This window comes from Hemicordylus capensis, chromosome 1, assembly GCF_027244095.1.
Source record: "Hemicordylus capensis ecotype Gifberg chromosome 1, rHemCap1.1.pri, whole genome shotgun sequence".
Classification (NCBI taxonomy): Eukaryota; Metazoa; Chordata; class Lepidosauria; order Squamata; family Cordylidae; genus Hemicordylus; species Hemicordylus capensis.
In genome coordinates this window covers 432,438,350-432,510,003 of record NC_069657.1, presented here as the reverse complement: position 1 = coordinate 432,510,003, position 71,654 = coordinate 432,438,350, and the positions used below count along the sequence as shown (strand labels likewise).

Sequence of the window (71,654 nt, the reverse complement as noted above, 5' to 3'; positions counted from 1 at the left end):
GGCATCATCTCATACTGCGCAGGAGATGGTAATGGTCAACCCCTCATGTATTCTACCAAAGAAAACCACATGGCTCTGGGATCGCCAGGAGTCGACACCGACTCGACGGCACACTTTCCTTAATTTTGGAATACCTTGAAACAGAGAAGCAAATTTTTAGTTATTTAGTCTATTATTATAACTGACAACCTGCTTCCATTTAATGGTACTCCAAAATTAGGCCCTGGTTATTTTTTTTAATTTGTTATTGTATTGGGTAACCTCCACACAAATAATAAACATCACAACAGGAATGAAGCGTTTGTTGCTACTGCAGAAGAGGTGCCCCTTCCTCCCACTGCGGTTCTGCTTCTCTTTAGTCTCCTTGTTGAAGTCGTAGCACTGCTGGCTTTGTTTCGACCCTTTTCTTTGAGGGGAACTAAAGTAAAAGGGAACTAGTCAGACACGCGGTCTCTTCTCCCTTCAGACTTGCCAACTAATCTAGTTTACAAGCCAAGAAGATGACGCTTTCCGCCTTCCAGCCTCCCAAAGTTCTCCAAGAAGGCCACAAGGCGAACAGAGGCCAACCCGGGGAGGCAACACCGCGCCCACGGCGGGCTTTTTCTTTTCTTTTCAAGGCGGGAAGGAATCCGGCAGCGCGCCCGCGCGCGCAGCCGTCGCCCTCTCCGCTCCCGACGTGCCCTGATCGGCAGCCAGGCTGCCCAATGGGCGCCCTCCCCTTAACCTCCGTCCTAGCGGCGCGGCCCAATGGCTGAGGGAGAAAGCCTTAGACCTGTGGGGTGACGGCAGCGGGGCGGAAGACGGTGCGCAACCAAACGCTGCCTCTCGGTCGCGCGGTGGCCCGGGAGGCGCCCGAGAGAGGTGGTGGCGTGGTCGTCGTCGTGCATTTTTCGCCCGCCTGCCTTTCCCCTCCTCCTCCTCCCTCTTCCTTCCTCCTCCCTCGGCGCTTTGTGAGCGACGCCGGCCGCCGCCATTTTGTGAGCGTGTCCGCCCACCCCACCCCCCTTCTCCTCCCGTTCCCCGCGCGCGCCATTTCTCTTTCTCTTTTTTCTTTGTGGCGAACCAGGCAGCGAGCGGGCGCCATGTTTGTAAGGAAGACATAACCAGGGCCAGCAGCTCCGCTCGGGCCAACAGCCTCCCCGCCACCCGCCCCCGTTGTGCGACTCCCGCCCCCTCCTCCTCGTGGTGCGTGTGTGTTGGATGTTGTGACCCCCCCGGCCGGGACTCCCCACCCCCACCCCATCCCCCGCTCTCCTCGGGAAGCCGCCTCCCGCCTCCCACCAGGCTTGTGGCGAGGCGCAGGGCAGCCCCTCCTGGCCTAGAGCGACCGTTAAAAGTGTCCCTCTCTGGCTGGCCTCACTCAGTCGAACCGTGAGTGGAACCTGCGTCCGCCGCTTCCCCGAGGGGGCCCTGCTGCGCTGCCGTCCCCTTCCCTGCCCTCCTTGAGGAGACGCGGCGCTAGTGCCGTCGTTGCGGGCTCTGTGTGTGTGTGTGTGTTGTGTGTAGTGTATGGTGTGTGTGTGCGCGCCTCCTCCCTCCCTCCCTCCTTCCTCCTCCTCTCCCAACGCCCCACCACGGGCAGCGGCAGCGAGCAGTGTCCTGCCTTCCTCCTCCTCCCCGCACACACAGCCAGAGCCAGCACAATGGCCTTTGAAAGCCTGTTCTCCAAGCCCCCAAACCCAGTTCTTGACCAAAACATGCCCGACTCTGACAGGCAACATGCAGGGGACGAAAGGTCGAGTAACCTTCTTCTCTCTCTCTCTCTCTCTTTCTTTCTCTCCGCTTCTCAATGGTGATAATTAACGGTGATAATAACTAAGAATGACGATATAATGTGAGATGATGATGCTGGTGCTAGTAATGATGTCTTAAATGTGCCTAGATGGGTTTAAAAAGGAAAAAAAAGGAAAGGTAAATGTCTGTAGCATTGTATTGGGGGAGAAGTCACCTTCAGCCTGCGGGGTGTGGGGGGAGGCGATTTTAATCTATATACAAAGATGGTGGTGGGGGGTGATTTTTTTCACAGTGCATTTTGCATGCATTTTTAAAAAACACATTTCATTCCCTTCTTTAAAAAAGGAAATCCATCCTTTCATAAAATGCACTTTCCATCGGGTGTCACCGTTGTTCTCCCCCCCCTTTCAAATCAGAGTATATTTTTCCTCTATATACATGGAGTGACATGTAAAAAAAAAAATTACACCTTACACATTTAACGTGATTTTTGTGTGTGCAGGTGAAGTTCTGTCTGATGGCATCTTTGCCAGTTTTCAGTCCCCTTGAGCCAATAAACCAGAGGCATTTTTCTGGTTTGAGTTCCTGTGCCTTCCTCTCTTTTCTGCAGATTCTCGTTCTCATGTAGATCTAGCTTTTCTCACCTGTTTAAAAAAGAAAGAAAAAAACCCTGAGAATTATTTATCTGATATTCGATAACATGTATGCACATCTTATTCTTTAGGTCAAGGGTTCCCATAATAGTCAAATACTGTCAATAGTTCATGTATGCCTCCACAACCAATTACAACACTATTTGTCAATGTGGTACAAAACATTACATAGCCCCTAATTCATACAACAGCTCTGTAGGGTATACTCTGTTTCCCGCTTTTGCAAGGGAAGATTACTGAGACATATAAACATTGAAATGACTTGCACAGAGCTACAGTGAATCAGGCCTGGGCCTTGAAACTCAGTGCTACATATTAGCAAACCTTCAGCAAAATAACTTATAAAGTAGGTTAAAATGTAAATGAAACAGTTTGTACTAAAAATGGATACTGCCTGGTGCTGTATTGTTACTTTTAACATAATTGGTCATGAATATATCCTGAGTAGTTCAGTAAATACTGTTGTGGAAGGCAGCTTGAACACAACTGAATTAAAGATCTGGAAATCTTTATAACAGTTTGAGTTCTTAGGTATGTTGCTCTCTTGAAGTGGAAATGATGGGGGAGAATCTAAGATTCCGAAATAGCTCATTAATGAGCTAATTTCCTTGCTAGCTTATCAAATCTCTGAATGTTTCCTTATACTGGCCTGTTTTCAATTCCAGGATGTCCCAGTAATAAACACTTTTGTAGGTAGATAACTTTAAAATTGAATTGTCCAAATTAATAGGAAGTCCAACTGCCCATTCTCCTGTCTCCTTTCAGTGGGCAGAACTATCTCCATAGCAGGTGGGAGAGGTGTTATTTTTTACCATTCCACAGTGATACCACATTTGCTGAAAAATCCCCTATCCCAGAGTTTGTAAGCAAGTGGCTCCATCTTTGAATTGGCATGTTCTTCAGAATGCCATTTGGATAACTACTAAAATTAATTTCATAATTATGTGCTTAAATATTATGTAAATGAAAGTTGTGGTGTTGCATAACATGAAATTCAGTAATCAGTATTTTTAATATTAAAATAAAATATTTTTAAACAAGTCAGTATTTTTATTTAAGTTTCCCAACTCAGATGTGTATACTTTTAAATTGCATAATTAGTTTTCAAAAAACACATGTATCTTAGTGTAAAATATCTGAAGTATGTTTCAGTACAGTATTGCAAATTCCAAATAGTTCCATTCTAACAGGTGCCCATTTAGAAGGATTGAGCCATGAAATCCTTAAATAATTGTAATTATTTTAATTGTAAACCACCTAGAGATGCAAGTTTTGGGTGTATAGAAATATTTATTTATTTATTCATTTATTTATTTATTTATTTATTTATTTAATTCGTTTTCTATACTGCCCTTCCACGAGTGGCTCAGGGCAATTTCATATTATAAATAAATAAATAAATAAATAAATTTACTCCAAAGAAGTCTTATTGAAGTTTGAGTATTGCAGCCTTAGAATTTACTAGGATAAATAATGTGTAAGGCTACATAGTAACAGTTGGTACCTCTGAACTACTCATACATCAGTGTTGCTAAACTTGATGCTGTAGGTCAACGTTAGAACTCTTATGTATTCCTGTGGAAGTACATAACCAATTAAAAAACAGTCATTCTTCGCTAGCTGTAGTTTTACTAACCATGGTTTTGCGTATCCGCGAACAGGAAATTTTATCCCGTCTCGCCAACCATGACCCGAGTATCTACAGTGGGCAAGGATTTTTAGTGATTTGGGGTTTTTAAAAAGCAATTTTGTGGGGTTCAGAGGTTTAATCTGCTCATTCCTCTTGCTGATCCTTGCCCACTCCTTGTGATTTAAAATGCCTTTGAGTGATGGGTTTTTGTTTTTGTTTTTATCTCCAGAATTTCAATCTGCTCATTCTTCTGGGTGACTCTTGACGATATTAAGGGATTTGGGGGAATTCTTGCTGATTAAAAAAAGATTCCTTTATTTTTTGGTCTTTTTCATGATCTTGGTTCCCCCTAACCCCGTTTCCCATTCGTTTCAATAGCTCGCCAACCATGGCAGAACGGAACCCTCAAGGTTGGCGAGGGATGACCACACACACATCACCATTGTACTGGTGGTCAGAAGCCGGTTTCAGAGTAGATGAGAGCCATTCTATTTCTCTTTATAAAATCTTTATTTATAAACACTGGTCACATCACATTATGAAAATTAGAAGTTTTTCAGAAGAAAATAATTTGTCCATAACACTTTTTTATAGGATTGATCAAAAGATGGCAACAAAGTGTGCACAGAAAAACTTGTCACATTTTTGCTCTAAGTAAGATACTTTCCTTGCAACAATATATACAATTTTCCCCTTTTGTAAGTAAATGCTTATCCTTTCTGTGGCAAACTAATACTGAATATGAAATTATTCATAGATTTGTAGTGTTGTGTTAAATTAGTGGGTAGGAAAGTAAACTCTTGCATCTACATTTTTTAAGATAATGGTGATTTAAATAGTAAACAGAAGATTAACATTTTATTAATGATTATTATTAAAAGGAGCAAGTAAAGACATGTTTATAACCTATAACCTATCTTCAAAATGTGAGTCCTCATCCTCAAAGTACGAAGCTAAGGCTTAGTGTTACAGGAGGAACAGAATCTATACAAATTCTTTAAAGAATCTACAAATACAGATTCCTTAACGATATGCATTTTACAGAAAATATACTTTGTAACTTAAATATATAGGATTTTTCCAATACTGAGATGACAGTGTTACAGTACCAACATTAACCAACTGCATTCCTGAGGTTAGTCTTCTGACAAATATTTGGCTATTCAGTTACAGGTATATTTATAGAAACTAGCATGTATTGGAAGCTGCCCCACAAGTCATCTAGTATAATCCTCTGCCTTGAGGCTGAATTAATATAGATTAAGTATCCCTTGTAGTCTTACCAGAAATCCTCTGAACAAGGAGATTTCATATGTTCTTTAGGCAGTTTTTCCCATGGCTGAACTAAATCACCTAACTGCTTTCCTAGCCATTTATCCCCAGTTTTATGCTTGTGGATTTAGTTATCCGTGTGTATGTATAATGCTTTACTTTTATCCTTGTTGAATTTTGTTATATCACCTGAGCTCTTCAGTTTATCAAGTTCCTTTTGACAGTTTCTGCAGTTCCTTCCAGTGATGTTTGATAAAAAGTGAATGGGGTAGGGGAACTTCAGTACAGAATTGACATGCATAATTAAACAGTTTCTCATCTGTGTGATCAGCACTGTAGCCAGTAGGAGCAATGCAAGATGCTCAGGGTCAACAAGATATATTGTGATTCTTATCTGGAGCATTGTGGTCTCATGGTGTGTCTGTTCATTCATTCAATTTCAATACCTGCGTTCCTAAAGTGGCTTGGAACAGTTTACATTAAACCACCTATAGCCGTCTTGCTGAAGCTAAGCAGGTCAAAGCTTGGGTGACCACCTGGACCTCATGTATGCCACCTTGAGTTCCATTATGGATGTAATATATGAATATGGGGAGTTTTGCTACAGACTAGGCTTGCCAATTCTGAATCATAGCCCTGATGCACCCCAAACAGCAGATGAGATGGTAAACCTCTTTCAAATCATTTCCAAGTGCAAGTAGGGGATTGCATGATTAAATGCTTCCACATATCACTTTAGAAGAAGGCTAGAGTTCTTCTCTCTGACACTTCATTTACAAAATGTTGTGATCTTCATGTATGTTCAGCTGTGCCAGACTGCTGTCTGAAGTGGTATAGTTCAGAAAGAGGTTTGCCAACTTATCTGCTGCTTGGATAAAGTAGGCCTAAGTTGTTCATTGATTTATTGAGAATTCGAATATCTTGACCCCAACCAGCACTCCAAACAAAGGGTGTCCTTTGTGCCCCATTATGGTCTTTAAAATCCCTACTGCCCTGTTCAGTACACACAAGGGTATAGGTAGGTGTGTTATTTGGAGGCTTCACAGACCCTGAGCTACACAGTTTGCCAGTGCTATAAAATCTTTCTATCAGTTGTTGCCATTTTTGCCCTGAGGTATATTCTAAACCAGGTTTAAATTCTATAGTTGCTTTCTTGAGAAACAACCATCATCCCTAAAGGCAGTATTCTATTGTTAACTTCAGTAGTATAGTAAAATCAGTCTTGCTTTTGTTTCATTAGGCTTTCACAAATAAACTTAGAATAGGCCATTTAATTTAAGCAGTTTATAGAAGTTCCAAATCATTATTATTATTATTATTAATTCGATTTCTATACCGCCCTTCCAAAAATGGCTCAGGGCAGTTTACACAGAGAAATAATAAATAAATAAGATGGCTCCCTGTCACCAAAGGGCTCACATTCTAAAAACAAAAAACAAGATAGACACCAGCAACAGTCACTGGAAGTACTGTGCTGGGAGTGGATAGGGCCAGGTACTCTCCCCCTGCTAAATAAAGAGAATCACCACGGTAAAAGGTGCCTCTTTGCCCAGTTAGCAGGGGCAAATGTATGTGTTCATGTGATTCTCAGATATGTGGTTCTGTGAGCAAGTCATCACAGAGCTGAAAACATCACCCTTTCTTTACTGTTAATATTTTTTAGTTTTTAGTGTGAAGTGATACAATAAAAGTAATTAACTAAATTAAACAAAAAATATTGTCAGATTAAAAACCACAATCATTATTAGTTTCAATTTAAAACTGGAAATTATAAAAAGCTAAAGAACCTACCAGACATTAAAAAAAAAAAGAAGCATTAAAAAGCCTCCTTTAAAAGGTGCATTTTAAGATGTTTTTTAAAAACACGGAGGGAGGGAGCATGGCGAAGCTCTTCAGGGAGGGCAAGGTTCTTATGAGACTCTTTCCTTTTAAAATGATATCCTGTAGCACTTATAAAGCATCAGTTTAACCTGTATGCCGTTAAGGTGTACGACTTCTTAGAAAATGTACATTTTCACTAGCAAATTAAACAATTGCTTTCTTATATGATAGCATGATTTATATTTTTCCTATTGCAAATTATTGTGTATACAGTACTCTGCTTTGAAGTTGTGGTATTTCATTGTGTCTGATAGCTGGTAACCAGGGAGGGTCTTCTCAGTTGTGCCCTACTTTTAGAATGCCTTCTCCAGACAAGTGAAGGAGGTACCTGCACTAGCACTTATTTGGGCACGAAGTCAAAACTACTTATTCACTGGGACTTCTACCTATTAATTCATTATCTCCTGTCTGTCTTAGTTTTGGTTTTCTTATTACTTGTAACAACTTTCTAGTTTTGGTTGTTTTATTGGTTTTAGCTGCTTCCTCTTTCCTATTCTTCATTGCTTATGTTATTAATAGTTAAGGGTTATTTTGGTATGTGTTTTATAGATTTTATTGTTCTGACTGTAAAGTCAAAAATTGACACCTAATTATTAAATAATTATTAAAACTATAATATTTTTGGCTGAGGGATAAAAGCATGAAACAACATTGTACCATTACAGAGTCAACTATAGAAAAGCATTGTATTTTGTAAATTTTCCAAACTTACATTCAGTCTAAACTGTATCTTTCTGAAACAGAGAGGATGGTGAACTCGAAGATGGTGAAATAGATGATGCTGGATTTGAAGAAGATAAGGAAGAACAGGATGCAAAAGTTGAAGATAAACAGAAAAATGAAAAAGCCCATAGAAAATCCCGAAAGAAGCGTAAAAAAGAAAAAGAGAAGAAAAAATCAAAAAGGAGAAGACGAGATAAACACAAGGTTAGAATTGTTAGTCATAGTTCCAGTGCAACCTATACATCAATTATATTATTTCCCCCTCCCTTAAGGAAACATACAGCAATGCTGATCGTGCTTAAACAGAATAACGAGGCTCAGGAATATTATTACCAGTCGTGCCAGTATAGTTAAGATGAGTTGCTTCAACTTTCTATCATTATAGTGGAGTGTAACAGAGCGGAAAGTTCATTAAATACACAGATATGCATACACTACATAGTGGCAAGAACGAAGACAATGTAAATACATATAAATCCCAGCATATTGTAGGAAGCAGAGTCCAACCTGGTTTGCATTTGTGAGCACTGTAAGATATTCCCCTTAGGGGATGGGTCCGCTCTGGGAAAAGTGCCTGCATGCTTGCATGCAAAAGGTTCCAAGTTCCCTTCCTGGCATCTCCAAGAAGGCTGAGAGAGACTCCTGCCTGTAACCTTGGAGAAGCTGCTGCCAGTCTGTGTCGATAATACTGAGCTAGATGCACCAATGGTCTGACGAAGAAGGCAGCTTCCTATGTTCCTATCATTTTATTGGTCATAAAATTGAAGCCGCCTGTCAAATCTGTCTGACTGTTCGTAGACATCTGTTAGGTGACAAAAGACACTGCCCTTCCAAGTCTGATGCATATCTGATGTAAAATGGCTGAGATTCAACAAAAATTAAAATGGACCTTTAAACTCGTTTGCTATGCTTTTTGCCGTCAGACGACACATACAGGTAGACCTCTATATTAATGGAACTGTGAATACTAAGTCTGTGGGATCATGGGGGATAGGTTCCTAGAGGCTCAAAAACCTTGTGAAAAAGGGCGTGCTCCATGGGCCTCCAGCAGTGCTCCGCAGAAATCCAAATTCTTCCTTTTTTCACAGGAAAAAAACACATTTATTTAAACTAAATGAGCCACAGCATAGCTCTCTTTGACAAAATGGCAGCCAGAAAGGACCTCCGAGGTCATTTTCGGCGACCAGTCCACCCATCCCCAACCTGTGGATATATGCATTTAACACCACCACCACCCCAGTGTATGTCGAGGTTGGGTGTTAGTTCCCTGTACACAAAATTGCAGATCCCCGTATCCGTGGGTAATGAGGTTTGCCTGTATTATACTTTTTAAAATGTCCTTTTAAGTGGTATTGTCATTTTTAAAATTCAGATACATACTGAAGTGTAAACCTGGGGGGTGGGGGTGGACAGCCCAATATTTCCTGAGTTATTAGCCTCTGAAGTCCACATAATAGGGTAAAATCAACTAGGAGTGTTAATCGTGGATTTTGCCCTTCAAGGGTTCTGCAGCCAGAATTGGGAGGGGCAAGTCCTGGAGAGTGACTTCCTGGTTCTGAACGTAGCTGTTCAATAAGGAGGCTCTAGGAGCATTCTGGCACTTTTGTACTTAAACAGACATTCCTTTCTTCCTCCTTTTCCTTGATGGGTTTTTCTTTTCTCCCTCCACTGAGGTGGCAGTGAGGTAGCAAGGGGCTTTGCAAAGGCACACAAAGTGGAGTAAGGTGGCAAATGCACTTATGAGGCAACATGAGGTAGTGTGGTGGTAGTGGGGGCCTCATGAGGGCACACAAGGCAGTTGCAGACCGCCCCCCCCCCCAATCTGCATTGATACCTGGTTTTTCTCCAAGCCCAGTTCAGAGTATTGGTTATTACTTTTAATACCCTGTGCCCATACCAATTCGGGCATCTTAAAAACTACTTGTTTTTAACTGCTCTGTATGATTGTGTTTTCCTGGTCACATCTTTGAGGGAGGGAGGCCTTGTTCTGCATCCCAGCACCATTTTTGGTTAGACTAGTGGATTTGTAGATGCCTGCCTGCCTGTCTGTAGATATCAGGGAATGAACTTGGAGCTTCTTGCATACAAATCATGCATTCTACCTTTGACCTAGAGTCACTCCTCTAAGTAACATATGAAGTTGCCTTCTACTGAGTCAGATCATTGGTCCATCTGGCTCAGTATTGGCTACATGGATTGACAGCAGCTATCCAGGGTTTCAGGCAGAAGTTTTTGCCAGTTTTACATGGAGATGCCAGGAATTTAATTTGGGACTTCTGCATGCAAAGCATGTGCTAATAAAAATAACTATCTTTGGCCATGTTTGCAAAAGTGTATCACTAAACTGAAGTAACTCATTTTAAACTATTTATGACCTGACTTCTGTTGTGCACTATTCACACTAAGAAAAGAGTTTGAAATGAGGAAGAAACAGGAGTACAGCCTCCTTTATGAAGAGTACTAATTTTATTTTCATCCGTTACAGTAAATGTTTGAAGTTTAGGGCCTGCTTTTCTCCTTCCTATGTAGCCTTTGTCAGATGTAGCAGCAGAGGCAAGGAGTATTCTTCTTCAGTACCTATACATGACCACTGAATGTTAACTCTTCTGGAGCATATGGTACCCACAGACTACAAAACTGGTCAAGAGAATGAGTCCACTGGGTTATCACTTTCTCCTTCCTGAAGGATTGTTGGCCCCATATGTGGGGAGAAAGGTGTAATGATAATGCATTGCAACATCTTGGGGGACACTAGGACTATATGCAGTACAGCAGAGTACAACCTGCTATAATTATTACTGGCAATAAGTGATACTCATGATTATTTGAATTGTACATCCCTAGTATAAGACCTACTTTCCTTCCAACCCCATGCCCAAATTGTTTTTTGTTTTTCAGCATAATTCCCCTTCTAGTGATGACAGTTCTGACTATAGCCTTGATTCTGATGTTGAACGTACAGAAAGATCCCATAAGAAAGGAGCTGGTTTCTACAGAGATTATGAGTCTTCATTTCTTCAGGTATAGCATTCAGAATGGGCTTCTTACTTCTGTTTTTCAGTTTTTAAATACATTCATATTCTCACCTCAGACTACAGCATTCATTCTTTCTTAAAGGATGCATGTATTTGTCCTGGAATGATACAGGAATGATGACATTTCCTTTTTCAGCCAGTCATTTCATTTTTCATTTCCAGTCAGAATGAAGCAATTTTTATTCCTGCCATTTTCCAGCCCAGTATGAAAGTGTGCTATTCACTTCTCACTTTGCTGTAAAGGAAATGGGTGTCATCTTTGGCTGGATTTGTTGTTGTTCCTGCCATATTTGTTCACAATATGGAAAGTGCAGTGGAATGAGAAGCATATGCCGTCACCTTGATTGCTTTTAAGTTCTTCTTTCTTTACATGAATTCTTTTTACTGTGTATTGTCCCAGCATCTGAGAAGGATCTTTACAAGATGACTGAGAGATGACATCCCTTTCAGGAGAGTAATGTCATATTTCAGTTCAGTTCTACATATTATTATTTCTTGTTTACACAGTCAGACAGGTGTTATTGACTGGTTTGTTTTATCTAGACATCGAGTCCTTCCCAAGGACCTGGGATGGCTGAATTTTAATAATAATAATAATAATAATAAATAATTTGATTTCTATACTGCCCTTCCAAAAATGGCTCAGGGCGGTTTACACAGAGAAATAACAAACAAATAAGATGGCTCCCTGTCCGCTAAGGGCTCACATTCTAAAAAAAACCCCATAAGATAGACACCAGCAACAGTCACTGGAAGTACTGTGCTGGGGGTGGATAGGGCCAGTTACTCTCCCCCAGCTAAATAAAGAGAATCACCACCTAAAAAAGGTGCCTCTTTGCCCAGTCAGTTTGAGTTAAGTTAATATCATCATTGCATCTCTTTAATATCAATTAAAGGTGCCCTCAGAGTAAAGTCTGACTTTAGGTCACTTTTTATGAATAAGTGGGATAATCACATGAGGTTTGCATCCAGGTTCAAATAAAACTTCATAGAAAACTCCTGAAAGTGAACCCAGAGTATGAGGAGGCAAAATCTTCCAGACTTAATTTAGTTGAAAAACCTCTTCTAGCAGTGTGTTTCTAATCTTAATTTATTCACATCTCTGAAAGTCATCAGATTGGATATTCTACCTGTGGAAAAAGGGTGGAAATGGGCATAAGAATTGCTTCACTCTGACTGCCAGAGAATAGGATAGAGTCATTTGTATATGCCAGTATCTTCTTGCTACAGAAAATAGATAAAAAACATTTGATATGAATTTGGTAGTACTTGAGAGAAAATGCTAAATGTATCTGTTTATGTTTCGGCCTACTCTTTTTTTATATTTGTCCACAAGTGCCAAGGACAGCTGATATCTCAAAAATTCATTCTCTTGTGCCTTAGATACTTTGTAAACAATTGTAATAATAAAATTTGTATAATTTATGTTGCAAGATTTAGCTTTTCTTGAAACAGAACTTGGACAACCTTGGCAAAATCAGCCTTCTGATTTTGAATGTCTTTTATTTAGGCAGAGTATACTTAGTTTTGCACACTTTTCTTCATTGGTTTTTATGACATAAGTTCTAAAGCGTAAGAAAATGCTGTCCTTTAAAAGTTATCATCTTAATTATCTATCTCTGCTTTTTACTATTGAATTGCTCTCTCCAGCACAATAGCAACAAAATGATACAGCAAAAAAGTGATCAATAAAGTCATGTAACTTTGACTTCAAACTAAACTATTGCTAGACTGACTCATGTTAAAAGGATACCTGAACTACCGTGGGAGAGGGAGGGACTGTGCAGTATATGAGTTCTGATTCTCTTTTCATTCCACTTCATTATTTTGCTTATATAGCCTTGGCTTGGTGTAGAAACATCACCAAGTCTCAGCTAAAAGAGTTCCTTCCCCACCCCACCCCATTATTCTTACATGATTCACAGCCTACTTTGGTAAGGAAGAGCAACAGTGTGACTCATTTCAGCTTTCTACCCAGTTTACCTTGGAGTCTTTTGAGACCAATGTTTACTTTTCTCTCTCTGGAACAATGGAATGGGAAGACTTGGAATGACACATATTTTAGCTAGAATTAAGTGCAGCATCCAGAGCCAAATGAATTGTACAAGTGTCAATCCATTTCTGGATGCTCAAGCACAAGAGACGCCCTTCTGTTTTGTGCAATAAAACACCACAATTCAACGAATATTCCATTTTTGTTTTTTACATAGAATTGTTTACAATTAAGAGATTTGCATATGCATATTATTGAAACAGCAAAGGAGGAATCTAGTAATGGATAGAAAAATACATTAAATATGTTGCACAAAGTTTTCAATAGAAAAGCAATGGCAAACGACACACTATGTTAGGTAGGAAGGTCCTAGGTTCAGTCCTGACATTCTGGTTATTTTATCTCTTAAAAGATTTATATACTGCCCTTTTACCTATATAGGGTTAGGGGACTTAACAACAAAATAAGCATTGCAAAAACAATCAAATATAACCAGCATCAAATGAACTTACTAGTAGCAAGAGAGTTCAATGGCCAGAAAACAATGATGAACCCCCCTCCCCCACCACCCCGAACCACTATCCCAGACCATATGTTTGGTAAAAGTGGATTGTTTTGACAATCCTCTGGAAGGCCATGATGGAGAAAGCCAGGCAAGCTTCATGGGAACATCTTGGGTGTAATCACAGAGAAGGCTCTTTTTCTGAGTCCCTGCCAGTTTCACCTCTGCTGGTGGTGAAACCCAGAGCAGAGCCTTACTAGATTACCTCAGAGGGCAGGCAGTTTCATCTCTAGTTAGATAGTTTTTTAAGGTTCCCTGGATCTGAACCTTTTGAACATTTGAACCAGTTTAAGTTAAAATACCTTGGATAGCAGATCTTGGAAAGACTTCTATATGAGATCTTGGAAAACTGGTGCTAAAGTATGTCTTTTGTTTCAAATTGTCACTGTCTCTCTCATCCAGCATGGGCATATTTCAGGAAAATATGCCTCCTCACAGAAGACGCAGCATAATAAAAAATCAAAGAACAAGGACTATGAAAATTACAGTGATGATAATTTTGGCTACAATGAGGATGAAAAAGAGGATTTTGCTGACCAATTAAAACAATATAGACAAGCTAAAGAAGCTTCAAATGCTGATTTAGAAACTCCAGTTTCAAAAGAACCAGTGAAAAAACAAGGAATGAAAGGGATTCAGAAAGGTAAGACCTACGCTTTGGGCTAGCTTGATTTGATTTTGAAACTTACCTACATATAATGGCTCTGCAATCATGTGGCTGGCATTAACAGCGAAATAGTGCTCAAAATAAGCGGCTTTCCCATATGAGGGTCTGGAATGGAACATTTTGTATTAAATGCACGTTATGCTATTACTACCTGATCAAGAGTGACTGTAGTGGCAACCTGAAGGTCTATTCCACAATCTGCTCCTGAAATTTTTTCTCTTAATCAATCCCATTCTCCTTCAAAAGGACCCCCAATGTAGCATTCTCAGAAATGCTACCTGTTCCACGAGCAGGTTCAGCGAGACAGGTAGAGCTGAGGGATCTCAATGTGTGGATGAGACGTTGGTGTCAGAAGGAGAGGTTTAGATTTGTTAGGCACTGGGATACATTTTGGGGCAAGCAAAGCCTGTTTGCACTTGAACCAAGATGGAACCAGACTGCTGGCACTTAAAATAAAAAAAGATTGCAGAGCAGCTTTTAAAATTACGCCTGGGGAATAGCCAACAGGAGCTGGGCAGTATCGGGTTTGGGAAATGCCATCCCGTAAGGTGCGAGGGTGTAAAATATTCAGATAAAACAGAAAGGGACAGAGCAGAACCACATAAAGAGAGATAGAAGGCTGGGCTAGCTGGTCAAAGAGATCAAAGAGCCAAAAAAAAGATAGCATACACCAGGTAAGAGGAAGGGATAGAAACTAACAAACTAGAAAACCTAGGAGGACCAGAATCTTCCACAGAAACCCTGTGGGTGACAATACAAGGCCTGAAAGGAAATGTGCTGCTGGGGACATGCTATGGCCATCCGGATCAAAACGCTGACAGTGACTGGGAGTTGCAGGAGGAAATCAGGGAGGCGTTAAGGAGAGGCAGGGCTGTAATCATGGGTGACTTCAATTACCCACACATAGGCTGGGTAAAATCACAGTCAGGTAATGACAAAGAGGTCAAATTTCTAGATATGCTGAATTACAGTACCCTAGAACAGTTGGTCTTGGAACCAACCAGAGAGAAGGCGACCTTGGACTTAATCCTGAGTGACACCAAGGACTTGGTGCGTGATGTCACTGTCATCGACCCTTTAGGGAACAGTGACCATAGTGCAATCACATTCAGCATACATGCGGGGAGAGAATCACCAAGGAAGTCTAACACAGACACTTTGAATTTCAGAAGAGGAAACTTCTCCAAAATGAGGAGTATGGTGAAAAGAAAACTGAATGGGAAAATCAGGAGAGTCACTTCAGAATGTATGGAGTTTACTCAAAACCACAATACTAGAAGCCTAGTTAGAATGTATACCAAAAAGGAGAAAAGGTATCACTAAGTCCAGGAGGATACCAGCATGGCTAACAGATAAAGTCAAGGAAGCCATAAAAGGGAAGAAGACTTCCTTCTGAAATTGGAAGGCCTGCCCAAATGAAGAGAACAGAAAGGAACACAAACTCTGGCAAAAGAAATGCAAGGTGACAATAAGAGAGGCGAAAAGAGAGTTTGAGGAACATTTAGTTAAAAGCAGCAAGGAGAATAACAAAAACTTCTTTAAATATATCAGGAGCAGGAAACCTGCCAGGGAGGCGGTTGGACCATTAGACAGTGGGGGAGTGAAAGGGATTATTAAGGAGGATATGGAGGTTGCAGAGAAGCTTTCTTTGCATCTGTCTTCACGGCAGAAGATACTGAGCATATACCTGTTCCTGACCAGGCTTTTTGGGGAAGCTAAAGAACTGAGTCAGACAGAAGTGACAAGAGTTGATGATCTAAACTGTCTGGAAAAACTGAATACTAGCAAATCACCAGCGCAAGAGGCATCCACCCAAGAGTCCTTAAAGAACTCAAATGTTAAATTGCCAGCCTCCTTGCAAAAATATATCACCTATTCCTACAATCAGGCTCTGTACCAGAGGACTGGAAAATAGGCAATGTAACACCGATTTTCAAAAAGGGATCCAGGAACTTATAGGCCAGTTAGCTTAACGTCTGTTCCAGACAAATTGATGGAAAGCATTCTCAAAGATAAAAATGTAAAGCACATAGAAGAACAGGCCCTGCTGGGGGAGAACCAGCATAGCTTCTGCAAAGGTAAATCTTGCCTCATGAAACTTTTGGAGTTCTTTGAGAGTGTCATCAAGTGTGTGTATAAAGGTGATCCAGTTGACATAGTATACCTGAACTTCCAAAGGTACACTTCTGGTCACCACATCTAAAGAAGGACATTTTAGAACTGGAAAAGTTGCAGAAGAGGGTAACCAAGGTGATCAGAGGCCTAGAGCACCTTCCTCCTCCTCCTCCTCCTCCTCCTCCTCCTTCTTATTATTATCTCTTGTTTACACAGTCAGACAGGTGTTATTGACTGGTTTGTTTTATCCAGACATCGAGTCCTTCCCAAGGACCTGGGATGGCTGAATTTTATTATCAGTTGTTATAGATATTGTCGCAGAATATAGGCTTTTCCCAGTAAAGCTGCTTTTTGTAATTGACTGATGGTGATTTCTGTGGCCCCTATGGTGATGGCTCTTCAAGGCTCTTGAAGAGCCATGGCTCTTCAAGGTCTTTTGGAACTGCACCCAGGGCGCCAATGACCACTGGGATTATTTTGGTCTTTTTCTGCCACAGCCTTTCAATTTCAATTTGTAGATCTTTGTATTTGGTGATTTTTTCTATTTCTTTTTCTTCTATTCTGCTATCCCCTGGTATTGCTATGTCGATTATTTTCACTTGTTTTTCTTTCTTCTTGACCACAGTGATATCTGGTGTATTGTGTGGCAGATGTTTGTCTGTTTGTAGTCAGAAGTCCCATAATATTTTTACATCTTATTTTCTTCAACTTTTTCAATGTTATGGTCCCACCAATTCTTGGCTACAGGTAGCTTGTATTTTTTGCAGATGTTCCAGTGTATCATCCCTGCTACCTTGTCATGCCTTTGTTTGTAGTCAGTCTGTGCGATCTTTTTACAACAGCTGATTAGGTGGTTATTATTATTATTATCTATTCGATTTCTATACCGCCCTTCCAAAAATGGCTCAGGGCTGTTTACATAGATAAATAAATAAATTATGAGGCAAGACTACAACATCTGGGGCTTTTTAGTTTAGAAAAAAGATGACTGTGCTGAGACATGATAGAAGTCTATAAAATCATGCATGGTGTGGAGAAAGTGGATAGAGAGAAATTTTTCTCCCTCTCACATAACACTAGAACCAGGGGTTATCCCATTAAATTGATTGCTAGGAAATTTAGGACCAACAAATGGAAGTACTTTTTCACACAATGCATCAACTTGTGGAATTCTCTGCCCCAAGATGTGATGTCAGCCAACAACCTGGATGGCTTTAAGAGGGGTTTGGATAACTTCATGGAGGAGAGGTCTATCAATGGCTACTAGTCAGAAGGCTATAGGCCTCAAAAAAAGAGCCACAAAATGGCTCTGCACTGCAAATTAGTGGCTGGAAATGAACCATGGATATGCAGTTTTTAACCCTTTTATTCACCGCATATAACCAAGGTCAGGTATAAATTTCCCATATGTGGAACTGCGGCTGTCGGGACTGCATCCGTGAGTAATGAGGTCTCATTTATCCTCTTGTATAGAGAGTGACTGGTTTGTCTTATGTAGATAGTAGAAGGACATCATTGCTAGGTGATAGCAACTATCACATTAGATGATGAGCAAGTGAACGAGCCGTTGATGGTATAACTGGCATGATTAGGTACTGTAATAATGTTGCAGTGGATATGGGGACAGAATTGGCATCTGGGAGACAGGCTGATAGAACATAATGCTAGAAAGCTGTGTAAATGGACATAGGTCTGGTCTACATATTCACGCTCTAATAGGGAACCATATTTTTTTCCTCAGTACAAGTGGACCTCATTATCCGCTGGGGTTCCATTCCTGCATAATATCATGGATAACAAGTCCTTGAGTCTATGGGAATGCAGGGTTAGGTTCCCAGGCTCAGAAAAAACTACCCCAAAACATTTTTTAAAAACACCAACAGGCCAAATAAAGTGCCCTACTGTGCTCCACAGGTCTCCTGGCATCCAACAGTGCCCCCTAAAATGCCCCAAATGGTCCCCCAAATTGTGGATTTTCCCCACAATTTTAATTTTTGATAAACAATTTGCAGTGTTATCTCAGATATGATCTCAGAAAAACATTGCAGTTCTTTCCTGGCTCATAGGAAGAGACACTTTATGTAGTCCATACATTACTCAGAAAAATAGAAGCGGTATTGATGTATTCTGTTTATCTTATTTATCTTCCTGTTCTCTTGCAGATGGTAATATTTATGCTCTAAACAATTCCCAATGTGTAATGTTCGGTTTTTTTAGGTGCACAGACAGGCAACAGTTATGGTATTGGCCGAGGGCGTGGCATTCCGAAGAAACTGAAGCGCAAAGACCGTGGAAGGGGAAGAGGGGCAAATAAAGGACCTGAGGAGGTAAAAGGAATGGAAGTAACTTATGTTACATTGAAGCACTGAATTTTTATTTAGATCATTATGGATGATGTATTCAGTGTGAAGACCTGATACCGCTCGATTTAGAATCTTGCAGTTACTTTGATTTTAAATGTAGACCTTCAATATGATTACTCTGCACTGTTGTTTGAGATTATAGCCTTAGGGTATGTCCATCACAAAATTAACTTTTGATGAGCCTAAGGCAGAGGGAGGGGCAGTACTGATTTTTCTAACTTGAAAAGTGAATAGGAAAAGATCAAGATCAGTAGATCTTGTACAATTAAAGTGATACAATAAATAACTAGTGAAATCAATGTGAAAGTGATTGTGGCAATACAGGAGCTACTGGACAGGTGGGTGAATTGGCACTCCTCTCCCCCACCAGCGCGTGCACACATACAAAAGGTAGCAAAATTCCTTACAGCCTCAGCTTGGAATGCAAACACAACCATTTTATTTGCTTCCTTGTAAGGAGCAGGAAACTCCAACACCAATATTTGCAACACTGGTGAATTTTTACCATAAGTAGAATATCAATGATATTCTATAGAATAATTGTTTGACCTTAAGCAGTTTAAGAAACTCACCTAATTGTTTGAATACTGTAATTGTTTTGATTTGCAGTGACACAAGGAAAAAAACAAGATGTTAAAACTGGATTTTTGGTTTTACAGGAAATGAAGCCAGTGAAAAAATGGCCAACTATGAGTCAGGCATTCATAAATCAGCATACTGTGGAACACAAAGGAAAACAAATTTGCAAATATTTCCTAGAGGCGCGATGTATTAAGGTGAATATATAATTATACTCTTTTGGTGGGGGTGGGGGTATGAATTTCATTCCAATTTGCTCAATAGTATGATGGCATTTATCAGACTGTGACAGGCTTTGTTTTTTTATATCTTTAGTATAAACATACTAAAGAACACTAGAGAAAAGTGCTACTTATTCCTCAGAATTTCAAAACTACTACATTAAAATGATAAATGGGCATGAAATGGGATAAATGAAATGGGCACGAAATTTCTAAACAATGACACTAACTTTTATATTTAATATTGAACATGTGCAATATATAAATAGAAGTGATTTTTTAATATTTTTAAAAAACCCTATTTATTCTATTCTATATTTGAATCTTTGTTCGCATAGTCTGGTATTTATATATACATTCTTGTATTACAAGATTGCCTTGTTGTGAAAATAGCAGCTTTAGCAATTCTGTCAATCAGTTATATGAAAAATAAAGGAACCAGCAATACATTTTGAACTACAGCAATCTGTTTTATGACAATGCAGATACAAGTGGCCCTCGTTATCTGCAGGGGTTGTGTTCCCACCAATTTCCATGTATAACGAAACTGCAGATAAAGAAACTTTAACCCTATGGGGATTGCGGGGGTTAGGTTCCTAAGCACTCTGAAGTTGTGCTGAAAATCACAAGAAAAAGCAGGGGGAGCAGAAAAAAGCAACAGTACCTTGGTCTCCAGCAATTCCTCCAAAACTTGCAAATCCTCCAATTTTTGTTCCTTTTGCAGAAAAGAGCCACAAAATGGCTCCCCACTACAAAATGGTGGCAGGGAATGATGCCAGAAGTCATTTCTAGCCTCTCAAGATAGGCAAAAATAACCCCATTTTCACCCCGCAATTAAATAAACTGGGTCCCTAGGACCTAACCACGGATTTACAGAATTGTGGGTAATAAAGGCCACCTGCATAACTTCATATGGCCACAATGGAACAGTCTGTCTTGCCCAGCAGCAGGCTCTCCTTTGCTGGAGGATTTCAAGCAGAGGCTGTACAGCTACCTGTCAAGATACTGAGCAGATTCCTGCACTGAGCAGGAGTTTGGACTTCTAAGGGCCCTTCCAGCTCTTTGACATTCTTTGTTATAGTTTTCTTATATGTACAGACTTCAGAGACAAAATCATTTATTCGTGGTGTTACTTGTTTATCTTATTTTTAGCCTGCTTTCCAAAGGGAAGAAGGCTTATGAGATTGTGTGTGTATATGTCTGTTCCTCTAATAACTTTTGCATTTACAGTCTGATACAAACCAAATTCACAACACATAGGAGGGAACCTAGGTAAGATTCAACATGTTAAAAGAAGCGTAAAGTAGGTTCTGTTAGTTCTGCTTAGAACTACTTGCTTTATCTGTGACTTGTAAAATAGATATGTAACTATATGTTAACATTTTCCGGTCTCACTGGTGAAAAAATAAATTGAAAAGCAAAATAAAATCTTTTGCTAACATTTATCATATCAGGTTGTCAGGTCAACTTGAAATAGAAAAATATTTTGCATTTGGAACTGATAACTTCTCTCTTTATATACACAGGGAGACCAATGTAAATTTGATCATGATGCAGAAATAGAGAAGAAAAAGGAAATCTGCAAATTTTACATACAGGGTTATTGTTCGAAAGGAGAGAACTGTATTTACATGCACAATATCCTTTGACAAAAACATTCTGATGTAATTAAATTTATTTAATATAAAGGATTAAACTTGTACTAGAATGTCAGTGTGTTTATAAAAAATAATAACTTTGTATCTAATCTAAAGTACTAAATGGCAGGTGGGTGGGTTATAGCTGTCAAAAGATCAAAGTGCTCTTGGTAATGTCTGCCTAAAATTTAAAGGAACACTGAGCATGATCTATGCGCTCACAGGAGGGGATCCTGTTAGCAAACCCACTGAACTTGACTGGTCCAGCTTCGACTGACAAGGGTCTCTTACAGACATCCTGAACATCTTCAGGGGTTCCTGAAGTCTCTCTGATCTTGTACCTATCAAAGATAGATCTTTCATTAGTATTGTTAAGAGTTCTTAATATTAGTTCACATGAATTTCCTTGCAAGTTCTATCATACAGGAGCAAAGTGCTACCATGGTGATAAGTGCAAGTTTTCTCATGACCCACTAACTAAAGAGACAAAAGAACTACTTGATAAGGTGAGTTGTTGTTGTTAATTCGATTTCTATACCGCTCTTCCAAAAATGGCTCAGGGCGGTTTACACAGAGAAATAATAAATAAATAAGATGGCTCCCTGTCCTCAAAGGGCTCACATTCTAAAAAGAAACACAAGATAGACACCGGCAACAGTCACTGGAGGTACTGTCCTGGGGGTGGATCGGGCCAGTTACTCTCCGCCTGCTAAATAAAGAGAATCACCACAGTAAAAGGTGCCCCTTTGCCCAGTTAGCAGGGGATAAATTATGTTCCATCTATCAATGGAGTATGGAGCCTTATACTCGGTGTTCTTTCTAAAGACTGCTTTTCAAAAATGGAGTCCATGGTAGCCCAGGTTAATTTGGATTTTCCAAGGTAACAGGCAAGTTCAAAACATGTATTATTTTGAAGATGTTATAACCCACCCTGAGCTTTCAGGATTGGATAGAGAGAATCCCAATAAGTACATGTGTGATGAGATACTTTAATGATTAAAATGCTACACAACAACTTATATTTGTGTGTGTGTGTATTAGGTATTGAATACTGAAGAGGAACAACAAAATGATGATGAGAAAGAAGTGGAAGAACTGAGGAAGCGTGGGATAGTGCCTCTTCCTAAGCCACCTCCAGGAGTTGGACTTTTGCCAACCCCACCAGAACCATTTTCATTTGCTGAGGAAGATGCTGAAAACTTTCAGGACCCCTCTGGAGAATTCAAGAAAATTCCATCTCTTTTTGAGATAGTGGTTAAACCTACTGTGGATTTAGCACACAAGATTGGAAAGACGTATGTATTAAAATTGTTAAAATTGCATGAGGTATTAATGAGGCAATAAAGGAATTCAGGAAATCAGTAGCATTAATGTAAGCTTAAAAGAAGTGTGTTCAGGAGTGCTCAACCACCTTGTGTTCTGTTGGTCCATCTGGGTGCTACTCTTACCTTCTGTCTCCGATTGCTGCTTCCTCCTCTTGTCTTTGGCCCATTAGCTCAACACCACATTTCCACAAGTGGGAAACTGTTGTTTAACACAATAAGAGGGAAGGGGGCACACACAACACCTAACCACAACAGTTTAACAGTGGTTCCTCTATGCATACCCAATAGCAGAGTGCTGTACTCACTGCACTTCGGCTTTCTTTGTTTTCTGGCCTCAGTGGGTATTGATTCTTTTTAAGGTTAGAAGAAAGAGTGAACTGCAAGCACAGTCTAAGAATTGCATTTTTTCCTCCCCTGGCCAGGAAACATAGCATAGTGGTGAACAGCTGCAGTTTGCCACATGTGGCTGCTCAGTTGGTGCTCAACCAATGCCAGTAGTAAACTGCAAGGCTGCATTATTTTTTTAGGAGAAACAGTGTTCAGAATGTACGTTAAAAATGCAGATAAGCCCTCATTTAGATAAGCCCTCATATAGTATGTCAACTGGACTGACACCTTTAGACACTGAAAATCTTATGTAATAATTGTTTTATCTGTTTAGATCTACAATTTGATGTGTATTTAAAATATGGTTGCATTTTGTTGAAATCTTTTTGAGTAAAACATATGTAAGCAGTTGACAATCCAAATCCAGTCTTTCTGCATATTTCAAAGGAATTTCTACTACATTGTTAGAGTTTACTATTGGAGTTTTTCCTAATATTTAAGCGATCATTACCTTTCTGCAGTTTCTACTGCTTACCTCTTGTTTAGTAAGGGAAAACAGTTGCTTTCCATCTTTTTATTGGGCTTTTGAATATTTGTAACTATAATAATACTCCTTCACGATGTAATCTAAAGGATCTAGAGCGAGATCTGTCGAGATCCATAAGTGTGGGTTCTGCGCCTGTGCCTCTTGTTGAGGTGTCCAAGCCCTGCCCCATGCCTACAGTGTGCTATTTAAAGGCAGGCTGGGTGCCATGTTCCTCAGTTCTTCTCTGACTGCCGTTGCATTTGGACCTCAATCTGTCGGTCTTCGGAATAGTTCTTCAGCATTTATTGTGAGTTCATTCTTTTAAAAAAAAAAAGGACTGTTTCGGTATTTGACCTGTTTCTGACTGACAGACGACGATTGGCGTTTTTGACCCTCAGAACGGATTTGACTTGCATGTATTGCCCATCAGTGTGGCTGAGGAAAAACGGAGCTTAAAAAGGTGTGAGGACTGCAAGGCAAAACTTCCTTCTAAAGATCTCCACAAGTTGTGTCTCATTTATTTAGGAGAAGAACACAACATGTCTACTTGTAAAACTTGTCTATCTTTTTCAAAGTAGACTCACAAGAATTGGTCACTTAGGCTACGTGCCGCCATCTGTGATGATGTCTTAAGCCTGTTGACTTTGGGTGAACCCTAACCGTCGACTTCATCTTCAAAAACACTGCCAAAAATACCTTCGACACCAAAGCCTCTCAAACCATCATCATTGACGACAACAACAGCTTTGACACCGAAAGCTTCCAAACTTTCAACATCGACCACAACCTTTCAGAGCCCAAAGCTGCCTTCCAGTTTAAGTGCAAGCTTGGGGCCAAAGCCCCAAAGGACCGCATCAAAACAATCAGCCAGTGGCTCTTGTCCTTTGACACCGAAACCTAAACAGTCTAAAACAATCAACTTGACACAGAATCGAACACCATCTCTGTCCGTTCTACAGCAACTATCTTTGAAGCCTATGTCGAAGCCCAAGGTTGCCATCAATATCAAACCCCTCCGCATCGGGGAAGTCACCAATGCCAGCAGATCCTCTCTTTGCCAACTGCCCTTCAACACAGATCTGGTCAACATCAAGAGCTTGTTCTTTGTCTCCAGTACTAACGCCAGTTGCCTCATCAGCATGATCAACACAGACAGAGCACCAACGTGATGCGCTATTAATGCCAGTGACTCCAGCTCCACGCTTTCCACTCTCGACATCAACGTTGCATACTCCAGTATTGTCGGCATCAAGGCAAGTCTCACCATATTGCCAAATGCCAATGCCGACATTTGATGTTGAAGAGGAAGACGTGGACAAGGATGCCAGCTTGGATCCTACAACAGCATGTTGTAGGTGCTCTGTCTGTTGCTATCGATTCTGGACTCCTCTTTGAGTACCACATCTACATCGACATTTAAGGGGTTTCTCCCCACGATTACTGAAGGATCTTGTGAGTTCATCGGCTCAGCCACAGACAGCTACCCTGCCAGCTGCTCAACTGGAAAATTCATCAACCTGGTATTCTTAGGGTTTTCCCATACATCTGCAACAAGCACTGCCCTTGCCATGACATTCATGGGTTCCTGTTCTCCAGGAATGATCATCAGAGACAAAGGCCATGGAAATCTTTTACACCAAGATCATACAATCTGATTCCTCCTTCGCTGACAATTGCCACCTTAGCTAGTGGAGATGCCCCAATTAAGCCTGTTACATATGCATCTGAATCTACACACATTACTGCTGACTGGGATGTCTCGGACAACACAGACTACCTCTTCACCAGTCAGGACAGTAGGTACTCAAACACGGACTCAGTCTCCACCAGTAAGGTCTTCCGCGGAAACCCAAACAGCCATTCCATCTTCCCCAACTGGGTCCCCATCAGACCACCGTGGATCCTCTGATTTTGAATCCAATCCTGAGGATGCAGATAGCTTGGCATATCCTCCCACTAATGTGCCACCTTCCAAATATGTTTCTCCAATTGCAGAGCTGAAAGCTTACTATAGACATGTAAGAGCCATGGCAGAGGCATTAGGCTTAGATTTGAAGTCTGAGCTTTCTATGTTCGATGACCCTGTATACAATTTCATGGTTAAATCACAGATCACTCAACCTGTGGCTCTTCCTGTTCTACCTGTAATATCCAGGACAGTGAAATGTGCTTGGGAAGTACTGCATACATCCACTCCTACTGCTTAAGAGACTGGAAAGTCTGTATCGAATACAAGAAAAGGATAACATTTGCCTTTTAAAACATCCGGCACCAAACTCCCTGGTAATCCCACCACCTTGTCAGAAACTGGGAGACAGCACACAACCCTGTCTGAAAAGGAAGGAAGGAAGTTAGACCTATTAGGGAGGAAATATACTCCACTTCATGCTTGTCAATTAAACTTTCAAATTATTCAGCCTGCACAGTCAAGTACAATCATGGCTAATGGGAATCTCTTCATGGAGATTTAGATTTGTCACCTGAAGAATTCAAAAAGAAATGCCAGCAAACATTAGAAAAATCAGCTGGACTGACCAGATAACAGTTAAGCACAGCAAAACATCTTGCTGAGTCGGAGTCTCGCTCCTTGACTGCTGCTGTCACACTGCGGAGACATGCATAGCTTCAATCTGCGAATCTCAAAGTGACATGAAGGAGAAAATTGAAGGCTTGGCCTTTGATGGGAGAGGCCTTTTCAGTGAAATGACTGATGCCATCATGGAACAAATTTTTAAATCAAAGTTTACTGCGAAGGCTTTTACCTCTACTCCATCAGTATCCACTTATGGGTCAAAGTATCAGCCTTACACCAACAAACAGAGGCCTAGTTACAGACAACAAGGTCGATGAGACTATAGGGAACAATATAATCTGTACTACAAGTGTCCTTACCAGGGGAAGGGCAAGAACACTCAGTCCCAACATACCAAGCAAGCAGAAACTCCGAAGTGCCATTGAGGTACAAGACCACCCACCGACACTAAACTCCTCCCCAATCCTGTCATCAGGGGCATTACCATCTTGGCAGGCGAGCACCATCAACCTCGCAATCCCACCTCTTGCACCAGCACACAAGTCCATCAAGCTGGCATGCCATGCCCCTGCATGGCACCGCATAACATTGGACTTCTGGGTCCTAAAAATCATATCTTCTGGATACGCCATAGAATTCAAGACGACCCCATACTTCACAGGAATGAAGCTCACTCCACCATCCCTGTCATTACAGGAGGAAGTAAAGGAGTTGTTGGGAAAGGTTGCAGTCACCCCTGTGCGGTGGGCGCACAGATGGGAGGGCTTTTACTCCCGTTACTTTCAGATCCCAAAGCAGGATGGCGGAATCCACCCCAGCATGGATCCATGCCATGGTAGCATTGCAAGAGATCCTGCCGCTTCTCTATCAGAATTGGCTTGCAATGCTGGATTTGAAAGGTGCCTACTTTCATATCAGTATAAGGGAGCAATACAGGAAATACCTGTGCTTTTCCACCTCCCCAAGAGTGTTTACCAAATATATGGCTGTCATGATCTTCCCACCTAAGGACACAGGGTGTTGCAATCTACCCATAATTAAACAGTTGGCTCCTGACATCCAGGGACTGGAAAGGGTTACTTTCAAAGATACAGTATGTATTGATGACTCCAGGACTTGGGGATCAAAGTCAATTGGGGAAAGTCCTTCTTGGAACCGGTATGTGTCATCAACTACATAGGGGCAGTGTTAAACAAGGAAACCAGGAGAGCTTACTTACCCAGAGAAAGATACGAATGCATCAGGGACCTAATTCAGGAATTCCAACAGCATCTGTCTCAACTGGCTCAGTTGATCCAGCGACTACTGGGCCTTATGGCCTCCTGAAACACAGTGATACATCATGCACAGCTGAAAATGAGGAAGCTACAATGAGGAAGCTTCTCCATCCAAACCGAGACAGTCAACTCATGCATCTGGAAATACCATCACTAATATTCTGCTCACTGTCATTGTGGTCGAATGACCAGAACCTCCTAGAGGAAGACCCTTTCCAGACTGCATCACCATCAATCTGGTTGACAGCAGATGCGTGCCTGCTGGGTTGGGGTACCCACGGTGAGAACCGTCAGATACAAGGCAAGTGGACCCTACAGCAGACCCAGTTGCAGATCAACTTCCTGGAGTTGCTGGCTGTCTTCCAGGCAATGAAGGCCTTCCTTTCACTATTACAAGGCAAATTCATCCAAGTACAGTTGGACAATACCACTGCTCAGGCTGCCATCAATTGCCAAGGGAAACAGTGTCACGGACCCTGTGTGCACTCAGCGTACAGCTGTGACACTGGTGTATCAGGCACCAAGTGTTTCCAATAGCCATCCACATAAAGGGCTTGGACAGTTACCTAGCATACGATCTAAGACGCATGTTTGCACAGCAGCAACAACAACACGAATGGGAGCTCAAGATGGAATATATTGCTCCTTTTTTCAACCTGTGGATGAGCCCAACCATTGACTTATTCGCAACTTTGGAGAACACAAAGTGCAATTGCTTTTGCTCGAGAGTGGGACACAACCCTCAGTCTCTAGGGGACGCTTTCCAAATGGACTGGACTCTAGAGACACCGTACATGTTTCCACCACGTCCCTTGATAAGTTAAGTGGTGGCATGTCTCCTAGCTGCTCCTACATCATGCATCCTATGTTGCCAAGGCAACCATGGTTTCCACAGGTACTCAAACTGTCAGGAAACCGTTACCACCGTCTGCCTCGAGAGCTAGATCTCTTGTCCCACACAACAGACACGTCTTCCACCCAGACGTACCCACACTCAGTCTGACAGCATGGCGAATCATCTTCTAAAATCTAAATAATGTCTTGCTTAACCAAAGAAAGCCCTCCACCAGACGTAACTACTTTGGGAAATGGCTGAGTTTTTAAGACCAGTGCCAGTACACATGGTTTTCTACTTAAACCAGCAACAATATACTCCTCTATTTGACTAGATTAAAAATGCAAGGTTTGGCTAATGTGTCCCTAAAGGTCCACTTGGCTGCACTCTCTTCCAGACACCCAGGATGTGATGGCAAAACTCTTTTCTCACACCCAGATAGTAAGGCCTTCTTGAAAGGGCTTGTGAATGTGTACCCACCTATTCATACGCCAGTGGAACCATGGAGAATTTCCTTGGTACTTTCTGCATTGACTCGGGGCCCGTTTGAACCTATGGCTACTTCTACCATCAAACTTGTGACTTTTAAAACTGCTTTCCTACTCGCTATTACCACTGCAAAGCATGTAAGTGAACTTACAGCCTTAAGGATTGATTCCCCTTACACCAGGATCTATCCTGATAAGGTACTGATGTGTATGGACCCGAACTTTTTGCCCAAGATAGTGTCCCACTTCAGTCAGGACACTGTGCTCCCTACATTCTTCAGGGAACCATCTACACCTTTGGAACGTGCAGTGTACTCTCTAGATGTACTTAGGGCACTGCTGTTCTACCTAGCACGTGCCAAGGACTTTTGATCCACCAAGTGCCTAATTGTGGCTTACAAGGGTCCTGCCAAAGGCACTTGCATATCCAAACAAAGGATGTCCAGCTGGCTGCTCATCTTGCTGACCTACAAGTTGCAGACCATAGAAGCACCAGAAGCAATCAAGGCCCACTCTACTCATGCCTACGCTTCATGGGCTGCACACCTATCAGGGGTAACTTTCACAGACATCTGTAACGCAGCAACATGGTCCACAGAGTTGCCTTTCATTAAGCATTACGCCATAGATGTGTGCTCTGCTGCTGAGGTGAGCTTCAGGAGAAGTGTACTGAAGTGGGTGTTACAAGGATTACTACTGCACCCTCCTCCAAGAGGAGCTAGCTAAACATCCATACTTATGGATCTCGACAGATCTCAACCCAGATAAACAGGTTGCTCACCTGTTACTTATTATTTGGTAGAGATCTGTCGGAATCCATAAGACCCTCCTGGACCATCCCTCTGCAATAGTGCTCTGCTATGTTCATACCAGCCATTCTGCTTCGTTGTTGATGAACTCACCTACTTATCCAGATGATCATCCTTCACAGCGATCCAAGAACTGAGGAACATGACACCCAGCCTGCCTTTAAATAGCACGCTGTAGGCGTGAGGGTAGGGCTTGGATACCTTGAGCTATGACATTACTACTGCATGGTTCCTGCTCAGGATCAGAACCCGTACTTATGGTTGTTGACAGCTCTCTACCAGTTCATAAGTTACAGGCAAGCAAAATTTCCTAGAAAATAGCATGTAGCCGTTTGTAGGTTCTTGACCACAATACTGCATTCTGATTTTTAATACTTGTACAAAATGTTCTTGACCTGTTAATCTTCTACTTTTCAGTCCACCAGCTTTCTACAACAGCACATCACCACCAGGGCCAGAATTTGAAGGAAGTGATCTACATTTGTACAATGCAGAATCAAGCCCAGGGCATAATGGACCAGCAGGACTCCCAGGTTCTCCTGGGCATCCCTGTATAGGCCCAGCAGTACCACAGAGTCCACCTTTGCAGGCAGTTCCTCCGGGTTACATAGGACCACAGGGTCAAGCAGGTGGACCTATGCACGGACAGCAGGGTGGCCCACCTTTAACACCACCTGGTGCATCATATGGCTGTGGAATTGCTCAAGAACACATGGCAAACATGCCTAGAGGCAATCATTGTCCACCTGGTCCACCGTATCAGCAGATTCCTGGTGAACGACAGCCAAATACTGCTTACGAGTCTCTTCAAAATCCAGCCAACTTCTATGACAATTATTATTCACATCAGGCTGTACATAACTTCCAGACAACCAACAACTCTGGTGGTGAGTTTTTAATTACAGTTCCGTCCTTTGTTTAAAATGTGAACAAAATAATTGTGTCTGTTCGGAAGATTTGATATGTATTTTTAAACAGAAATAACCCCTGTAAATCAAGATTTCCAAAAGTATTTTCAAAATGCCCATCATTACAAGGGGAGGATGTATATGAAGAGAGGCAGGAGGCCAACCATAGTTTTTGTTAACTCCCAGGGCTTGCATTGTATCTGTGTACTTTGCATGCAGAAACACTTGCACTCACCTGTTAAATTTTTGTTAATGGGACCCAGGACGCTCCCATTTATGTGTAGAGGGTGGGCTTTTCTCTCACTGAAATAGTGTCCCAAGTATAGTGCCTCAGTTTTCCCGTAAGAGTGAATAACTATTTCCTTACTGGAAGAAAGTCAGGGGTGCATTTGGAGAAGTCACTGGGGTGGAGCATACACCTGGTCACCGTTGCTGGTAATCCCACCCACTGAGAATCACACTTGCTCCTGTCTGCATTGCCTTACTGTTTCATCATTGCACAGAGTGAAGGAATGTTGAGAACTAGCTTTTATAGAGAGATGGTCAAAAGGCTTTTAACATTGCTTGGTAATGTTTTATTATTTATGGCATACTAATTATTTGTAACATTTGAATACAGATGGAACATGGCAAGGAGAGTTTCTGGATCACCAGCCTCACCACATTTCTTCAGATCCACATAACAGCAGTGGAACTGAATATGAGTCAGATTGTGCCACTCCAGCAGGCCACAATCCAGCTATTAATGTACCAGATTTTCTACCAGCAATGCAGAAAGCTCTTTTTGTAAGGCTCAGTCAAAAACAACAAGATGGTGGAGAGCAGATGAGCAATCAGTGTCAGAGGTCACTGAGTAGAGAAGAAGGTATTGTCAAATTAATTTTTTTAATTTATTCATTTGATTTCTATACCACACTTCCAAAAATGGCTCAGGTCAGTTTACACAGAGAAATAAATAAATAAGATGGATCCCTGTCCCCAAAGGGCTCACAATCTTAAAAGAAACATAAGATAGACACCAGCAACAGTCACTGGAGGTACTGTGCTGGGGTGGATAGGGCCAGTTACTCGTCCCCTGCTAAATAAAGAGTATCACCACGTTAAAAAGTGCCTCTTTGCCAAGTTAGCCTTCTTTACCTTAAATGTTTTAACGTGTTGATTTGTAACTGTCCCCTTTAAGAGCCTGTAAACAATTCGGTTTACTTTATGCTTGGGTATATTTGACTTGTAATTTTAACTTAAAAACACTTCCACACATTTTAAAAGCAGCCTCAAATTATTCCAGGGGTGGGGTTCTATTGCTGATTCTGTTATAGAGATTTGGCCTTCCTTTGCTTGATCTTTGCATAGCTATACAAAGGTAAAGAAAGGAAGAAATATTTTTGTGGGAGTTAGTTGTACTTTTCATTCCACTAAAATCTTTTCCATATCATATACTTTTTTCCTTGTGCAAAATCAGACATAATGAAGCCCAGACAGGTCCATGGTGCTTGTCTCTTGTATGTGCTTTTGTTGATATATGGCACACCTATCATAATGAAGCATCATGTTATTGATTTGTACTCAAATGGTGTTCCACTCTAACATGGATGGTTCTGTTGCCTAGCTAATTTGTATGTTCTACACTTTATATGTAGGATATTCTTACTGTGATAGTTTAATATTTGTTTTTAGGATTAAATTTTGCTGCTATAGACTTGTTTAATGCTTAACTTTTTCTCTTTCCTGTCATACCTGTCATTCTAAAGGGAAATTATCAGTACTCTGTTCTTCTGTGGAGTCTTGTTTTAGTAAAAGTTCTCAGTCTCGGTTGGGAAATTACATTTCTGGCTGCTTAAATCTACATGGTGTGTTTTCTTTTTCTAGATGATAATGTCAACTGGTACTCCAGCAGTGAAGAGGAAGAAGGAAGCAGTGTTAAATCAATACTAAAAACCTTAAAGAAACAAAGTGAGACATTTAGGAATAAGCAACAGCAGTCAGCTGATCAGCAGTTGCGTGTAATGCCTACTGACCCAAGGCTTGCTAAAGAGAGAGGCCCAGGAACCCAGGCTGTTGATCCCAGGCTGAGATCAGCTTCAAGATCCAATGTTCGAAAACCTTCAGATTCAGCTTTGGACCCAAGGCTTGCACGAGATCCTAGAATCTTAAAGGGTAATGAAAGCAGTCACACAAGCTCATCTGCTGGTGGAGCAAAGCTAGATTTGCATCACACATACCCTAATGTTAAGATTACACAAAAAGGGCTGGAAGAAGAAGAAGAGGATGCAGAACGAGAGCTGAGAGAGCGAGCTTTTCTGATACCATTGGACCCCCTACCTGGAGTAACGTTGCGGGATCCAAGGTCTCAGCTTAGACAGTTCAGCCACATCAAAATGGACATTGTTCTGAGCAAACCCAACTTTGCTAAACATATTGTATGGGCTCCTGAAGATTTACTCCCAGTACCATTGCCGAAACCCGACCCTGTATCCTCAATCAATTTACCCCTTCCTCCACTGATAGCTGACCAGAGATTTAATCAACTACGGAATATCAAAAGTGATCCTATCCCAAGTGCAATGCCATTGGACCCAAGACTGGCAGCAAAAGCAAAAAACTCAAATTTAGCAAATAGAAGCGTCTCTTTGGACCACTCTACAGATTCACATCCTGGTAACATAGCAAGCAAATTAGGAGATCCACGCTTGCAGAAAATTGTTGACCCCAGACTCCACAGACTGTCTAGTACAGATTCTCACCATGGAATAATGAAAGACACTCTGCCTCCAAAAATGGACCCTAGATTAGCCAAATCTAGTGCTGGTACTTCACAGTCCTCAGAAGTTGCAAATTTCCAATCGGACACTGATGTCTTGCCTCCATATGCACCCAAGTTATCCTCTGCTAGTACTAGACTAGGCACTCCTAGCTCATTACTTAGTGGCATTAGTTTGTATGATCCAAGAAATAATACTTCATCAGAGCCCTCTCCAGTTAATTCAGGGGAGAATGGAGAGAACCAGAAAAAGGGAATTTTGAAAAATACTGGCCAAAACGAAGCTACTCTGTCCGAAGAACCGGTGCTTCAAAAACCATCCCCAAATGTGGAAAAAAGCCTGGAAGCTTCTGGAGAGGCCAATCCAGATAAAGTGGGTAGTGTCAATAAAACTCAAGCGAAACACTCGAGTGCTGCCCCAGCAGTACACAATCTTCCCATCCAAGCTTTATCAGGCTTGATCAGACCACAGTACAGCGATCAAAGGCAAGTGAAGCAGCCTGGGCAGGCCAGTCAAATGCCAGAGAGCGATCCCAATGGCGAATCAGATGACAAATCACTGAAAGACGTTTTCAAGACTTTTGACCCAACTGCTTCACCTTTTTGTTAGCTATTGGTTTATTAAGACTTTTTACCATTGTGAATAATGCAGGTTTCTGCAGTTTTGTAACTGGTTTACCTCTATGCTTTATTTATTTTTAAATTATAACCAGAAACACTTTTGGGCTGCTATTTTCAGAACCACATGCAGTAATACAGTAAGCTATAGTGTTTGCCAAGTTGGTATTTTCTATGTAATTTCCCCATTTCAGGGAGACTAATAAATGATCTGTTAAAAATAGGTATATCATGTTAGAGCTAAGAGAAGCACCTTCATTGTAAATAATCATTATTAAGGATTCAATTTGAAGACTTGTATATGTGTAATGTCTTTTCAAAATCAACATTTAGAGAATGTTTGCCACTTTTGTATGATTGTATAGGTTCAAGCAATATAATGTACATTACTGTGAGAGATACTATTTAAGATGAGTTATCAAGCCAAACTTGCTAAATAAAATAAAAATATTGATCTTTTCTGAGCATTTGACACAAGGCATCATTTTTTTATTCATGGAATTAATATTCTTAGCCTAAAATATACTGTATTGCATATTGAGGAGCTGAAACAACTTTTTAAAGTATTTTATTCTATGCTGTATATAGAAGAAATTGCAAAAGACATAATTGGAACATTATTGTTTAACTAGGGAGGGGAGAACCTAAGTTGTATGTGTAAAAATGTATTTACTTTTTTCATGTGTACACTATTATCAATTAGTGCTATGTCACATTGTGGTGTTCATGTATTCAATGTATTTTTGTATTCAACTGCTTAATTTGTATTGCTTTTTTGTATTGATGTAACTAAAGTAACATGTATTCATGTGTCCATACGACATTTTTAACAAATTAAAAAAAGATAGTGAAGATCTCTATTTGTGGACTGCTAAAGTGCTTGGTGATTAAATGATGAGAAATCTGCATTACAGGGTTGGGTGTGTTTACATTTTTCTCTAAGGAGCTCAGGGGCAAGGACACGTGATGGTCTCTCCATCTTCTATATTAAACTTATTCTCTCTCCACACACCCACATACACACCCCTCTACCCGTCCCCCTCCTCACAATCGCCCTGTAGGATGACGAGGTTAAGAGAAAGCAAGGTCACCCAGTGAGTTTTTAGCACAGCTGAGCAGGAATTTTAACCGGCTCCAGGGGTTCCCAACCAGTGGTACTCCAGATGTCTCTGAACTATAATTCCCATCATCCTACAATCAATTGTAGCTGGGAATAATGCGAGTTGTAGTTTAGTAACATCTGGAATACCATCAGTGGGGAACCCCTGCCCAAGTCCCTCACATCTTCTCGGTTGCTGAGGCCAGGGACATCTCATGGGTTATCCTCTCTCAAGAGCTCCAGGCAGGACAGAAAGTAAATAGTTAAAAAACTAAGCCACACCCACTAGAGCCTGAGGGGGATAACCCCACCCAGTTCTTTCTGTCCTCAGCAAGCTCCATGGCAGCGTTTTTCTAGCTCTCTCTATTTTCTGCTGATATTACTTCTCTAACTACAGTATTCTGTTCTCCAAATCCTTTTTTTCTGCCCCTGATCTTTATTACTTGCTATTATCTGAAAAGAAAAGAAAAGAAAGAAAACCACCCTTCTTTTGTCTGTTTCTCTCCCCACCACACTTCTCTCCCCCCTCATCTCCTCTTTCCTCTCCGTTGCTTGGAGCCAGTCAGAGAGGTACAGAGCAATTTCTCCAACAAGGGGAAGAGTTTGAATGTTTTCGGCCTGGGAGGCTTCAGGGCCGTTTGTAGGCCCCATTGGCGCAGGCTGCTGCAAGCCCTGCATAGCAAGGCCGCTTTTCCGACCTCCCGAAAACCTCCTGAAAAATTCACCAGCAGTGAGTTGACAGTCCGTGATCGGCCATCTCTCATCTATGGGCCACGGAGTCCCCCCTGGAAGGGTGTAATTTTCCCGCGTCGGTGACGGCTGCTCTCGAGCCGCCTGTCCCGATTGTCGAAGGGGCCGCATCGAGTATCCCGCCTTCGGGCTGCGAGACTCGCTCTACTGCGGCCCGGTGCGCCACGCTGCTGCAGGCAGCTTGAAGTGGCTGTGAAGAGCGCTTTGGGAAGCTCCCTATTGCCAACGCCCCACCAACCTCAGAAGAGATTAGGCGTATTGGCGAGCTGGCTAGCAACCTGACCGGCAGGGCAGCAAGGCCATCACAGGCATCTTCTGTTCCTAAGATGGCGACGGTTGCGAAGAATCCCTCCATTTTACCTGAAGGAGCCGGTACTGTAAAAGGGAGACAGTCTCTAAAAGGGCGGGAAAAGCCTAAGACTGTGACTATGTTGTTTGGCCAGCAGGGGGAGTCTGCTGCAGAGACTGGGCCTAAAGAACCCAGTTCTAACTCTGCTGTTTTACCTAAGTCTGTGCTGCCACCTGAGTAGCTGGCATGGTTTCGCAATGCAATCATTGGCACCATCTACCAGGTTAGGCCCCCTAAGAGGAGTGAGAGATCCACAAAGGGGAGAAGGCATAAATCACCCAGTGTGAGCTCCTCACCTAGCGAGTTTGTCAGTCCTTCTCCCAAGAAGGCCAAAAGCAAGCTTAAGCATAGTGAGCTGGGCAAGTTGTCTGGCAAGGTGGCACGGGACCATTCCTCTGATGCTTCTGATCAGACTCTGGGGGCCCTAGGGATTTACTTGCACCTCCCCCCCAAAAAAGTCATTGCAGACTCAGAGAGGCCTAATCTGCCTTCTGACCCTGAAGACCCAATTAATGCAGGAGGAGGTTTTGATCCGGACCCAATGGTCTGGAGGGGAGGACACTGGTGATGCCTCAGTGCCACAGCACCTCTTTGTGGCAGAGGACTTCAGCCCACTGATGTTCAGAATTATTAAAACAATGGGACTGAGGCTGGGCAGAGTTTTGACTCTTGTGCCAAAGGGGACTTGGTCTTTCCTAGAGCACACCCCAAGGACAGGCTGATGCCCATGCCAGAGTTGTTTGTGGATGTAGTCAAACAGGAATGGTTGACACCAGCTTCCAGCTGCAAGGCTGTGTGCATGGCTAACAAACTTTATTCTTTTCAGCAAACCACTACAGATGTGTTGAGGACACCAAATGCGGATGCCCCGATTTCGCAATTGGTGTCGGATTCCTTGGCATCTCGAGAGGGTGAGTTTTCTCTAAAAGACATAGCTGACCAGAAGGTCTAGCTGTCATTTAATCGTGTCATGAGAACGTGTGCCTGGTGGTCCGTGCAACAGCGGCAGCATCCAGGGCAGCCCGTGACTCCTTATTATTGGTGGTCAATCTTCTGAGTGATCCTCCAGGGGACCCAGTTAAGATGTGACAGCAACCATTCAAGATCCAGAAGGCGCAGGCCCTTATAGCCGATGCCACTCTTGATACGATTAGATTCTCAGCGCAAGAGGCGGTTTCCTCATTTGTTGGCAGACGCCACTTGTGGCTCAAAATTGGACAGGTTGGTTCTACCTCTAGGCTAAACCTTGCTACCGTCTCTTACGACAGCAAGAAGCTTTTTGGTGAGTCTGCCCTACAAGACATTCTTGTAGAATCGTCTTGATAAGTGAAAGACAATGCCTTCAACCAATAAAAAGACTGATAAACAGCCTTTTAAAAGGCCCTTCCAATACAATCGGTCCTTTCATAGCTTCCGGCCCTTCAGGGGCCAGGACAGAGATACAAAATTCCAGAGGGGATCTTGGAATCCTCAGAGAGCACCCTTTAGAGGGTTTGGTACCTACAAACAGCAAGCTGCTCAGTCAAAGCAGCAAAAGCCACTACAATGACTTGAAGCATTTCAGGCTTGGAGGGCATTTGTCTCACCTCGCCCCAGCCTGGGAAGATTAACCTCAGACAACTGGGTTCTGCAGCTGATCCATCACAGCTACAGGATAGAGTTTCACTCCTCTCCCCCTGCTGCTTTATCCCCACTCTAAGGTCAAAAGCATTCTCAAAGCATTTGCCGATAGTCTAGGCAATCCAACTCCTCCTGGACATCAGGGCAGTGGAGCCAGTGCCTCTGGCACAGGAGGGAGAGGGAGTTTAAACAAAACAAACAAACCAAAACAGCAAAACAAAACACCTCTATCCTATTTACCGTCCCAAAAAGGGACGGTTCAAGGAGAGCTGTTTTAGACTTAAATTTTTTTGAACAGATGGGTCCACAGAACTCATTTCCAGATGGAAACTCTCTAAGAGCAGTTTCAGAGGCACTCTTTCATCTGGATGTGCTCGCGTCCATAGATTTAAGGGAGGCCTGCCTGCATCTTCCTATACACCCGGAAAGCAGGCAGTACCTTCGGTTTAGATATGCTGGAAGGCATTTTCAATACAGCAGCCCCTCATGTCTCCACAAAGTTGTTGGCACCACTGGTGGCGCAACTCTGTCAGAAAGGGATAGTCAATTGTTGCTGCAGGCGAGATCTCTCCCAGAGGCAGAACAGGACTTGGTCCTTAACTATCGCAACACTCGAACCATGGTTTCATCATAAATGGAGAAAAGAGTCAATTGACGCCATGCCACAGGCTGCGCCATTTGTGGGTAATCATAGTTACCTTAGTGGACCGCCTCCTGCTTCCACCAGACAGGTTACAGACTATCCAGACAGAGGTTCACCTGGTCCTAGCGAATCCAAGAGTTCCTCTGGCTTCCTTGTCAAGACTGCTGAGCTTGATGGTGGCCGCACCAGACTCAGTTCTGTGGGCTTGAATTCATCTGCACGACCTCCAGTGGTTTCTCCTACCCCACCAGAAGGCAATCGTAAGGAAGTGTAGACTGCTTATGAAGTTGCCACCAGACCTGCATCACTCTCTCCGCTGATGGATCAACTCCAACAACCTGAATTGGGAAAAGACCTTCTTGGACCCACAGATGTTCATCAGAACAACAGACCCAAGTTGACAGGGGCTGGGGAGCCCACTGCCTCAACCAGTTGGCGCAGCAGCTATGGAACACGGAGGAGCGTTCTCACAACATAAATTGGAGGGAACTCCATGCAATTTGCCTAGCGCTACTAGCATTCCAGGAGATCATCCAAGGCACTGAAGTATTTGTAAAGACGGACAATACGACGGCAAAGGCATATGTAAACAAGCAATGGGGGTCCAGGTCATCTCACCAGGAGGCTGTCCTTCTGCTGTCTTGGGCAGAGAGCAACCTTCCTTCCCTGATGGCACACCACATCAAGGGAGAGCTGAACCTGTTTGCAGACTGGTTAAGCTGGGCTGACATCCAACTGGGGGAATGGGCTCTAAATCCATCAGTTTTAACCCAGATAACAGAGAAGATGGGCATGCCCGAGGTAGACCTCTTCATGACTCCGAAGAATGCACAATCCCCAGCGTTTATGCCTAGATTTCCATGCAGGGAGGCGATGGCAGTGGATGCCCTATCCAGTCCATGGCCAGACGCTTTCCTTTATACGTATCCTCTGACACCTCTGTTGGCCAGAGTCCTGCAATGGATGTGTCTTCGAGCAAGAGTACTCTTAGTGGCACCATTCTGGCCCAGGAGACCCTGGTTTCCAGAGCTCCTCCATCTGGCGGTGGAGCCACCTTGGGAGTTGCCTCAGACCCCGGACCTGCTCCATCAGGGTCCAGTTTTACACCCGGATCCATGTTGGTTTCGGCTCATCGGTTGGAAACTGAGTGCCGAGTCCTGAGCCAACATGGCTACTCGGAGGGAGTTCTCAGCACTATGCTGGCGTCGTAAAGTCCATCGACAGAGAGAATTTATCAATATACATTGGGAGCACTCCTTCGCTGGATGTCTCGCAACTCCGTTCTGAAGGGCACGGCTAAGTTATATCATCTCCTGCTCTTCTTACAAGAAGGGTTCAAGAAGGGACTATGTCCGAATACCCTGCAACGGCAGGCATTGCCGTTGATGGAGTTGCTCTCAGTAGAAAAGACAAAATGTCTCCGTCACATCCTCACCAGCGTAGTTTCTTTGAGGTGCCTCGCTGATGTCACCTCCAACAGTGCATACGTTACCCTCTTGGGAACTACATACTGTCCTCAAGGCATTGCAAGCTCACTCCTTGGAGCCTTTGGCAGCTATTCTGATCAGGATCTTACAGTTTAAATTGGCCTTTTTGGTGGCCATCACTTCAGCAAGGCTCTTCTCGGTGCTGCAGGTGCTGTCTGTAAAACAAGTCACATTGTATATTTCAGAAAGAGGCCATCAGGCTCATTCCAGACCCCTTCATGAGGCCAAAGGTGGTGTCCCCCTTCCACCCATCGCAAGATGGGTTCCTACCTTCATTTTGCCCCAAACCCATCCATCCTATGGAGCGGAAATGGCACAAGTTGGACGTTAAGCGATGTCTTAAGGTCTATATTAGACGCTCAGCCTCATTCAGATTGTCGGACGCTCTGTTTGCATTCCATGGGGGTCCCAGATTCCTCGACCAGGATTGCAACGTGGATTATAGCGTGTATATCGATGGCCTACGAGGTTCAGAAGTTGAGGCCACAAATGCATCTCTTTGCACATTCTACTAGAGCAGCAGCAGCATCAGTGGCGTTTTCCACTAATGCACTGGTTGAAGAGATCTGCAAGGCGGCCACCTGGGCATCGCCTTCCACTTTCACCAAACTTTACAAGATCGAGGATTTCTCGTCTGCCCGGGCAACCCTTGGCAGATGGATCTTGCAACAAGTTCTTCCTCGCTAGTAGACCAGAGTGCTCCCACCCGAGTTGGACAGCTGTGGTATGTCCCATGAGATGTCCCTGGCCTCAGCAACCGAGAACGGAGCATTGGTTTCACTTACTGTGAAGGCTTCTTCTGGTTGCTGGGGCCAGGGACATCTCGGCCCACCCAGTTGTGATTTTGCGCTCTGGTCTACTTTTGTTGAAATGGTGGAGACTGACATTTAGTTTCTACAGTTGGTTATTATCTGTTATTCTGGAATGTTTAAAACTGTTTATTCTGACCTGCTGTTTTCTACTGTTTTGTATTGCCTTTGTCCTCTTATGTCTCGGCCCGAAAGAACTGGGTGGGGTTATCCCCCTCAGGCTCTAGTGGGTGTGGCTTAGTTTTTTAACTATTTACTTTCTGTCCTGCCTGGAGCTCTTGAGAAAGGATAACCCATGAGATGTCCCTGGCCCCAGCAACCAGAAGAAGCCTTCACGGTAAGTGAAACCAATGCTCCGATTCATGGCATTGCACTAACTACTGAATCTGGAGCCAGTCTGAAACAGGTGCACTAATGCTTTGCTTTTTGGGACCAAATGCAGTCATCCTTGCCAAAGCAAAATCCCCATAATTTTATACTTTAAGCTGTATATTCTAAAACTAGACACCCAACTGCTACATTTGTTTACACAGAATGAAAAGTAAACCAGATATTCTACTTTAAAAAAACAAAATCACCTTTTGTTGATTGTGTGCTATTGTATCAGACTGGTGAGAACACTCATCTCCTAGGAGCTCTAGGGACCAAAAAGGTTTATTCCCTCTTAACACCTTTGGTGTGTGACTCCTACAGATGTGGACAAGCTGCTTCAGACTGTATGTCCTATCACCTGTTCACTTGCCCAACCTGGCTCATTTTATGAGCTAATAGTACTATCTGAGAGAGTCTGGTAAATATTATAAATGCTTCTTGGAGAGAGGGCAGTATGCTTCTTAGCCTTAAGGAGGCTATTATTAGACCTTGAAGTAACCTGGAGATGAGTCGATAATTGACAGTGCAGTATCCCATGGTTGGGCAAGGTGATTGAGACAGTGGTGGCCTCTCAGCTCCAGGAAATAAGAACATAAGAACAGCCCTACTGGATCAAGCCCAAGGCCCATTTAGTCCAGCATCCCATTTCACACAGTGGTCCACCAGATGCTGCTGGAAGCCACAGGCAGGAGTTGAGGGCATGCCCTTTCTCCTGCTGTTACTCCCCCGCAACTGGTACTCAGAGGCACCCTGCCCCCGAGGCTGGAGGTGGCCTACAGCCCTCTGACTAGTAGCCATCAATAGACCTCTCCTCCATGAAGTTATCCAAACCCCTCTTAAAGCCATCCAGGTTGTTGGCTGTCACCACATCTCGTGGCAGAGAATTCCACAAGTTGATTATGCGTTGTGTGAAAAAAGTACTTCCGTTTACTGGTCCTAGATTTCCTGGCAATCAAGAGGGAGAAGAATTTCTCTCTATGCACTTTCTCCACACCATGCATGATTTTATAGACCTCTATCATGTCTCCCTGCAGTCGTCTTTTTTCTAAACTAAATAGCCCCAGGTGTTGTAGCCTAGCCTCATAAGAAAGGTGCTCTAGGCCCTTGATCATCTTGGTTGCCCTCTTCTGCACCTTTTCCAGTTATACAATGTCCTTTTTTAGATGTGGTGACCAGAATTGTACGCAGTACTCCAGGTGTGGCCGCACCATAGTTTTGTATAAGGGCATTATATTATTAGCCGTTTTATTTTCAATCCCCTCCCTAATGATCGCTAGCATGGAATTGGCCTTTTTTTACAGCTGCCTCACATTGAGTCGACACTTTCAACGAGCTGTCCACCACCACCCCAAGATCCCTCTTCTGGTGAGTCACCGACAGCTCAGATCCCATCAGCATATACTTGAAGTTGGGGTTCTTCGTCCCAATGTGCATCACTTTACACTTGCCAACACTGAACTGCATTTGCCACTTTGTTGCCCACTCCCCCAGTTTGGAGAGATCCTTTTGGAGCTCTTCACAATCAGTTATGGATTTCACTACCCGAAAGAGTTTGGTATCATCTGCGAATTTGGCCACATCGCTGCTTACCCCTGCTTCTAGATCATTTAGGAATAAATTAAAAAGCACCGGTCTCAGTACAGATCCCTGGGGGACCCCACTTCTTACTTCCCTCTTTTGTGAAAACTCTCCATTTATACCTACCCTCTGTTTCCTGTCTTTCAACCAGTTAGCAATCCACACATGTACTTGTCCCCTTATCCCATAACAGCTAAGTTTCCTCAGGAGTATTTGATGAGGAACTTTGTCAAAAGCTTTTTGGAAATCCAGGTATACTATGTCAACTGGATCACCTTGATCCACACACTTGTTGACACTCTCAAAGAACTCCCAAAGGTTGGTCAGGCAAGGTTTAACTTTGCGGAGCCCATGCTGGTTCACTCCCAGCAGGGCCTGTTATTCTATGTGCTTTACAATTTTATCCTTGAGGATGCTTTCCATCAATTTGCCTGGAACGGATGTTAAGCTAACCGGCCTGTAATTTCCCGGATCACCCCTGGATCCCTTCTTGAAAATTGATGTTACATTTGCTACTCTCCAGTCCTCTGGTACAGAACCTGATTGCAGGGATAACTTATATATTTTAGCAAGGTCAACAATTTCACATTTGAGTTCTTTGAGGACTCTTGGATGGATTCCATCCGGCCCTGGTGATTTGTTAGTTTTCAATTTTTCCAGACAGTTTAGAACAACATCTCTCGTCACTTCTATCTGGCTCAGTTCTTTACTTTCCATCCCCGAAAAGCCTGGTTCAGGAACCGGTATATGCTCAGTATCCTCTGCTGTGAAGACAGATGCAAAGAACTCATTTAGCTTCTCTGCAACCTCCATATCCTCCTTAATAATCCCTTTCACTCCCTCATTGTCTAATGGTCCAACTGCCTCCCTGGCAGGTTTCCTGCTTCTGATGTATTTAAAGTTTTTGTTATTCCCCTTGATGCTTTTAGCTAAATGTTCCTCAAACTCTCTTTTCACCTCCCTTATTGTTGCCTTGCATTTCTTTTGCCAGAGTTTGTGTTCCTTTCTGTTCTCTTCATTTGGACAGGCCTTCCAATTTCGGAAGGAAATCTTTTTCCCTTTTATGGCTTCCTTGACAGTACCCATTAGCCATGCTGGCATCTTCCTGGACTTAGTGGTACCTTTCCTCTTCTTGGGTATACAATCTAACTGGGCTTCTAGTACTGTGGTTTTGAGTAAACTCCATGCACTCTGGAGTGAAGTGACTCTCCTGATTTTCCCTTTCAGCTTCCTTTTCACCATACTCCTCATTTTGGAGAAGTTTCCTCTTCTGAAATTCAAAATGTCTGTGTTAGACTTCCTTGGTGATTCTCTCCCCACATGTATGCTGAATTTGATGGCACTATGGTCACTGTGCCCTAAAGGGTCGATGACACTAACATCACGCACCAGGTCCTGGGTGCCACTCAGAATTAAGTCCAAGGTTGCCTTCTCTCTGGTCGGTTCCAAGACCAACTGTTCTAGGGCACAGTCATTTAGCATATCTAGACATTTGACCTCTTTGTCATGACCTGACTGTGAATTTACCCAGTCTCTGTGTGGGCAATTGAAGTTTCTGTGGAGGACTCCAGTCCACCTAGGTTTTCTAGCTTGTTAGATTCTATGCCTTCTTTAACATACAGTGCTACTCCACCTCCAAGGTGCCCCTCCCTGTCCTTTCTATAGAGTTTATATCCAGGGATAACAGTGTCCCACTGGTCTTCATTGTTCCACCATGTTTCTGTTATGCCCACTATATCTATTTCTGCATTAGCCACCATACACTCCAGCTCACCCATTTTGGCTTGGAGGCTTCTGGCATTGGCATATAAGCACCTATTCGCTGAATCTCTCATCTGATGTACGCTATCTTTCTTTTGACTCTTTGACCAGATGGCAGTCTCTCGTCTGCTCTTTATGCGGTACTGCTCTGTCCCCTTCTATCTTATCAGAATCCTTTGCACCCTTGCACTTTAAAGGATGGCTTTTGCCAAACGGGATACTGCCCAGCTCCCATCGGCTGTTCCCCAGGTGTCATTTTAAAAGCTGCTCTGCAACCTTTTTAATTTTAAGCTCCAGCAATCTGGTTCCATCTTGGTTCAAGTGCAGCCCGTCGCTTTTGTACAGGCCTTGCTTACCCCAAAATGTATCCCAGTGCCTAACAAATCTAAACCCCTCCTCCAGGCACCAACATCTCATCCACGCATTGAAACCCCTCAGCTCGGCCTGTCTCACTGTACCTGCGCGTGGAACAGGTAGCATTTCTGAGAATGCTACCTTGTGGGTCTTGGACTTCAATACGCTACCTATCAGCCTAAATTTGGCGTCCAGGACCTCCCAACTACATTTCCCCACATCATTGGTGCCGACATGCACCATGACAGCTGTCTCCTCCCCAGCACTGCCTAAGAGCCTATCTAGACGCTGAGTGATGTCCGCAACCTTTGCACCAGGCAGGCAAGTCACCGTGCGGTCAACACGCGGGTCATAAACCCATCTCTCTATACTTCTAATGATTGAATCACCCACTACAAGGAGGTCCCCACCCCCCCGAAGGAGTATCCTCTGTGCGAGAGGATATGGGCTCATCTTCCACTGAAGGGGTCCCTTCTAAAGGAGCATTTCCCTCTTCCTCAGACCGATGTCCTCCTTGCCTGAGACCCTCATTCTCCCTGACAGCAGAGGAGCTATCAGCCCTGGAGTAGGATGTCTCTATCACGTCCTTGAAGGTCTCGTCCACATGCCTCTTCATCTCTCTGAGCTTCTCCAGATCTGCCACCTTGGTCTCAAGGGAATGGACTTGCTCCCTGAGAGCCAGGAGCTCCTTGCACCCAGCACACACCCATGACTTCTGCCCATGGAGCAAATAGTCATACATGTGGCACTCTGTGCAATACACTGGGAAGTGCCCCCTCCCCTGCTGGCCTTCTGTCTTCATACTGTTTTTGTTGGCTGTTTACAGTATTTAGAGATAGCTTATTAGAAGGATAGGTCTCAGCTGTAATGGTCAAGTATTTACTGTCCAAGCAGCCTTTCCCAAGAATATGAGGAAGGGATTTGTACTTACGTTCTCTTCTCCACCAGTCTCCTTGTGATCACCGGAGCTTGTTCCAGGCTCCCCCGCACACTTCCCGCTAAACTCCTGCAAAACTCCTATGTCCTGTTTGCTATCCCTGTTCGCTATGCTCTCGGCCCTAAACCTCTTATGTAGAGAGTAGTCTTCCAACTCCAAATCTTGGAGGAAAATGATTATCACTCATTTCAAACAGGCTTTCAGGTGGGATATGGGACTGCTTTGGTTGGCCTGATGGATGATCTCCAATTGGGTAATGACAGAGGGAGTATGACTCTTGATCCTTTTGGATCTCTCAGTGGCTTTCAATACCATCAACCATAATATCCTTCTGGGTCGCTTTAGGGAGTCGGGATTGGGTGGCACTGTTTTACAGTAGTTCCATTCCTACCTCTGGCAGATTCCAGATGGTGTCACTTGGAAACTGCTGTTCTGAAAAGTGGGAGTTAATGTATGGAGTTCCACAAGGCTCCATACTGTCCCCAATGCTTTTTTAACATCTGCATGAAACCACTGGGAGATATCAGGAGATTTGTTGCAGGGTATCAACATGCAGGTGACACCCAAAGCTATTTCTCCATATCAACTTCATCAGGTAATGGCATAACTTCCCTAAATGCCTGCCTGGAGGCAGTAGTGGGCTCCCCTCCTGGCCGAGAGGCACGTGCTCCACCGCTCCTATATCCAAGAGGTGTTGGGTTGCCTTTTTAAACTCTTGAGTGCTTGAAAATAGAGCGAGAATGTGGAGTTAGAAGAAATCTGTGGGGAGGAAGACTATTCAGTTCTATTCTGTATCCCTTTTGTATTAGAGACAAGACCCACCTGTCCGTTGTGGACTGCTGTGTGGAAGTAGCCCAACAGGCATCCCCCCCCACCCCAGGTCAGACAGCTCCAAGTCATGGCTTTTGCTTTGACTGTTTTGCCTGATTAAAGGCCTGCCTGTTTCCCATATTTCTTGTTGAGAACCGCTGGTGATTCCATGACCTTCGCTGTGGTCTGAATTCCCTGTCCCGGCCCCTGAAAGAGGGCCAAAATATATGAAAGGGCTGAAAGGGCCTTTTATCATTTGGTTTGGAGCTGAGGGCATAGTTTTCCCCTTGTCCCTAGCAGCGCTGTCTCACCAAATAGCTTTGTGCTATCATATGGGACCGCCGTTTAATTGGTCTTAGAGGTAGAATCTACCTGTCAGCTTTTCAGCCAAAGGTGTCTCCTGCCCACTACTGTGGCAGCTGAAGCCCTGGAGGAGAAGCTGATGGGGTCCAATGTGGCATCCGCCACAAAGTCCGGGGCCTTCTAAAGCTTTAAGAGTTGTTGCCACAGTCGTACTGGATCAGTAGGAGTATCATTAAGCAAGTCATCAACCCACAATAAACTTGCTCTGGCTACCACAGATGCAGCTGCAGATGACTGGGTTGCTCATGACAAATAATAATAATAATAATAATATAACCCCCAGTGAGGCACTATCTTGATGTGGTTGTGGGGCTTGTGTGCTCTGATGAAGGTGAGAGCTATGCCAGAGGTCCAACCATACTGGACAGGTCTCACCAGAGGAGCCAGACAAAGAGTGCCTCTCCCATCAACAATATGGTGAGACGTAACTTTAATAAATCTATACCGGATCGGGTCGTCGCCCGGGTCAACAAGGACTGCGCCAGGTGCTATAGTCCCTGGACATCTGGTGGCAAGTGGGCTACAGGACTCAGGATCTTCAGTTGAGCAACCAGGGCTGGAGACAGCAAAGCTACTGGAAGAAACGTCGCTTAACCGAAAAAAATATACAAAAAATGCCAACAAGGAAAGAATGATCTGCTATTACAAGTCTAGTCCAACAAGAAGAGGTTATTTAAAAAGAATGTACCAAATTTGGAAAGAGAAGCATCCAGATACAGAAATAACAGAACAAAGGCTAGCAGACCAGAGAAGATTCATAATAAGAAATAAAGTATTCACAGGAGTTGAGCTGGAAGAACTGCAAAGAGCAACACAGGCTCAAGATATGGAAGAAGAATTACCACCAACTGAAGCAGTTGATCAGGCGCAGATGGAGGAGGTGTTGGAAATAGAGGATACCACCGTTGCTGAACTGTTTCAAAATCAAAACCAGGCAACCTCCCCTTTGCCTTCACCTCAAAAACCCAAATGCCGTTTAACAGAAAAGCAACAAGAACTAAAGCAAAAAATAACTGAGCACATGAACCAAACAACCACCAGGGTTCGACTTCCCGCTCTAAAAACAGTTGCCAAAAAACAACTTGCTCAGGCATTAAAAGATGTCAATGCTGCACTTGCAGAAATAACAACCAATCATTTGCAAGAAACAAACCAACTAATGTACAGTGCAGCAACAATAACAACACAAGAGCTCGGATATAAGATCAGTGGACCTGTAAAAAAAGAAAGCAGTACATCACCTAAATGGAAGATTCGATTAGAAAATAAAATCTCCAGGCTTAGATCAGATGCTAGTAAATTGGAAGATATGAAAGACAAGAAGCTGAAGAATGAAAACACCAAACAGTATCTGATCCAAAAATACCACCTAGATTCAAGGAAAATTAGAGAAGTCCTGGAAATAATAAAGCAGCAAATAACAGCAGTGTCAAAGAAGATTAGCAGATATGAAGCCAGAATTACACAACACAGGCAGAATCTCCAATTCCAGTCGAATCAGAGACGTTTCTACCAAAGCATAGAAGGAGAAACTGCAAGAAATGTAGAAACACCAAATAAAGAAGGAACAGTGCAATTCTGGGGGAAATTATGGGACGATCCAATAGATTATAATAAAAAAGCAGGCTGGATGAAAGAGGTCAAAAAATGTAACCAACAAATGCAAGATCTAATAATAACACCAGAATTAATAAGTGAAAGAGCAAAGAAAATTAAAAATTGGACTGCGCCAGGTGACGATGAACTGCATGGCTTCTGGCTTAAACACCTAACAAGCCTTCATAAACAACTATCAAAACAGTTCAATCACATTATGAAAGGTGGTGATATTGAACAATGGCTAACAACTGGGAAAACTCATCTCATCAAGAAAGACCCAGCAAAAGGTGCAGTTCCAAGTAATTATAGACCGATAACCTGCCTGCCAACCATGTTCAAATTATTAACTGGAATAATAGCAGATGAAGTGATGCAACACTTATTAACTAACAAACAGCTTCCAGTTGAACAGAAAGGAAATTGCCCGAACACCAGAGGCACAAAAGACCAGCTGCTGATTGACAAAATGATTTTAGAAAACTGCAAGAGAAGAAAAACAAATCTAAGTGTTGCATGGATTGACTACAAGAAAGCCTTCGATTCATTGCCTCACACATGGATACTAAAATGTTTAGAAACAACTGGTGTCAGCAAAAACATTCAGATATTTATTTGAAAAACAATGAGCATGTGGAGTACACAGTTAACAATCAATGGCGAAGCACTTGGACAGGTTAGCATTAGAAGAGGCATTTTCCAAGGGGACTCACTATCCCCTCTATTGTTTGTAATCGCCATGACCCCACTTTCACAAATACTAAACAAAACAAGCCTCAGATACCAAACATCTAAAACATCCAGTAAAATCAACCATCTGCTGTACATGGACATTCTGAAGTTGTATGGAAAGTCCCAGTCAGAAATTGAATCACTGCTAAACACTGTCCGTATATTCAGTAGCGATATAGCAATGGAGTTTGGACTAGACAAGTGTGCTGCATTAATAATGAACAGAGGGAAAATAAGAAAAACAGAAGGAATAGAACTGCCCAATGGAAGCAAGATCAAGAACCTGGAAGAGAAAGAACCTTACAAATACTTGGGCATTCTCCAGGCTGATAACATTGCACACACTGAAGTTAAAAGAAAAATAGGAAGTGAATACATCAGGAGAGTCAGAAAAATCCTCAAGTCCAAACTCAATGGCGGGAACATCATACAGGCCATAAACACCTGGGCTATACCTGTTATTAGATACACTGCAGGAATAATAGTCTGGACCCAGGCAGAGCTAGAGACGCTAGATCGTAAGACCAGGAAAATCATGACCATCAATCATGCTCTGCACCCCCGCAGTGATGTAGATAGGCTCTACCTCCCTCGCAGCTCAGGTGGAAGAGGAATGCTGCAAGTCCATCAAACAGCAGAGGAGGAGAAAAGAGGCCTTGAAGAATATATAAGGGACAGTGAAGAAGATGCACTTCAAATGGTCAAGAACGCAAAACTATTCAACACCAATGAAACAAAACAGGCCTACAAGAAAGAACAAGTCAAGAACCGAGCAGAAAAATGGAGAAATAAGCCCCTGCATGGTCAATATTTGCACAATATAAGTGGAAAATCAGACATCACCAAGACCTGGCAATGGCTTAAGAATGGCAACGTGAAGAAAGAAACAGAGGGTTTAATACTGGCTGCACAAGAACAGGCACTAAGAACAAATGCAATAAGAGCAAAAGTAGAAAAATCCACAACAAACAGCAAGTGCCGCCTTTGTAAAGAAGCAGATGAAACAGTGGACCACCTGATCAGCTGTTGTAAGAAGATCGCACAGACTCACTACAAACAAAGGCATGACAAGGTAGCAGGGATGATACACTGGAACATCTGCAAAAAATACAAGCTACCTGTAGCCAAGAATTGGTGGGACCATAAAATTGAAAAAGTTGAAGAAAATGAAGATGTAAAAATATTATGGGACTTCTGACTACAAACAGACAAACATCTGCCACACAATACGCCAGATATCACTGTAGTCGAGAAGAAAGAAAAACAAGTGAAAATAATCGACATAGCAATACCAGGGGATAGCAGAATAGAAGAAAAAGAAAGAGAAAAAAATCACCAAATACAAAGATCTACAAATTGAAATTGAAAGGCTGTGGCAGAAAAAGACCAAAATAATCCCAGTGGTAATTGGCGCCCTGGGTGCAGTTCCAAAAGACCTTGAAGAGCACCTCAACACCATAGGGGCCACAGAAATCACCATCAGCCAATTACAAAAAGCAGCTTTACTGGGAACAGCCTATATTCTGCGACGATATCTATAACCATTGACAATAAAATTCTGGCATCCCAGGATTTTTTTTAATTTTTATTTTTTGCAAAAGAAGGTAAGATAGAAAGTAAGGTAAAATGAGAGGATTAAAGATTAGGATAATATTAGCAGAAAAAAGGTGATCAGAGATTGAGGAGAAGAGAATAAATCTACCTGGAGCAACACAGGACTGTAAGAACTGGGTGGGGTCATCCCCCTCAGGCTTTAGAGGTTTCTGTTTTTTCAGCTGATTAACATAGTCCTGCCTTGGAGCACGTGAGAGGGATAACCCATCGAGATGTCCTTGACTACAGCACCCGAGGAAGGGCAGTTTGCCAAGGGCCCCTACAGACCTGGAGGTGATTGTGTATTATTCTCACCATTCAGATAACATCTCCCTAGTTCCAAACAGATGCTGTGCCCTCCATAGTTTTCAAAGCATTTAGCAAAACTGGTGGTAGTTACGACTGTTTAGCTGATAGTTCTTGGATCATAGACATTAAGGTGGGTTCAGTCCATGCTCCTGTTTTGCGGAGTCCCAGCTCATCTCTCTCGGAATTTAAAGCCTCCTTGGCCCTGTGCCACCACAGACATTTTCTCCACTGGCTGCAAAATGCAGCTACGTCTGCTTCCTCTGAATTAGGTGGTGTCTGCCGCAAGCCCTGGATGGAGGAGAAACAATAAAACAGTGATGCAATTTTAATATATTCATGATTAAATGCATTAAAATTATGCCAAGTAATGTATACCAAAAGCTAAAAACCAGGGACAAGTCAGTGCCATTCACAATCTAAGGACGGGGCACAAAAAGGTGACCCCTGCCAAAAGCTGATATTAGTTGTATTGGGGAACAACACAGAAATCTGCATTGTGCCTGTATTTTCTTTCCCTCCGCCAGATTTGTAGCAGCTTCAGTAGGCAGTTTTGCCTGGGAAAATGGCATTGTGTGGGGGAAGATTAAACACCAACTTTCCCCAGTACTCACACTCCAATAAGCACGCTCATGGTTGCTTTTAAATTTAAAAAGGAGACTTGGAAGATCATCCAATCAGAGTTCTCTGATGTCAAGTTATTTTGACCCCAAGCAAGTGAAAAGAAACATAAGGGAGATCAAAATGGTCCAAGAAATTGAAGCAGGTGAAATTATTTTGAATGTAAGTAAATGAGGAAAGATGGAGGGAGCAGAGAGAAGGCTGATGAATGTGGCTCACAAAAATAGCCCAGGGAGTTATTCACACATGGCTTCATGCTGCGGGGTACAATGTTGAGCGAAGCCCCTTCAAATCACACCCACAGCATCTGAGGGAAGCAGCCCCTCCCCTCTGCTCTCAGGGTTTTTTTGGTGCAGATTTGCACTGCATGCCTCCGTGTTTTCCTTCTAGCCAATGGAGAGGGAGGGAGGGAGGGAGAGAGAGAGAGCGCGCATGCTCCTTGGGCAGCGACACAATGTTGCCTCCCTCTTATGTTAATGATTCTATGTCAGTGCCTCTCCCAAGCCCGATTTGTGTGTGGAGTGCTTCCAATGATCTCAAGTGGACTTAGGGATCTCAAATGGGGTAGGTTTGGCTGGTGTGTGAATGCTCACACTCTGTTCTGAAGGAGATTTGGGGTAACAGCCCAGTCTGTAAAAGCTCCTGGTGAGATAGACCCAGGACATGGGACAGTAGCTGCAGTGATGGGGTGGAAGGAAGGATGAATTTTAGCAATGCCGATCAAAACGAGCGACATTTTGAAAGCAAACCTATATGTTATATTAAGGGCTACTTTTCAGTTCCAAAGACCAGTCTAATACAGAATATGATGGCAAAATCCAACTTCTCTTTATTCTCCTCCTCAGTAGTAAAAAACTGAGTACTTTTTGTCTAGACAATTGATTATTTTCACATAATGTATGCATAATTAGGCACAATCTCCATAGATTTGTGGGCCTTCCTAGTAAGTACCATGTTTTCAAAGTTCTGCTAAAAAGGCAATAGGACACAAACCCATTAAGTTTTTTAAAAGACAGCCCCACATAGTAAAAATAGGCAAACAAGCTAAGGTCAGATAAATTAACACAACACCCCCACAGGGTAACCCAAATATAAGCAATGGCTACAAATACGCAGTTCGAAAGATAGTACTTAGTTATCAGTGGCTACTAGCCTGGTGGCTATAGGCCACCTCCAGCCGCAGAGGCAAAATGCCTCTAAATAGCAGTTGCAGGGGTGCAACAGCAGGAGAGAGGGCATGCCCTCACCTCTTGCCTGTGGGCTTCTCAGAGGCATCTGGTGGGCCACTGTGGGAAACAGGATGCTAGACTGGATGGGCCTTTGGCCAGAATCAGAATCAAGCTTTATTACGGTCAGTGAACAGCATAAAATTACACATTAAATAAAGGTAATACTGGAGAAAAGTTACATGTTGATAGAGGTGATTGCAAATATGATGATAGCTATTGTGAAAAGGCTAAAATTTAAAATAATTACAATTTTAAAGAGACAAGCTACTAAAAAACTACAAGCTACTAAAAAACTACAACCACTAAACATACTTTCCCATAATAAAATGCACAGAAAAGATAGAAGGGGAATTTGAATAGTAGTAGTAATATAGCTGAAAATGATTTCATATGTGGTAAAAAGCTAGAATTAAAATTAAGAATGGTTAAAACTATAATGGTTACCATAAGTTGGACTATTACTAGAAATGGTAAAGTTACACAGAATTACACTAAATGGTAAAATACACTAAAATACGCTAAGTGGTGAAGTTACACTGCATTAATCTAATAAAATATTATGCATTGCCATGGCACAATTAATATGATACAAAGAATATGGAGGTGAGTGTTATCAGGACTCAAATTAGGGGAGCCCATCAGCTATCATATTTCGCCGGATGCCAATCGCAGCCGCACAGAACTTGGCAACGATCTTTGTGGTAGGGGGGTTAGAAGGAGCCCCTGGTGGCGCAGTGGTAAAACTGCCGCCCTGTAACCAGAAGGTTACAAGTTCGATCCTGACCAGGGGCTCAAGGTTGACTCAGCCTTCCATCCTTCCGAGGTCGGTAAAATGAGTACCCAGAATGTTGGGGGGCAATATGCTAAAAATCATTGTAAACCGCTTAGAGAGCTTCCAGCTATAGAGCGGTATATAATGTAAGTGCTATTGCTATTGCTATTGCTAGAGTCAGCAGCAATTGAATATAGAAGTGATTCATTCATCCCGGAAGCTTGTTCAGCAGTGGAGAAATAAGGGCGGCACGAATGTCTCTGCAGAACAGGCAGTTTAAAGGACATGCTCGGTGGTTTCAATTTGCTCTGAGCTGCAGGGGCATAATCGCTCTGTGTACGGGATCTTTCTGTATCGACCCTCTATTACTGCTGAGGGGAGACCATGGCAGCGAGCCACAGTGAACGCCCTTTAAGGTTCGGGGCCTCCAGTTGAGAAAGGTATGCTACCGGAGAGGCCATAGATCTAAGCTCCTCACTTCTACAAAACTTTGGGACACTGCTGAGATGTCCCATCTTGACGCTCAGTGTCTGTGATGCGCTGTTTGATGATAGCTTTTGCCTGATCGTATCCCATGTTGATCAGGGACAGGGGGGCGAGGCCCAGTGTAGCAAAATTCATCTCAACTGCCTGAGCCCATATAGAATGGTAATCGTCATGAAAGGTTAGAGGGGCAAGACCAATTGGACTGAGGGATAGTTTAAGCCAATAGGAGAGAGTGGCCACCCATACCCAAGCCTCAGTCTTGAACAGGCCTGTCTCCAGGCGCAATGTAGCATTGGAAACACATCTTGATACACGCAGCGCTGCCCTGAGGAACTTGGGTTGTACCCGTTCCAAAGTCACGATATTGGGAAAAGGACCCAATTGAGCGCCATAGAGTAGTTGGGCTAATGACTTGGCTTGGAACAGTTCAAGAGCTGTAGGGACATAGTGGCCTCCTCTTGTGCGCATAAATTGAAGAATAGAAGAGGAGCTTCTCTGAGCATTTAAGGCCACATGATCTCCGTGGGCTTTTCTGGAGCCACTTGAATGAAAGACTACGCCCAGGTATTTAAAATGAGTCGCTTGTTCAATTTTACAGGTGAAACTCGGAAAATTAGAATATCGTGCAAAAGTCCATTAATTTCAGTAATGCAAATTAAAAGGTGAAACTGATATATGAGACAGACGCATTACATGCAAAGCGAGATAAGTCAAGCCTTAATTTGTTATAATTGTGATGATCATGGCGTACAGCTCATAAAAACCCCAAATCCACAATCTCAGAAAATTAGAATATTACATGGAACCAAGAAGACAAGGATTGAAGAATAGAACAATATCGGACCTCTGAAAAGTATAAGCATGCATATGTATTCAGTACTTGGTTTGGGCCCCTTTTGCAGCAATTACTGCCTCAATGCGGCGTGGCATGGATGCTATCAGCCTGTGACACTGATGAGGTATTATGGAAGACCAGGATGCTTCATTAGCGGCCTTCAGCAATTCTGCATTGTTTGGTCTCATGTCTCTCGTCCTTCTCTTAGCAATGCCCCATAGATTCTCTATGGGGTCAGGTCAGGCGAGTTTGCTGGCCAATCAAGCACAGTACACTGTATACTTTTCAGAGGTCCGATATTGTTCTATTCTTCAATCCTTGTCTTCTTGGTTCCATGTAATATTCTAATTTTCTGAGATTGTGGATTTGGGGTTTTCATGAGCTGTACGCCATGATCATCACAATTATAACAAATTAAGGCTTGACTTATCTCGCTTTGCATGTAATGCGTCTGTCTCATATATCAGTTTCACCTTTTAATTTGCATTACTGAAATTAATGGACTTTTGCACAATATTCTAATTTTCTGAGTTTCACCTGTATGTCCCTCGATCCTCCAGGAAGGCCTTGGGCCTGATCCAGCAGGGCTGTTCTCATGTTGCTGACTGATCATAGCAGTTGGGACCTCCAGCTAGAGGAGATAAGAGGGCAGCAACAGAAATGTCCCTCTGGCTCTTCTCTCTCAGCTCCAGACAGCAGATTTATCCAAAAGGGAATATATCACATGGAAGTGGAAGGTAACGGTATAGAAATATTTGTTGTAGCAATAGCTGGATCTTCAAGTTCTTCAGCACTCAGGAAGTAGTGCAGCCTCCAGCTGCAGATGCCAAGCACACATTTAGTATTGCACTTGGCAATACTAAATGTATGTAAAAGCAAGGAACGCACCAAAGCGCAGCCTCAGGCAGGCACAGTCCTTATGTATGTACCTGGAGGGGGAGAGGAACTGGCACACTCTCAGGTTCAACACAACTGTGAGGAAAACATCCACCTTCCTTCCCCATCCCGTGTTAACGGAAAGATAAATTGAAGCGGTGCTAAAGTTCCAACCCTGATTTGAAGAGAGAAGGATACTAAGGCTTTAAAAAAGGGAAAACACAGGTGCTTAAATAAATAGGTTGGCATGTTATGCAATGTTCTGTGTGCCTTTTAACAAAAACATGCATGCACAGAATTGCACGATAGATAGCCACTGGAAATAATGATTGTCTGTTGTGCCCAATGTATGAATTTGTGCAAGAGCGCTCTTTCACATTCCATTAAAAGGCTGTGCAATATGTCAGCCATTCATTGTATATAACATTGCTGTAGTGATAGTAAGGCTTTAGGCGAGGCCTAGGCCTCACTTAGAGCAACTGCTGAGAGGGTGGGCCTTTCCTAATAAGGGGGAAAGCCCAGGAAAATCAAAACAGAAGGACCAATCTAGAGGACTGGGTGGGATCTACACACACAGCCATCACCAGAAGAAGCGAAAGCTTTGTTTAGTCTGTCCCAAGAGTGCCCTGAGAAAGTAGTGGGCTGAGAAGCTGCTGGGGAACTGGGAGGCTGGAAACAACAGGAAGGCCCCTGCCAGTGAGTAGTAGAAGAACAGGGACTAGTTCAGTTAGACGCATATGGGAAGTTACTTTCCTTTATTGTATTGCTTGCAGCTGAATTGCCTTAGTGAAACTCTCTTACAATCTGCTTTATGAAGAGACAATTGTTCTTATTGCATACTCTTGTTTTTCTTTTAATGTAATAATAAACCCTTGTTGGTGAAGTGTTCTACTCTTTATTTTGGGTCTGCCTTAGTCACATGCCTTTGAAGGCCTAGGATTGCTTAGCCCTTTTAGGGAGGGTTTAGCCACTTTACCATCCCCCACCCACCAGGAATCTTATATGGAGAGCGGGTTTTCCCACATCAAAATAAAGTGGATGGTTACAGCCTATTGTGAATCCCTTACAGACAAGGATTCAACCCCAATGAACTCCCCGCTCCTCGTCTGGCTCTTGTACAATATGCCAGCCCTTAATCTTCATTATATTTATTTCTCTAAGACATCCCTGTGGCTAATCCCATGTGTGGCAGCTCTCGCGAGAGTTCGGAGAGCTGCTGGATAGCCATGGGTGGGAGGGAAGAAAACGGCAGTGGGGGTAGCAGCTGGCCGGTGGGGCGGGGGGGGCGCCAAAAATTGCAGTGGCAGGCAGAAGGAGGCACCAGGGAGAGACGGGCAATGGGGACAGGCGGGCGAAGGGCAGACAAAGGAGGTGGGGATGGGGGGAAGAAGGCGGCAACGGGCAGGTGGGCAACAAAACAGCAATTGCGGGTGGGGGGGGAGGGACAGGTGACAAATTTGAGGCTCAGATGCTCTGTGCCCGGCCCAGCTAGTTGTAAATGAATACATGTATATGACACACTGTACAATACGTTTATATGAAGCCCAAAGTCAACGTTTGATAAGGCTCCTTCTGAACCTTGCCCTTTAAAACATTCTATTACTCACACAACTGCATCGGTTACTCACTTTGACACACGCTGCTTCTGCTGCCTTTAACATATAAAAAGCCGCTTGGGTTAAGTTCTGTGCATTGCTCACAAGGTGTTCTGCCGAAGACCTGCTTCTCCCGGTTGATGCATTTACCCTTGGCAAAATAAAGAGGAAACATCATTCAATGTCCTCAAGTGCCAGAGCAGACATGAGGCAGGAGATCTGTGCCTGGCACCGAGGGGAGGATTCCCCCCACGTGGCGTTCCTGATCTAAATAATGCTCTCCTGAAGCTGCTTTTAGCACCACTGGCTGACACCCTGTGCAAGAAGCCACCAATCCAACAGAGAGGCCCACGTGCTCCTTGCAAACCACTGTAAACCACACCTGTGCAGCTTGCAGCTGCTCTGTGACTACTGAAGCATCGTGTATACGTAGCTGCGACGGTACTCCCATCATTCCCCATGTGAGAACAGTCACAACTGCATTTCTGCAATGCTCATTAGCTACAGAGCAGCCCTGCCTTGCAAACCACTGTAAAGTTCGCAAGCTGGGTGGGCATGCACAATACAGTGTGCTCTCACTTGGATTGGCAGCTCCTTGTGTGATATGGAAGCCCCCGAGTTAAAAATACAGGCACAATGAACCTCGCTCCCCTTCACAGCATTACTCTGATCAAGCAGCCCCACCCTGTGGTAAGGGAAAGTTGTGCTGTCAAGTCGGTGTCGACTCCTGGCGCCCACAGAGCCCTGTGGTTTTCTTTGGTAGAATACAGGAGGGGTTTACCATTGCCTCCTCCCACACAGTATGAGATGATGCCTTTCAGCATCTTCCTATATCACTGCTGCCTGATATAGGGGTTCCCCATAGTAGCTGCTTTAAAATAAGGATCTCCTGAGTTACATCTGTCTTGGCCCCAAGCAGCTAGGGATTCTTGCTCCCCTTAGAGGGCCAACAATCCTAACATATGATTAAGATGGCTGCCCCAGGGCTTTAGAATCTGTTGCCTGTCAAAATAAGAGCATCTGCATCTCTGATTGCTTTTAGGAAGACCCTCAAAACACACCTGTTTTCTCAGGCTTGTAACTGTTTGAACTGTCTGTCCTTATCCTTCGAAACGGTTTCAATTGTTTTTACTCTGTTCTATATTAGTTTTAAATTGTGTACAATGCCTAGAGATACACATATCAGGCGGTATATAAATATGATTAAATAAATAAACCAGGGCACTCACACAATCATAAACGAGGTAGGAGAAGCGATGGGAGCTGTGGGCGCTCCTGTTTGCAGATCATCAGTTAGTGAAAATCAAGGTTGGGGGGGCACCATCCCTGATCGTGTGCTCAGCAACGGCTGAGTTGGAGGGCTCCCTCCTACCCAGCTCCTGAATGAGGTAGGATAAAAAGCCCTCCAGCCCAGCTACTCCTCATCACGTTAGCATCGATGGCGCCTCCAGCCTTGGTTCTAACCGACAGGTGAACAGCAAACGACAACTCCCACAGCTCCTGGACTAGGGTAGGAAGCTTCTCCTACCCTAATTATGACGGTGTGAACTGCCCTATGGAGTGTTCCTTCTAGACAGCGAAGCAGGAAGAAATACCCCAAACACTAAATCACCAAATGTTGTTTTTTTTAGAGTGAGACATAATGTCTTGCCATCAGAGATTTTATATGGTGGCATAGAAATATGATTAAATAAACAAATGAACAAACAAATAAATAAAATATGAGGGCGCGCACACAATCATAATAAAGTTTACTAGCTGGGCCGGGCACAGAACATCTGCACCTCCAGTTGGCCCACCCACCCACAGCCACCTTTTCCCCCTGCCGGCTGGCCACCGCCTTTTTCTTTCTCTCCCCACTGGGCTGACCGGGCTGTCTGGCCGGGTGCCGGCTTCTTCTCCTGCCCCTCCCCCTTTTCAGGTGGGCTGACTTCTTCTCCCGCCCCCTGGTTTCTGGCTGGCCAGCTTCTTCTTGCCCGCCTGCCACTTGCTAGCTGGCTGGCCAGCCGGGCGCTGGCTTCTTCTCCCGCCCGCCCGCCCCCTGGTTTGCTAGCGGGAGGCCAGGCACCAGCTTCTTCTCTGTCCTGCTGCTGCTTTCTGCTGCCGCCACCGCTGCCATTTTCTTCCCCCCACCCGTCCTATGGCTATCCGGCAGCTCTCCAAACTCTCACGAGAGCTGCCACGCATGGGATTAGCCACGGGTATGTCTTAGAGAAATAAATATATCAATAGTGAAGTTCCTGTTGCCAGCTGAACCTGTCCATGTGTCTCAAGTGAGGCCAAATCTATCCATCACGTGTTGCTATATTGTCTTTTTTTATAAGAACAGCCAACATAGGGTCACCACTCCCTTGATATTATGTCTCCCCAAACTGATGAATGTTATGCCACATTCCTTTTATCAGATAGGAAATCTTCTATTACCCACAATGTTGCCAGATTTTGAGTGGTGGCCGTAAAGACACGCCAACTGTTAACACCTGGCTCTACCTGGGTGATTAAATAGCTATTGAGCAGAAGTGAATTATTTGTAGGTTAAAATTCCTATGTGAGTGCAGTGCTATTGACGTGTATTTGTATCTTGTGTATCTGCATATAATCAAGGCCTGTAATAAAGTAATTCATTCAAACACCAAGCTGCAACCCTTATCCAAATCACAGCTCACACTCCCAAGGGCTACTTTTTCAGAAACCAAAGGATGTCCTCAATTCTAATAGCAGAAGCCCACATCCCATTCCATTGAGTTTTGCCTTCTTCTGTACTTCATCAGCTTTGAAGTACAGCTGAGGGCAAAGCAAGACATGATGTAGAGGAATCCTGTTATTGCTATTCCTGGTATTTTTTTGCGAATGTCCTAATACAAATCTGGCCCATCCTGCAGGTGCTTTTCCAGGGAGAAAAAGACATCAGGGTTTTCAATCACAGAACTCCCACACTGAGTCCAGTTTGTGGCCCTGGGAACAAGCAGTTAAGGCTGTGCCTTTTAGGTGATTGGTGTTCAGAGATGTAAAAACCATTCCATACTTTTGAAACTCCTGCACTCGAGCAGGGCCCCGCAACCGAGGGTACTCAAGATGTGGCTGAACTACGACTCCCATCAACCCCAGCCATAATAAATTGTAACTGGGGATTATGGGAGTTGTAGTTCAGCAACATCTCTAGTACCGCAGGCTGGGAACCCCTGTTTTAGAGAGGAGTGGGACCCCAACAATGCCACTAGAGTTCCAAGTTCCCTCCCTGGCTTCTCCAAGATAGAGCTGAGAGAGATTCCTGCCTGCAACCTTGGAGAAGCCGCTGCCAGTCTGTGAACACAATACTGAGCTAGATAGACCAATGGTCTGACTCAGTATATGGCAGCTTCCTATGTTCCTATATTCCTAGAGGAAAGGGGGCTCTCTCAGTCCACAGCTAAACCCAGAAGCCCACTACCACTCTCACTAACTCTACAGATTATCCAGAAAGGTGGGGAAGGGGCTTACTGAGCCATATAGAGAGAGCCTGTTTCAATCAGCAGTACTGGTGCCAGAGAAATGGTAAAAATATAGGGCTTTTACAGAGTGGCATCATGTAGCTACAATACACCAGGGGAAATGCACCTGGAGAGGTGGTCTTGTGGTAGCAAGCATAACTTGTTCCCTTAGCTAAGCAGGGTCTGCCCTGGTTGCATATGAATGGGAGACTAGAAGTGTGAGCACTGTAAGATATTCCCCTCAGGGGATGGAGCCGCTCTGGGAAGAGCAGAAGGTTTCAAGTTCTCTCTCTGTTGGCATCTCCAAGATAGGGCTGAGAGAAATTCCTGCCTGCAACCTTGGAGGAGCTGCTGCCAATCTGTGAAGACAATACTGAGCTAGATAGACCAATGGTCTGACTCAGTATACGGCAGCTTCCTATGTTCCTATGAAAGAACCAGAATGCACCAGAGAAGCACCAGCAGGGCGGGGGGGGAATGGGAGAGGGGTTTCATTAAAGCAATATTCCAGCTCAAATTCCTGGGCATTTTGCATATACTCTTCAAGCCAGCAGCCAGGTCTACCTGTTTCCAGAGGCCGGAGCTACCAGTCCAAGATAAAAAGCCAGCAGGAGATCAGGCTGCCTTAGTGCCAGTGGCTAGGGCTAGCCCAGCATAGGCGGCTAGGTCTACCTGCTACACACAGGAAGCCCACTGGGTAGACTCATGCTCCCTCCCTCAGTGTTTTTTTAAAAAGCAACTAAACACACATCTTTTTAAAGAGGCTTTTTAATGCTCCATCTTTGGTTATATCTGGTAGGTTCTCTCGTTTTGATCATTCTCAACTTTTAACTTTATAATAACTTTTAATTTGAAACTTAATACTGATTGTGGTTTTTAACCTGACTTTTAACTTGTTCACTTAATTTGGTTAATTTTATTACTTTTATTGTATATTGTATCTATTTTATTGTTGTGAGCCGCCCCGAGCAGTAGTGTACTGGAGGGGCAGGGAATAAATATTTTAACTAAAATAAAATAGACCCATTCTCTCACTCGTGTGGATAGCTCACCATCTGGGGACCCAAGTTTGAGAAACCCTGGTTTATTTTTATTTTTTTAAACAGGCAGTGGGAAGTCCTCATTGTTCAATCTGAAAATATGGTAGCCCAAAGCATTATTTTAAGGATAAAATGCAGGGCGTTTATCATAGGGAAAGCAATAGAGGTCATTCTTAATGAGCTAGTTACCTGGAAATGATGCTCAGTTGATAGCTAATTGTCTTGGTTTGCTCCATGGCATACAGCAGTTCAGCTGCACATCTTTCGTCCAGGCAATTCTTTGCAATGATGCCAGCAAATTTCACCAGTGCTTGCCCTCCAGAAATTATCTGTGCAGCACATGCAATTAACTGTTCTTTTGTCTAAATCAGAAGCAGTTCCAAGAAAACAAAATCAATCCCACTCTTCAATAATACCAACTGCATCCAAAAAAAACTCCATGTAGTGTTTTGGGGCCATTTCATAATTCATATTGTCAGAAGAATCAAGAGGCAAACTTTGTGTGCACTGTCTCACTTCAAGATGCGGGTGATGGGTGTTAAATTATTAGTATGGCCCTCCCTCCAAATGTTCCCTGCATGTAGAAAGCTAAGAAGCCAGAGAGAAAGCTGGACTGGACCATTCTCCCAGCCATGCCATTTTCATTGCAAGAAGTTTTGTTTGTCTGTTTCACTGGAGAGCATTCCAATAGATCTTAACCCTCTCTGCAGTGTAATCAAATTCAGTTTGCTTCTGCTGACTGCACAAACTGGCACATCAAGGATCACAACAATCCAATGAGATATTTATACACACACACGGAAAATATATATATATATATATCCCTGGTCTGGGGGGGAAATGTGATTTGAATGTTTTGAGTTTGTTGTGTGATTGTGTGTATATGTGCACACATACAATAATCAGCAGATTAACAGCATGCAAATTCCCCCTCCATTCGTCCTTAAAACACAAAGGTGTGAAATGGCTGGTGATAAAACTAAAGAGTTTTAGAGACCCTTCTCCCCTCAGCAGCAGAAGGGGTTGTGGTTATCCTGAGGGAGCATTCTTTAAGATAAGAAGTTTCCCACTCCTTTTGTTTAAGCCCTTTCCCCCACCTTCCTCGCCATCTGCCCACTGGATTGTCTGTTTAGTGCCATCTGTGTCCGTAAACATTCCAGTCCTTTGAGTTACACCGTGTGTGTGTGTGTGTGTGTGTGTGTGTGTGTGTGTGTGTGTGCGCGCGCGCGTGCAGAGGGTTGCCCCCTTAAATTTTTTACCAGATTTTTGTTAAACCAATTTATCTGTGAGTTACCCCAAATCTGCCAGTATCTCCCTCTTGCCTGCAGATGCTCCAGTTCTATGTCTGTAAGGATCATAACATTCCCAGCTCTTTCAAAAATAGATATAAGATAAGACTAATGTTGGCAGGAGATGGCATTCAAACCATTGTTGCCCCAAAAGACCCACAAGGTGCAGAGATGAGGGGCAGTCATTTGAAAGAAACAAGAAGCCAGAAGACGGTGAAGAAAAGCAGAAAGGCAAGAGAGAGGGACACCTAGGACCCTGAGCAGCAGTTTAGTCTTTGGCCTATTGAGCAGGTGTGGCTTCCCTAAGAGTCTGAAGGGAAGAGGAACAGAGCTGGCAGAAGAGCTGTGGAGAGAACAGAAAAGCCAGAGTAAGGCAGGAAGTGGGGCTCTGAGCTTTTTACTCTGCAGCAGAACTCTTAGCATGCTCCAAGCCTTCCATTTCAGGACAAATGTTTAGAGAGGAAATACCGCGATGGGCCCCTTCCTTTTTAGAAACTGGGCCATGTAAGACATCTGAGTTGCCATTTCCCTAGTGGCTTGTGAAACTGGGCAGCCGTCGTGCCACCATTTCTCCGGGTCTCTCGGCAAGGCAGCAGGATTGGCTCTTGAGCTGTGCTCAGAGCAACTGGATTGACAGTCACTTTGAAGATCTCCCCAGTGCTGTTGAGATAAGAAGAAGAAAAAGGTCATCTAGTACCATGTTATTCATTATAAGGCCTGGGAGCCAGTGCCAGGCCGCTCACGTCAACTCTTAAGCTTAGCTCTTTGACTAATGGTTTGCTGGGCTAGTGTGAAGCTTCGGCCAAAGTGGAATACTCTGCACACTCCCCGGGGCACCATGTGGAGGCAAGCATTCCCAGCATGCAATGCTGAGCTTTGCTCAGCTCCAGAGGCTCTCTAAGTGCCTCTGGACTTTGGGGCCCCGGTCCATGGCCTCCAAGGTCTGGGGCGGGGGGGGGGGCTTCCAAATGGCTGGCACGGGCTCCTGCAACCAACCCGCACCCGCCCCATCACACCGAACCTCAGTGTTGTTGTTTTCTTCATTTCAGCCACTGTGCAGCCAAGGGGTGGCTGCTGGGGAGTGAGCTGAGCAGTCCTTCTGTCAGACTCCCAGGGGACGAGGTGGGCTCCTAGCCCTTCTTGAACTCCAGAACAACTTGAGCACCCCCAACAAGGTCAGCCTCAAGTACAGCCAGGGGAGGAGGTTAGCTTGTCACCTGAGTCCTCCTGCTGGCTTGCGGCATTCAGCCAGTTCAGCTAGGAGAGGAGAGCTGGTCTCATGGCAGCAAGCATGACTTGTCCCCTTAGCTAAGCAGGGTCTGCCCTGGTTGCATACGAAAGGGAGACTAGAAGTGTGAGTGCTGTAAGATATTCCCCTCGGGATGGAGCCGCTCTGGGAAGAGCATCTAGGCTTCAAGTTCCTTCCCTGGCTTCTCCAAGATAGGGCTGAGAGAGATTCCTGCCTGCAACCTTGGAGAAGCCGCTGCCAGTCTGTGTAGACAACACTGAGCTAGATAGACCAATGGTCTGACTCAGTATATGGCAGCTTCCTATGTTCCAGTTCCCTCTCCTGGAGAACTCCCAGCTCCCATACTCAGAAGCAGCCCCTTGTCATCAGCTGCCTTGTCTTTAAGAGCTGACAGGGCTTAAAGCCGACTTCCAGCCCCCGGCCCCTTCCTGACCTTGCTTCCTGCTTCCTGCCCCACCCAACCTAGCTGTCTCCCTGGAGCTGTTTCCTGCAGCAATCCCTGCCTTGCCCTCTCACCCCCACTGGGATCTGGCCAGCCTGGGCCCTTCTCATCCCTACTGCCCCCTGAAGGGAACGAAAGCCTCAGAGGATGGATGCCACTCCCTTCTCCAGATTCCACCCAAGCAACCAGGGAACATGGCATCCCAACACCTTATCTCACCCCGGCAGTGGCAGCCGGAGCAACGCAGGGCCTGTCCGTGCAGCCCAGCCTCTTTTGCTAACTGCGAGGCACCCCTGCGCATTTGAGAGAGATCGTCGCAAGCCCGTGAGGTCATGGGCTTGCGATGATCTCCCTCAACTGCGCAAGCGTCTCACAGTTAGCAAAAGACGCTGGGCCGAATGGACAGGTCCAGCGTGGGGGAGAGGAGGACTGCTCAACTCACTTCCTAGCAGCCACCCTCAGCCATGCGGTGGCTGAAATTTTTAAAAAGAAGAAGGAGGTTTGGCACAGCAGGAAGCCACCAAAAGTAGGTTGTGGGGGACCTTGTGGCAGGGGGCCCTCACGGCGGGGGGTGGTCTGGGCACCAAAATTACCTAGGTGCACCCTTACCCAGTCCTGCAAGGGCTTCTTTAAAGGAAACTGAGCTCTCCAGCCCCACGTACCATCTTGGAAGGCATGCCCAGAGTGATGGGAAGCACAGGGCTTTCTTCCTAGGGCTCTTAAGAGAGGGCTCCATCTCTCTTAAAGGGCCCCACCAGTCCTGAGAAAAGCACAGTAGGGTGCCGAGGTCAGCACAGGGGGAAATGGTTCTCACATAGCAGGCTTCTTGCCAGGGTCATCCCAGCTTGGAAAAATAGTGAAGACCATTGATCTAGCAGATTAATCAACTAAAGGTTGCAGCCCCAATTCTGACTCCAGTACAAATGCTACCACAGCTCACTCAAAGGCCCAGTTCAGGCATCACATTCCTGATCCAACGAACTGTAATTTGTTGGCTCAGGAATGCCGCATGTGCTTCTGCTGGCCCCTCCCTTTCCCTCCTCCCTGTGTGTGTGCAGCTTCATATATAACTTCCTGGTTTGTGAAACCACAGTTTTCCATGGCATCCAAACTGGGAAATTGCCATCTGAGTGCTCCCTACACAGCAGGACAGCAAACCAGAGTCAAACCATGGTTTGTATGGAGCACTCAAAACATAGTCTCCCAGTTTGCACATCACATCCAAACTGTGGTTTGATCACGGGTGTAGCATCCATTGGACAAGCAGGGACAAATGTCCCTGGCCTCAGAGGGTCAGGGGGCCCCCAAGAGGCCGCCAAGCAGACCACCCCACTGCTCCTGCCCTGCCCCTGCCACCACCCCTGCCCTGCCACTGCTTCTTAACTTGGCCTCTGGGGGGTGGGGGGGTGGTGAGCCAAGAGGGCCAGGCCACCCACCCACTCCCCATGGCCAAAGCGGTGGGCACTGTGGCTATCGGGCCTCTCTGGCATGCAGTTCAGCTGGAGAGGTGTGCAGGCCGGCCAGAGAGGCCCGACAGCCACAGCACCTGCCGCTGCCACCACAGGGGCCAAGATAAGAAGCAGCAGTGGGGCAGGGTCAGCAGCGGTGGGGGTGGCCAACAGGAGGTAGAAGCAGTGGTGGGGAGATGCTGATTGGTCCGCCCCTTGCACCTGATATCAGGTGCAGGGGGCGGGGCTTGGGGCACTGGGGCATGTGTGCACTTTGAGCTCATGATACGGGGGTCCTCCTGCCATGGTTTTGTCCCCTGGCCCCTGGGGGTCTCGCTGCGCTTCTGGGTTTGATAAACAAGGAAGATATCTATTAAGCCAGGTTGTCAGAGCTGGGCCATAGGCAGCTTACCACAAGATGGTCCAGAGTCCAAAATGGGGACCAGGAGCAGTTTGGCAAGAAACCAGGAACAAGGAGGCAAAAGAGGGCTCAGGATCAAGGAGAGAGCTGGAAGTCAGAGAGGTAGCCATTCCAGAAGCAAGCAGACAACCAGAAAGCAGGATCAGAACACAAGCCAAGAGTAAGAGCCAAAGCCAAGGGTCAAGGATGAACAGACAACCAGGAATTGCACATAACAATGCATCAGGAAACAGAGACCGTTCGATTCTATCCAATATATTTTATCTCTTGTTGTTTAGAAGTTTGTCCCAGTGGGGATCCTGTAGAGAATGGGGGGTGGGGGTGGGGGTGGAATCAGAAAGGAAAAGAGAGGGAAAGGAGAAGGAGAAAATGGAGTTGTTTCTGCACAAACTCTTAGTTAAATCTATGTAAGATTACTACTTTGTGTTTAAGTGGTAAACAGCTATAAAACAGAGACCTTGATACTGCACCCAACAGGCAGCCTTTATACTCTTCCTGTTCTGTGGGAACCCAACGGTCAGTCTGACTGGGTGAGGTCAGTCTAGGACAAGGCTGCACAACTTCAGCCCTCCAGCCATTGTTGGACTATGACTCCCACCATCCCTGTCTATTGGCTCCTGTGGCTGGGGATGATAGGACTTGTAGTCCGACAACAGCTGGAGGGCTGAAGTTGTGCACCCCTGCTCTAGGGCCTGAGAGTTCTGTGGTAGGCTATCGTTGTTCAGTAGTCTGCCCCAGGGGCTGTGGTGTGCAGAGTCTAAGGTTCTCAGTTTCAAACCAGGCAGCTTCTGACTCAAGTGGAGAAGGGAAGGCGGGACGCACAGACGCATTATGCATTCCTGATCTAACAAACGATGATGATTTGTTGGACTAGGAACGTGACATCTGACCCATGCCAAATAATTCTTCAAGCCAGTGGTTTTTGCTGGTGTCCTTGTGTGAGACACATGAAGACCCTTTTACTCTGAGCAAGACTATCATTTAATTACACTGGGCAGCTTCCATGTACCAAATTATGACCTTGGAGTATCAATTTGAGACTTTGCCTCTTCTTGTTTTCTGGGACTTCTGAAATAAAATTTCCCTTTTCCTTCATGATGACGCTTTTGGCCAACATCCCACTGTTAATTCAGGCTTCACACCACGCAGGAGATACCTCTTTATCAATACATACGGTTGTGATGTCACTTTATATTAGGAGTCTCAACCTGCAGCCCTCCTGCAAGCATTGGCCTACAATTCCCATAATCCCTGGCCATTGTAATTGAAGATGATGGGAGTGGTAGTCCAATAACAGCTACAATTTGAGACCCCTGCTTTACATCAAAGAACAGATAACTAATAAAGCCTACTGCCTTATTAAAAGAGGTTGTTCTTTCACAGCTGATGGGCCAACCAAAATTCTTCAAGCGTTTTCTTAGACTCACAATATTAAGAACAAGTTTCTATTAAATATTGCATGTCTCCATAGAAGTATAGAGCTTTAAAAATTACATCCAAATGCAACATTCCAAGAGGATTTTTCAACAGGGTGGTGGAGGATGGATTTTTCTGGGGAAATCCCAATATGAAGAGCATGTCCCCTCTGCACAAATTTTTCCAGTGCATCTCAACATGAAGATGCAATGCAATGCAATGCAAATTGGCATTGGTAGCAAAGCGCATACCTGAACTGCAAGTACTATACAGCTATAGGAGAAGAGATTTGTGTTACCTTTTTATTAATGTCTCTGGCACACAAAGGTTCTTGACCACTCTTAGTAGCTTTGTGCCTTGGAGTTGGAGGATCCTGATCCTTGGAGTTGGATGGATCCTGATCCTTGATGCCCTCTGTCTCCTTGTGTGGAGAAGACTGTGTTTTGTGGAAAGGCTGACTTGAATGAGAATGCCCTTCATTGTTTTGCAAGCACCTCCTAATGAGTTCCAGGGATGATTCACTGATACCCTTTGCAGTCTGAAGCTGTGTCACAAGATAACCAGCTTTAGCAGACCACTCATACAGAATACTGTCCTCCAGGAGGTGCTTCTTATCCAGCTGGCTTTGGAGTTTCCCAGCTTTCCCCATCACTTCGTCAGTGAGGAGCAGAAGGTGGTCGACGGTAGAAAGCAAACTCTCTTTCAGCATAAAATCAGATAGGTTCTCAAAAGCATCTCCAATGATCTTTTTCACCCTCCGGACATTTGCCATAAGCTGGCCTGAATTTTTTTCAAAGGCCTCCTTGTCCATGACATCACTGTCCCTTTCTTTATCACATGCCATAGGCTGATTTAGTCTGATGACATATTGGATGGTGTCCAAATATTCTCTGTTGACCACACCCAGTCGAAGCAGAAGGACTTTAGCTGTCACTGCAAACTCTCTTTGGAGGAGCTCAAAATGAACCGAAAGATTTGGAGCAGGCAGGGGAGAGGCAGACAGAGCACCTGCAACTTCGAGCAGAGCTTCCGTCAGAATTTTCATCTCCTCCCTTAGTGCTATAATCTCATTCTTAGCACCCTGTTCAGCACACAACAGCAAAGACAACCTGGCAGCTTCCTGTATTCTCAGAGAACTTTCTGATAAGGCTGCCAAAGCACTCTGCAAGCAAAGCTGGTGTTTTATCTTGATTTTTAACTCTCTTAAGGGCACAATATTGCTCCCTATAAACTGATCCACAGAGTTCAAGAATGCGTGAATGGTGACGGACCACAGGATACAATTCCCATCTATATTTTCCAGTTTCGCTTTGCCAGAATGGACATTATTAACGGATAGCACCTTTTCAAGCAACTGTTTCGTCCTGGCTTGTGCACAAGTTAATTTAGCTTGCACTCGCAAAAAAGTTTCGTGAAGCCCGGGAAACTCAGGGAGCTCCTTATCGCCATCTGGAAGGCAGGCTTTGCCAGCCAGCTGAACAAGACTAACGAAAGTCTGCATGATATTATCTAACATGTGAGTGTGGTCAGGAAAATCACATGGAGATGCAATGCAAAACAATTGCTTAGTCAGGCTGTACCAAGGGTATGCAACCACAGTCAGATGTTGCTTGGTTTCAAAAATGCTCTCAGAGAGCAATGTCGCCATTTGCAGAAGTCTCTCTGTGCTGGAAATAGGGTCTGGTGCTTCCTCTCTGGCTAAGCTGATAAGACAAGGGGTTAATTCCACCATTTCTCTGTAATGCAACAGTTTCTCCAACTCAGGCGACTTGTCAATTTGTAAGGCCTCTTTGGCAGCATCAACACAACAGTTGGAAAGCTCCCACAAATCCACGCAAGCACCATTCAGCCTAGCTTTGTTCTTTGTCTTTGTTGCTGTGATGAGTTCATCAATCAAAGGGTGTAGATCAGCTCTTCCAGAGGTATCATTAGATAATAAAACACTTCCTCTAGGAATTTTTAAGGAAGAACAGTTGACCGGAAGAGGACTGTCTGAGACCTCTTCCAACAATTCTGAATGGTCAATAGTATTTTGACTTCTGGTGTTTTGTCCACGGAGGTCTGGAGGATCCTGGGGAGTGGAGCAACTCGGGAAACCTTCAGCGATACTGAAATTTCTCACACCCTCTCGAAGGGGACTGAGGATATCTGGCTGATTACACACATCTAGTCCCATTCTGACATTGCAAGTGCACTCAATCAAATCTTTTGCTCTCTTGGAATATATCTCTTTGGCTTGCAGGCTGGTAATTGTTGCCATGCTTTGATCTATGGCAATCTTCAGCAGTCGTATAGCATATTCCAGTTGTTTAACTAGAACTAGCAGTCCGTTCCGGAAAATGGGATCTCTGGCTCTGTCTACATGCCTGCTAGTAAACTCAACCACTTGTGTTGCTTGGTGAGAAAGACTCGATGCATGACAAGAAAACTCTTCAGTGTGTTGATTATCTAAAGCTTTTTCACTCCTTTCTTTGTGTCCCACCATCTCCTGAACGATTAAATCAAGGAATTCACGCAAGTCGATAACCTTGTCCAAACAGATCAGCAAACTTTCAGTTGTGCTTGACCATATTTGACACAGGAAGTATAATTTTTCAGGCACATCGTTATTACTAGGAAAGCAGCTCATTTCACTGAGGAGAGTAGGCACCGTAGCAAGAAGTCTACTTAAATGACCTACACACTCTTCAATGTCCTGAATGGTTTCAATTTCAGTGCATGTGGCTAGAACAAAGTTCGCCACTTTGAGCATCTGACTAGAATGGTTGAAGAATACAGTTATAAGAGGCTGCAATTCTCTTAAGAAGCTTCCCTTTCTAGCAAGAGAACACTGTTCCATGGCAGCTTCTACCAGCCTCTCCAAAGGCCCTTTGGTTTCAGCAAAACAGTCCATAATCTGATAGAGAATAGCACTGTGCACTGTTTGATTGAGATTCTCCAGCTCATTTCTCATGGCACAACATTTCTCTTGTATGCTTTCCTCTAACTGGTTTTCCATAGGAAAGCCCTCCATTGTGCTAACATCCATGGTGATCATCTTTCTGAGCTTCAGGAGACCATAGCATAGTTTGATCAGCTTCCTCTTAACCGTTGTCCTTGATGAATCAGCTAATAATATGCAATGGAAAATTAGAGCCTCTATGAGGAAGCTTAATTTACCCTCCTGTAGATCAATAATCTCTGGACTGGAAAGGAGGCTCAAAAGCTTATGCAACTGTTGGGGAAAGAGGCCATGGCTTTCATGCTGTTTCTTTGTTCCTGCATCCTTCTGAAGCACAGAGATCAATTCCCTTATGGTTCTTTCTGCCAAGTCAAAAATATAGTTTTTGGATAGCTTCAGTTGCTGATCACAGGGATGCTTTAGGTGGCTGAGTTTAGCTGTGTATAGCATTGGGATGCATTTTTTAAGGATCTTCAGGAGTTGAGCCAAATTCTTTTGATGAGGAGATTCTTTGAGATCCCAAAGGAATCTTTCTGTCAAATTGAACAGCAGCAGCAAAGCCTCTGAAAAACTGTGGAAAGCAACGAGCATTGCTGAAACATCTTCAGCAGATTCAAGGAGGAGCAGGCAGTCTAAGACCCAGTGAGCAGCATGGATTATCCTCCTGACAGTGGCCTCATCTTCTGTTTGGAGGATCTAATAGAAAAGGTTGGGGGTGGGGGGAGCCAAGATCAAAAAGCCGACAATATTCACTTTTCTCCAAAACTTTTCACATCGTCTTTTACAAAGGTCAGGTTACAATGCAAGCCTATACACATTATTTAGAAATCCTAGTACATTAACTGGGGCTTAATAAGTGTGCCATCAAGTCAGTGTTGACTCCTGGTGACCACAGT

The 71,654-nt window shown here is 43.9% G+C and overlaps 2 protein-coding genes across 3 annotated transcripts; one reads left to right on the top strand and one right to left on the bottom strand.

The window, feature by feature from the left end:
- The first annotated feature begins 1,067 nt into the window (after positions 1-1,067).
- On the top strand, positions 1,068-34,329 carry ZC3H6 (zinc finger CCCH-type containing 6). The gene is made up of 12 exons (XM_053313477.1): positions 1,068-1,735; positions 7,914-8,097; positions 10,792-10,914; positions 13,886-14,126; positions 18,483-18,592; positions 19,288-19,404; positions 20,955-21,068; positions 21,464-21,571; positions 22,107-22,360; positions 29,603-30,072; positions 30,713-30,958; positions 31,960-34,329. The coding sequence occupies exons 1-12, from the start codon at positions 1,644-1,646 to the stop codon at positions 33,459-33,461; spliced, it is 3,561 nt and encodes a 1,186-aa protein (XP_053169452.1). The 5' UTR covers positions 1,068-1,643; the 3' UTR covers positions 33,462-34,329.
- Positions 34,330-50,280: 15,951 nt separating this feature from the next.
- Positions 50,281-71,248, bottom strand: LOC128352893 (uncharacterized). Of its 2 annotated transcripts, XM_053313467.1 has the most exons (5): positions 68,116-71,248; positions 63,310-63,501; positions 61,742-61,914; positions 57,076-57,193; positions 50,281-50,919 (listed from the first exon to the last, which is right to left on the bottom strand). In XM_053313467.1, exons 1-5 carry the CDS (start codon positions 71,206-71,208, stop codon positions 50,719-50,721), a joined length of 3,777 nt encoding a protein of 1,258 aa, XP_053169442.1. In that variant the 5' UTR covers positions 71,209-71,248; the 3' UTR covers positions 50,281-50,718. The 2 variants fall into 2 exon arrangements, 1 of the variants encoding a protein (XP_053169442.1); XR_008320696.1 differs by lacking the exons at positions 50,281-50,919; positions 57,076-57,193; positions 61,742-61,914 and adding an exon at positions 66,393-66,700 and having other exon boundaries at positions 63,376-63,501.
- Positions 71,249-71,654: the final 406 nt, after the last annotated feature.

Excerpts from the sequence above, each read along its gene's own strand:
- LOC128352893 (XM_053313467.1), bottom strand. The coding sequence starts at position 71,208 with ATGCTATACACAGCTAAACTCAGCCACCTAAAGCATCCCTGTGATCAG. Across the intron at positions 63,502-68,115 it reads CCAGAGACATTAATAAAAAG|CACTGGGGAGATCTTCAAAG; the intron begins GTAACACAAATC and ends TTATCTCAACAG. Across the intron at positions 50,920-57,075 it reads CAGAAGCAGCGTGTGTCAAA|GGCTTGCGGCAGACACCACC; the intron begins GTGAGTAACCGA and ends TCCTCCATCCAG.
- ZC3H6 (XM_053313477.1), top strand. The coding sequence starts at position 1,644 with ATGGCCTTTGAAAGCCTGTTCTCCAAGCCCCCAAACCCAGTTCTTGAC. Across the intron at positions 14,127-18,482 it reads AATGAAAGGGATTCAGAAAG|GTGCACAGACAGGCAACAGT; the intron begins GTAAGACCTACG and ends CGGTTTTTTTAG. Across the intron at positions 19,405-20,954 it reads TAGAGGCGCGATGTATTAAG|GGAGACCAATGTAAATTTGA; the intron begins GTGAATATATAA and ends TTATATACACAG.